This window comes from Micromys minutus, assembly GCF_963924665.1.
Source record: "Micromys minutus genome assembly, chromosome: X".
In the NCBI taxonomy this organism is placed as follows: Eukaryota; Metazoa; Chordata; class Mammalia; order Rodentia; family Muridae; genus Micromys; species Micromys minutus.
The window spans coordinates 127,476,301-127,548,389 of NC_137970.1; the positions used below are offsets into that span (position 1 = coordinate 127,476,301).

Below are 72,089 nucleotides of genomic sequence, written 5' to 3' on the forward strand. Positions count from 1 at the left end.
AAAAAATATCATACTGAGTGAGGTAACTCAAACCCAAAAGGACATGCATGGTATGTATTCACTAATAAGTGGATATTAGCCAAAGATATACAGAATACCCAGGATACAGTCCACAAAACTCAAAAAGGTCAACAAGCTGAAGGTCCCAAGTGAGGACACATAATTCTTACTTGTGGGGGAGAATAAAGCAACCATAAGTGGGGAGGGAAGGAAGGACCTGGGAGTGAAAGGGGGCAGGGGTGGTGAAGAGGGGAACATGATCTGGTAGTGGGTGGGGGAAAAGGACTGAAGCCCTGAGTGCCAGCAAAAGGAATGGAAACAGGCAACCCGGGAGGTAGGAGGTTGGGAGGACCTTCCAGAATGTACCAGAGACCTGGGAGGTGGAAGACTCTCAGGACTCAAAGGGAGGAACATTAGATGAAATGCCCTACAGTAGGGAGAGGGAACTTGTATCATCCACTTCCAGCAGAAAGACAGGGCATCAAGTGAGGGATGCTACTCCACAGTCAAAACTCTGATCCATAATTGTTCCTGTCTGAAAGAACTGCAGGGATGGAAATGGAGAAGAGCTTGAGAAAAAAAGGGTCCAGCAACAGTCCAAAAGTGGGATCCATCTCAAGGGGTGGTCCCAAGGCCTGACACTATTAATGAGGTTATGGAGTACTCACAAAAAAAGACCTTTTATGACTGCCCCCCAAAAGACCCAACAAGCAGCTGAAAAAGTCAGATGCAGATATTCGCACCCAACCAATGAACAGAAGCTGCTGACCTTTGTGGTTGAATTAGGGAAAAGCTGTAAGAAGCTGAGAAGGGGGGTGACGATGTAGGAAGACCAGCAGTCTCAACTAACCTCGACCCCTGATATTTCTCAGGTACTAGATCACCAACCAGGCAGCATACACCAGCTGATATGAGGTACCCAACATATATACAGCAGAGGACTGCCAGGTCTGAACTCAGTCAAGAAGATGCACCTAACATCTCCCTCTAACAGGGAGTTTAGAGGTCTGGCAGGGTGCGTAGGGTTGGGATATCCATGTGGAGACAGGGAGGGCGGGGAGGAGATATGTGATGTGGAACAGTTGGAGGGTGAACTGAGAAGGGAATTATAATTTTGAGATAATTCAGCTTTTATTGCTGACTCCAATGTGAATAATACAATGTCAAAAAATGATTAACAAGGTGAAAAACATTTAGAAATCATTGTATACCACCTTGTAATCTGGATAAAAAAATGATATGCCTTTATAAGATCCACCTCCCACAAAAGCACTTGATTGAAACTTAAACCTTTTGCTCTACAACAAAACACATTGTTAAGAGTAAGAGTACTCAAAATGGGAACTTTTTATTCTTCCAAAGAATTGTAATTTTTCCCACACTGAAGTCTAGAGATTACAGATCCATCCAGTGGGAGGTCCTTGAAGGCATGCCTGGAAATTGTCATGTTTGTGCTACATTCCAGTTGAGTTCTGCATAGTTAATTTAATATTTTAAAATTAATATGAGTTCAAGGCTAGTATGGGCTACAGGGTGTCTATCAGGCCAGCATAGGCTACAAGTGAGACTGTTTCAAGCAAATTAATACATAATAAATAAATAAATAAATAAATAAATAAATAAATAATAGTAGCTCCTAAAACTCATAGAAGAAACAAACACAACTCTAATAATACAATAAGAAAATAAAAACACAAAGAAATGTATAACTGAAAAGAACATAAAATAAACAAGTCCTACATGTACTTTATCTTATGGTAACTAGTGGGATTTCAATGCATGCTATCAAACCTCTAAAAGAATTAAGTACTGACAAAAATATTCATATAGTGTTAGGCCAAAATGCCTTTAAAAATCTGTATATGTTCCCCCCCCCCCTTTTTAAAAATAAAGTTGTAAGAAAAAAAGTATTACAGAATATAAATAAATAAATAAAATAAACAATGGAATAAACATAGAAAATATACACATTTGACATGATAGGGGCTGGAGAGATGGCTCAGCAGTTAAGAGCACTGACTGCTTTTCCAGAGGTCCTGAGTTCAATTCCCAGCAACTACATGGTGGTTCACAACCATCTGTAATGGGATCTAATTCCCTCTTCTGCTGTGTCTGAAGATAGCTACAGTGTACTTATATATAATAAATAAATAAATCTTTTTTAAAACAGACATGATAGAAAATATACATGTTCGACATGATTATCTATTAGTGAAGTATATATTAAAACCATAACCTATCAGTGGCTAAAGTAAAAATTTCACCAGCATTCCCACAATGATTTTCTACTTATAAAATGAGATTATCACAGCTGAGAAATCCAAGTGAAAAATCATAATACAGTCAACCCATTATAAATTCAAAGCATGTTTGCAACTTGCTGTAAACTGTGTATATTTTAAGCAATTTCTGGGTCACTTATAATGCTTAATACAATATAAATGTCATGTAAATGATTGTTATACTATACTTTTTAGAGAATAATGACATGAAACAAGGTCTACACATGGTCAAAAAAGGCATAATACTCTCTCAATTACATTTTGGTATTCAGATAAGAAATCAATAGATAATGAAGGCCAACTTTATAGATCATACTCAGTCTTTAAATCTGTCATTTAAAAATCTATGAGCCAAATTCCACCTTTCTAAAGAATTCTGGTTTTTGGTTAAGAGACAAGGTGCTGGGGAGATGGTTCAGTGGGTGAGAATGCTTGCTTTGGAAGCTCAAGGATCTGAGGGGGAATCCCCAGCACCCCTGTAAAAAAGCCAAGCATGGCAGTGTATGCTTATAACCTCAGCACTTGTGGGGTGGCACAGAGAAGAGTAACTCCTGAAATAGTCTGGCTAGCCAACCTAGCTAAAAGGATGCATCAATAAGTGATGATAAGTGATAGTATTTCTAACTAGTAAAAAATTTAGTACCAGAAGCAGTCATCCATGTTCAGTGATGATTTCTCAAATAACTGTGGGAATTTTGTTTTGGAAACTGGCCAGCTTGTGGTGAAAATAGTGTATAGAAATATAGTCTGAAATTGAAATCTAAAAGCATATGTCTTAGTCAGGGTTTCTATTTCTGCACCAAACATTACGACCAAGAAGCAAGTTGGGGAGGAAAGGGTTTATTCAGCTTACACTTCCACATTGCTGTTTATCACCAAAGGAAATCAGGACTGGAACCCAAGCAGGTCAGGAAGCAGGAGCTGATGCAGAGGCCATGGAGGGATGTTACTTACTGGCTTGCTTCCCCTGGCTTACTCAGCTTGCTTTCTTATAGAACCCAGGTCTACCAATCCTTGATCACTAATTGAGAAAATGCCTTAAAGCTGGATCCTCATGGAGGGATTTCCTCAAGGGAGGCTCCTTTTTCTGTAATAACTCCAACTTATGTCAAGTTGACACACAAAACAGTATACTAGCCTGTACAATATACTAACAAAACACCTAATTTTTGTTCCAGGTTGTTTTGTTTTAAAATCAGGATTTCTCTATGTAGCCTTGGCTGTCCTGGAACTAGCTTTTTAGACCAGTCTGGCCTTGAACTCAGAGATCTGCCTTCCTCTGGGATTAAAGGCGTGTATAACCAAACTCGGCTAAAACACTTTCTTAAATCAATGTTAATTGTTATTTGGACTGCACTGTCCTCTTCAAGCAATGATCTAGGATCGTTAGAGTGGCTATCTTCAAAAATATGAATGACAACACATATTGGTAATGACCTGGGGAAAGAGGAACCCTTATTTACTAATAGTAGAGATATAAACTGATTTTTCAACTATGGAGATCAGCATGGACATCCCTCAAAATACTAAAACAAGGACTACTATATAAGTCAGCTATACCACTTGAGAATAAATCAAAATAAAACATTAAAACAAAAGAAAAAGAAAAAGTCATTTGTTACAGGATCTCACACTGTAGGCTTGAATAGCCTGGGGCTTGGTTTGTAGATCAGGTTAGCCTTGAGCTCAAAGATCTGCCTAACCCAACACGATTTTATTTTGTTTTATTGTCTTGTTTTTGTTTTCAGACAGGGTTCATCTGTGCTGACCTAGAACTTATTCTGTAGTCCAGGCTGTCCTTGAACTCACAGAGATATGCCTGCCTCAGCCTTGTGAGTGCGTTACCATGCACAGGTATATTAAATGAATGACTTAAGCCCCAGAAATTTAGTCTTCCACAGCACTGAAAATGAGAAATCTGAAAGGATGCATTTTTTGTCTGTTGTTGTTATTTACTTAGTTATTAGTAATACTGGTGATCAAACTTAAGGCTAAGGCCTTGGGTAGCTGGGCAAGCACTTCACTGTTGAACCTTAGTACCAACCTTTAAAATGTACTTTAAGCACAGATAGGACCTAAGTTTAATGGTACTTTCAGGTTGCTTGTTAAGACAATTTAGGAAAAGTAGAAAATGGTGGGTGTGCAGGAAGCTACTGGAGAAATAGAGACATTATAATGATGGTTAGAGAAGTGTGAAGAAAATCCAACAGATTCTGTAACTTTCTGAAAGCAAAAATCTTTCCTAAAAAATTTAAGAATAGATATAGAGCCAAGATGAAGCCAGTGGTCAAATAGCAAATGAGTACTTTGGATTTACTCAGCCTAATATTTATCACTGGAGCATTATGAAATAATAGTTAATTCTAAGAGCCTTATCTGTTAATACTCAATTCTGATCATTACCACTATTAACGAAATGAATTGAGTGAGAAAACACATTGTCATAGTAAAAAAAAAAAAAGAACTGAATAAAATATCTGATTTTAGCATTGTAGATTAGAAGAAAAACAATAAATACTATTTTTTTGTCAGCAACAACTAACTGGAAAACTACTGGCAAATGATTCCTTTTACAATGAAATATTAAATAACTTGTGGTCTATCAAATTCATTAGAGTAGGAAACAGGGTAGAAGAGGATATTCCAGAGATTTAATCTGAAACACAGTAGCTGGGATTAACAGCCAGAAGAATCTAACAGACAAAAGTCAGGGCTCAGTCCTGGAACTGTTATTTCCTGGCTGTTACATATCTCAGCTATTAGAGCTCTGCACTTGATGTCTTGGCTGCAGAGTTCGAATTTAGGTGTACAGGTTAAGTGTGAAACACACATTGGAAAAACTTCATACAGAAGAAAGTAATATATTACACACCACTGCATATTGTTTCCATGTTAAAATGACATCTGCAGGGTTATGTAAAATTAACTACTAGAATCACTTTCAACCTTTTAGGTTTATGTAACTGCTAGAAAAAGTCCATAGGAGGCTCGTACTCAATTCATATTGGCCATTACAGCCATAACTTGACATGAATTTCAAGGGGTGAACAGCTTTCACTTTCATACTCTTGTGTACCTCAATGCCTTTTTCAACTGAAACTGACATGGTAGCAAACAAAAAAATGTCTGTGTAAGTTAACACCAGCTACTACTATTTATAGTGCGCTAAGCAGGATGTCCCAGTGCTGAGGTTGAAGATAGACTGGAGGAGGGTACAGTACAGGCCACGCCCACCCGCTCTAGACTGCTGCTGCTGACTCCTCTCCAAGGTTCCAAGGCGCTCAGTTAGGAGGCGGCAATGTGGGGGTGGGGTGGGCGGGAGTGAAGGGGAGCTTCCAGGCGCATGTGCGGTCCTAAGTCAGCCAATGGGATTGAGCAGAGAGTCCGCGCGTTACTGGAGATTGCCTCTCCCCCACCTCCCGCCTTCCCTGCCTCCCCGCTACTTCCCTTTTCTTGTATCAGCAAGCTAGGGGAGGTGCAACGGTGGGCGGGTCCTAGCGGCGCACCCTGACCAGTCTCAGACCATAGGCGTCTGTGGTTCTTAACTTGTGGCGGCTTGGGCGGGACGCACGCGGTGCATTTCAAGATGGCGGATGCAGAAGGTAAGGGCGGATGGCCTTGGCATGAGACCTGTGGGGCCTCCTACGTAACTGGGAACTAGTTACAGTGAGGTTGCATCCTGACCCACGGTTCCGCGTGTTGCCGCTCGCAGTTTGGCCGCTTCACCACTCGGGTCTGGCTCTACCAGTGAATGGACGCATACGAGACCTGTGGCTAGGCTTCATTAGGTCCCGGCCTCGCGCCAAAGACTACCCCGGTCCCCTTCTAAAGGCATCCATCATCCGTGGAGGCGACTGTGTCGTGATAAGGAGACGCGGTAGCATTTCTGCTGGCACTAGACGAGACATGGAAATGAGGGTAGCAAAGGTGGAGAGCAAGGGTTAGGAAGGAAAGGAGCAGAGAAGTTGGGAGCAAGTGTAACTCAGACTTACAAAAAAAAAAAAAAAAAACTCTAAGAGATCACAAACCCTTATGGACGGTGCAGTGGTCGTTTGTGAAACTTTCCAGCCTGTGGACAAGTGCTTCCCTAAGTAATATTTGGCCTTGCCACAGCCACGTGGAGAACCCGAAGGGAAGCCAACACGTGCTAGAGTCATTTACCAGCCAAGCCATCCTAGTGTTTGGCCTCACAAACGTAAGTTCTCTCCAGTAATGTCAGACTTTAAAATGTTTTCTTTGTCCTGATATTAGAGTGAAATTTAAACTTTGGTTTTCGTTTTCAAAATCTTCAAATCTTGAGTTTGTCTCTTTTAGTAATTACTTTTCCAAAGAAGCATAAGAAGAAAAAAGAGCGGAAGCCATTGCAAGAAGATGATGTTGCTGTGAGTAGGAATGTTTTACTTTGCTTTGACTAATTTAGCTAATTTAATAAACAATGCATTAAAGGGGGAAAATGATTTAAAATATTCTCAGGCAAACACCTGAAATCACAAAACTTCCAGAGAAATTTTCTAACATGCATGGCATACTAAATGTTCAGATATTGGCCCCGAATTTCTCTTCTTTATTTTATCAGCAGACCCACAGCTTTGTTAAAATATTTGGATTCAACTTGATGTTCCTGAAGTTCAGTGACCTGGGTTTTAGAAATCACACCCCTTTTCCTCTTGTTTGTTTAAAAGGCATTCACTTCCAAAATTAAGATGAGACAATTTGTTTTTGCTCTTTTGAAGGAAATACAACATGCTGAAGAATTTCTTATCAAACCGGAATCCAAAGTGGCTCAATTAGACACTTCTCAGTGGCCCTTGTTACTAAAAGTATGTTCTCTGTGTATCAGAATACTTGAATTCCATATTATTTCTAATTAAAAAGCTAATTTAATTAGGGTCGGGGTGTTGTGCTACATGCCTTTTATCTCAGTGTGCTAGGCTATGGTAGTTTACATAGAGAGACCCTATCTCAAAAGGAATGCTTACTGCCAACATGTTTTATATTTAGAAAACTTCAAATGAATAAAGTATGTTAATTGCTGTTAGTTTTTAGACAATTTCACTTCTGAAATCAACTCAATGTAGACTGTTTCAGTAACATGACATGGGTTTTGAAGCCAGACAACTTTGAATCAAGATTGGCTTGATTCAACTAGGTAGGGCTAGTCTTTTACTTATTTATTTTTAAGAATTATTTTTTATGTGAGTACATTGTAGCTGTCTTCAGACACACTAGAAGAGGGCATCAGTTCCAATTACAGTTGATTGTGAGCCACCATGAGGTTGCTGGGAATTGAACTCAGGACCTCTGGAAGAGCAGTCAGTGCTCTTAACTGCTGAGCCATCTCTCCAGCCCTGGGCCAGTCTTTTAACGTCACTGAATCTATTATTCTCTCATATTTTCTCTTAGGATGACATGTTGGGAGTTATAGCAGTTATTCTATTGAAGCATAGTTAGTAGTTCTTGGGTGAATGTCATAGAAATTACAGGTTGTTATTAAGGGGTTTAAATGGCGGTACTGAGTGATATGTTGAACTAAAATTTTTTATTTTCACTAAGTGGATACCAGCTATAATGTTGAGACATCTAACAAAGAGGATTTTTTACAATATAAATTTTTATTCCATCTATTACAGTGTGTGGGTGGAGTAAAGGGGGTGCATGCTCCACATAACGTGTGTGGAATTCAAAGATAATTTGCAAAGTTTGTTCTCAAGTGCAGTGAGTTACAGTGAGTTTCTGGGGTTGAAATTAGCAGCAGGCACCCTTTTCCACAGAGCCATCTTACTGACCTGACCAAGAATTTTAATAAGCCATATGTATGTGTTGGTAAAATAGTGAGGTTTGTTTATGTCATTCAACCAAGCTAATTTTTTGTTTGATTATAATTCACTGTCATTTGGATGGTATCCAGGTTTCTTATTTTGGCTCTAGAAAAATAGCTAGCACATAGGCTAGACAAGGTCTCTTCTGTATGAAATCTTAACAGACAGAGATGGGAGAGACAAACAAGTATTGCTATTTGTAGTAGGTGTAATGAAACTAAATTAATAATTACTAGCTGGTGGCCAGTGGTGTCTGGAACAGAAATTCCAAGCTGGCCATGTTGAAGAAAGTTGTCAGCCATCTTTAATTTGGCTGACCTGAGAAAATCAAAAGCTGTTCTGTTTTATAGTGCCCTCAAGTCTTTTTTTATAGCAGTGACTATAAATACTCAGATTTGTCCTTTTCTCACTAGTATTGGGGTTTCCCCCAGTATGTAAGAAGGCTTAGTCGTGTGTCATTAGTAATGAGAACCAAATACATTTATGGGCTTGAAGGGCTACAATGCTTGGTTGTGTTACTTACTGACTTGTTTTACTTCTATTGATGTGTTATTAAGCCTATATTATTGCTTTCTAGAATTTTGATAAGCTAAATGTACGGACAACACACTATACACCTATTCCTTGTGGTTCAAATCCCCTGAAGAGGGAGATTGGGGACTATATCAGGTAGGCATGGTAAAAAAGTTCTGTCCAAACTTAAATTCTTTTGAACTGATCTTCTCTCTCATTAGTAATTCAAGGAAGTAGTGGCAGCTTAGAATGGTTTTGCCTTGAATATATAACCCATATATGTGATTTGATTTTCTTTAAGTCTTCATGATTTTTTTTTCCCTATTCTAGGACAGGTTTCATTAATCTTGACAAGCCCTCTAACCCATCTTCCCATGAGGTGGTAGCCTGGATCCGACGAATACTTCGGGTAGAAAAGACTGGCCACAGTGGCACATTGGATCCCAAAGTGACTGGTTGTTTAATTGTGTGCATTGAACGAGCCACTCGTTTGGTGAAATCACAACAGAGTGCAGGTATGTAGAAGAGAGAGTAGAGTTTCACTTCTACATTTTGGCCCTTAGAAACTGTTTCTTCAGAAAATAAAATCTTAAAGCAGGAGTGTTAACTGGTTTCTATATAATCCTGTTCTTTGCCAAAATCTGGAGGATTTTTAAGAGTTCCAGACACTAAGCATGTAGATATTGAACCAACTAGCTTGTTCCTAGAGCTTTGGGGCATGTCAGTTGTATGCTTGCTGGTGGCTGCTCTTTGTTGTGTTGTTGGTTTTGCAGACAGGGTTTCTCTGTATAGCCCTGGCTGTCCTGGAACTCTAGACCAGGCTGACCTCAAAGATCCACCTGCCTCTGCTTCCCAAGTGCTGGGATTAAAGGCATGTTTCACTGCTACCTGGCATATTTACTGCTTCTTAACTCAGGTCATGTTTCTATCTCAAGTGTCATTCCCTCATTCTTATCTAAGAAAATACTGCTTAAAGCACAAGATATTTTCCATCTATCTGTCTCTGCCATCACACTGAGCATTAAAGTAAGTGTGTGTGTGTGTGTGTGTGTGTGTGTGTGTGTATGTATGTGTGTATGTATGTATGTTCCATCCTTTCTTTTTTGAGACAATGTTTTGCTATATAGCTCATGCTGCTTTGGAAATCTCATCCCATCTCAGCCTCTAAATTTCTGGGTTTAAGTTATAGGCATGTGCTGTTGCTGAACCAAGAAAAACTGTCTTTATTTCTTTTCTCTACAACATTAAGTCTGTCAGTACAGATTTTACTGAAACAGACATTGGATTCCCTAATGCTTCTGCCATGTAAAATGGCAGTGATAGAACATTTATAAAACAAAAAACTCAGTGGCCACACCTGACTACTCTTGTCATTTTTTCAGGCAAAGAGTATGTTGGAATTGTCCGGCTGCACAATGCTATTGAAGGGGGTACTCAGCTTTCTAGGGTAAGTCTATAACTTATAGAGAGGATACCTTTGATTTGGGTCTCTGAACTCCAGGGAAGTTTTCCTGGCTAGTGTCTCTTATGCTCTTTGAATGGGCTGTCCTAGATTCCTGAGTGGAGAACTACTGGTGATAGGGATGCCTTCTAGCCATGTTTTTTTTTTTTTTTTTTTTTTTCTGTGAAGGAAGTTCTGATTAGTGCTGAGCCATCCCTTAGTAGCTGAAAAAGAGGAAACTGAACTAAAGGACATTTTAGCTCTTAAAATTTTATGAAAGAAAACTTTGTATTTGAATTGTTCTTAACTTCCCTAAATATGCCCCTTTGTCTTATATAAAGTCCACATAATTTTTTGTTTGTGCTTTGTTTTTAGGCCCTAGAAACTCTGACAGGTGCCCTGTTTCAACGACCTCCACTTATTGCTGCAGTAAAGAGGCAGCTTCGAGTACGGACTATCTACGAGAGCAAAATGATAGAATATGATCCTGAAAGAAGATTAGGTGAGTTAGACCTATATCAAACTGAATTGCTTTAGACACATAAGCAGGTGGATGCATTCTCAAGGATTCTGTTGTTAGGAGTAAAAACTTTTGAGTACATTGTGTAGTCATACACTATTCCCTATGTCTATTAACTCTTTCTGTTACTTTGTTTCAGACAAGGTTTTTTTCATTTTGTTGTGGAAGTTGATAAGCATGCAATTCAAGCTGTTCTTGAACTCAGATCCACCTGTCTCTGCCTCCATAGATTAAAGTCAGGCACCACCTTGCCCAGGGTTTAGGAAAGAAATCATGTATTTACTCTTTTCTCTGTCTTTGTTTGTCTCTCTTTGTGTGTGTGTGCATGTGTGTGTGTGTCTTAGGAATCTTCTGGGTAAGCTGTGAAGCTGGCACCTACATTCGGACACTATGTGTACACCTTGGCTTGTTACTAGGAGTTGGTGGTCAGATGCAGGAGCTTCGGAGGGTGCGTTCTGGAGTCATGAGTGAGAAGGTAGGCAATTATGAGACTGGAGGTGTATGGTTTGTTGTTTGAGACAGTTTCTATGTAGTAGCCCTGTCCAGGAACTTGCTCTGTAGACCAGACTGGCCTCAAACTCACAGATTCACCTGCCTCTTTCTCCTTAGTGCTGGGATTAAAGGTGTACACACACACACCACTGCTGGGCTCAGGACTAGAGGGCTTTAAAAATGATTCTTACGTAGAGCTTTGTCTGCTTTACATCTTAGGAAAGGTTTTGTAATGTTGAGTTCTGTTCCGGGCAGCTTTCATGTTCTGTTAATTAAAATTTGGTACATTGAAATTGTCAAGTGATTAGGTAGAGAGTATTACTCTTTACATACATTTCCTATTCTATGCCGATCTTGCTTAGAGCTTGAGAGTGTTATACAGTGTTAGAATACCTGGCAACCATTTGTAAACACATGGGCTCCATCCCAAGTAGTACAAAAATGGAGTGCCTGCTTAGATCTAGCTTAGCAAAATAAACAAACACTTTAAAGGAGATTCTAAAGACTTATGATGAGCTTAGACTAGAAGACAATGTATAGTTATATTCAGTTGTAAAATGTTTGGAAGTCTGATGGATATACAGTATAAAGACCCAGAATTTAATATCTTCTGCCTTTCAGGACCACATGGTGACAATGCATGATGTACTTGACGCTCAGTGGCTATATGATAACCATAAGGATGAGAGTTACTTGCGGCGTGTTGTTTACCCTTTGGAAAAGCTGCTAACATCTCATAAACGTCTGGTTATGAAAGATAGTGCGGTAAGTTATGGGATAAAAGTGATTACAGAGAATGTGTCTTCAAAGATTCAGATGCTAGCATTGTGAAATCATATTTTTATTCTCCTTGTGGTTATACCCCTACCCCATTAATTGTGCCATGCCATTAACAATGGAAAAATTTACTGCTAGATTTATTACATTAGGTTAAAACCAGCATTAGGTTAGAATCAGCGTTGACTTGATCCTTTCCCAAACAACTTTGTTCAAATATTAAACTACCAGTGATAGCTAGAATTTCCCTCCTTTAATTTGTTGCTTCTGGCTGTACCTAAAATAATCTTGACTTATTTGTTACTTTAAAAAAATGTTTCAATAGGTAAAGGTTAGGCCTGGAGCATTTTAGAGGTATATTATTTACCCTGTAGGAATTTCAATGAAATGCTGCTTTCTTCAGTTGAAGCACATTATCATTTGAGTCAGTATAATCCAGACTTCAGTGAACTCATCAGCTCATATTCCATATTTACTATATTACCTTATAATCAGAAATAGTCCTAAGAATGAATGTAAGTAAATATTATGTAGGCATAAGATTTTTGAAAGGTAGATTTTTGTTTGTGTAGCAGTTTGTAATTAGATATTTATGCATATTTAAATCAAAATATTTGTAAGTCTTCTGCAAACTTAGTAGCTTTCTGAAAATTTGAAGAGGTATACTAAGGTATTACACTAACAGGAACTAAGAAAGCTTAGCCACATAATCGTGTAAATGTGATATACCTTTATTGTGCTGGGGTCAGGCTTCTTGGTGACTTTAAAGAGAAGTTAGAACATGGTCAGCAAGAGATTTTGTTGAGCGTAAATGTGATTTAACAGGCCTGGTATAGGTTTCTTAGCAAGTTGCTTTTAAGTGTTTATTGCTTCATCTCTAATAAGTGTACTATATTTTCCTGAGAAAGATTCAAGAGCAGTTTTCTGGAACACTGATAGAAAAAAACGCTTGAGGCCATTCAAGATTGAGGCAGCTTTTAGGTTTTTTAAAAAATACGTTTTTATTTGTATGTATATGGAGGTTGGTCAAGGATAACTTGTGGGAGTTGGTTCTCTTGATTCATCAAGTATGTTTCGGGGATCAAACTTAGGTAGTCAGGCATTAGGCCAAGCAGTTTTACCTGCGGAGTAATTTATCTGGCCCCCAAAGTAGGATTTGCTTTGTTTTATGCATGAGTATTTTGTTTGCATGTATGTCTATAACCACATTGTGTACCCATTGTCTAGAAAGGTCACAAAAGGGGTCTTGTACCCTTTCAGGCTAGTTACATATGGATGAAAACCTACAAATAGATGCTCAGAAATCCAAGTACTCTGCAGAGTAGTAAGTGCTCAAACCAGTGTACCATTTCTCCAGCCCCCAGGTTTTGATTTATTGTTACAGATGACAGTGCTCGTGGGCTACTAGCCTTGCTGAATCATCTTTTAAGTTTCTTTAGTATTGTAGCATATGTGAAATTTTTAGAGCAGTGCTACCACATGATAGGTTTTTGTTGCTGTTCTATGTCCCTTTGGCCTTCATTGTAGTCAGACTACCTCCCCCTTACAGTCTTCCTCTATTTTGGTATGGAAGTAGATAATGGATAGCATCTGGCCCTCATGTGTGGTATTATCTCCATAGGTGAATGCAATCTGCTATGGGGCCAAGATCATGCTTCCTGGTGTTCTTCGATATGAGGATGGCATTGAGGTCAACCAGGAGATTGTGGTCATTACCACTAAGGGGGAAGCTATCTGCATGGGTAAGGAAGGGAGTAGCCCTCATTATTTCTGGAACTGGGGCTCTGCATCATCAAAGCTAGTCAGTCTCATTGTGGGCCAGTCCCAGGTCAGTGTCCCTTGATTTTACTATAATCATGGTGTCTCCTGGGGTTTGTATGAATAATTTTTGAAACAACAGGCTAGTTGAATGCAGATAAAAGAGGAAGTATACATATATATGCTCTTGGCTGTCTAGTGAAACTCCAAGAGTAAGAGTAGTGATGGTTGTCTGTGATTATCAAAGGGGAGCCTTGGGTTCACTCGTGGTTTGATCAGGCTGACCTTGAACTCAAGAGTTCTGCCTGCCTCTAGTGTTGGGATTGAAGGTATGAGCTACTGCTATTAACTACCGGGTGTATCAGTGATTTAATTTGTAAAAGTTTAACTACTATTGGATTGATTATCCATAACTTACAGTGCTCTGTGGCCTTCTCAATAAGTCCAAGCTATTCATTTTAATAACCCTAATTTTCACCAGGAAAAAAGTCATGTCACTGGATCCCTGTATCTGTTCTCTGAGCAGATAGCTGTGAAAGGTTCATTATGATATATAGCAGAACAGAGATTCTTAAAAGTTGAAATGTTCTATGGATCTGAGGGTGGTGTATGTGTCATTCCTACACCTGTCTTTGTCTTGTTGGGTGTTTCTTTAGTTGTTTTTGTTAAGTGTATTTTAGTTTGGTTTAACATTATTTCAAATGCTTCTTGCTGTGATGGAGATAGTTCTTTATACATATATCTGGAGCAAAGGAAAGCCCAGTTAAGGTAATAGAGCTCAGGACTTAAAGAGTTCTAAAATGTATGAAACAGCTCATCTATTACAAAAATATTCTTTTTTTCTTTCTAATCCCTGCAGCTATTGCATTGATGACGACAGCAGTGATTTCTACCTGTGACCATGGTATAGTAGCCAAGATAAAGAGGGTGATCATGGAAAGAGACACTTATCCTCGCAAGTGGGGTCTAGGTCCAAAGGTCAGTGACACTAGGTTGTAGCTTTTGCTGGGTTATATTTGTGTTAATATGTACCAAAAAGTGCAGCTCTTTGTTTGTCTCCATTGCCATAGTCATTTATTATTTAAAACTTTAGATTGTTGGCAGTGAGCAGAGGCATGCCTTATCTTGGACTTCAGAGATTCTACTTAAGGAAACTGTTGACTATTACTTAATCACACTGTGTTTGTGAACTAATCACTGTCACAGATGTGGAGTGGTCTCTTGGTTCCTGGAATATCCATAGTGAAAGTTTTAACCCCATTACGGATCTGGACAAGATTTTCTCACTTAAGCCGTTGGGAAGGGTATGTTAGAGATTGATGACAATAAGAGGAGAGGGAAGGATCCAGGACAGGTTTGTTAGGGGCCCTGCTGAGAATATATAAGAAACCTTGTGAGATTCTATAATTTTTTAAATGATTCCAGGCAAGTCAGAAGAAGATGATGATCAAGCAGGGCCTTCTGGACAAGCATGGAAAACCCACAGAGAGTACCCCTGACACATGGAAACAGGATTACATTGACTATAGGTAAGGATGAAGTTTTTTCTGACCTATTGTCTTTATTTTTTTAACTATTGATTCTTTGTGAATTTCACATCGTGCACCCCAATCCCACTCATCTCCCCATTCCTTCATGTCTGCCCTCTGCCCAAGGCAACTGCTACCCCCAAAAGGGAAAATTTTGGAAGCTGTAGTGTGTCATAGTGTGCCACAGTGTACCCTTTTGTCCACACATATTTACTTGGATGGAGTCACGGGTCTGGTTTGAGGCCTCTGGCTTCTGCTCTATTATCAATACTGGATCCTCACTGGGACCCCTCTCGGACATCCTCTTGGTACCCTCTTGTGGAGATCCTGCAGCTTTGGATCTGCAGGACCAGCCCTTTCACATGTTGTAGCAGTTCAGAGATGGGGTAGATGTTGGGGTGGGCCAACCAAAGGCCTGGATCTGGGTCTGGGTGGTAAGAATTAGGTTTGGGTGAACATTTACATTTGGCATTACTCTTGAGGGGAGATGGATGGAAGGTTTTATTTGGGACAAATGCAAATGGTAGGCCACAGGCTCTAATGCTGTAGCTCAGTCTTTCCCTTGCTTGGTGGCTCTTGGAGACCTGGTTTAGTTAGTAACTACTAGTAGTTGGGGCATGGTTTGTGAAGATAATCTGTAAAAACAATTGTTGGTTCTTATTTTAATGGAGGCTTTCAGGTTGCACAGTATCATTGAATAGCATGACAGGATATAATAGGACCACCATGGAAAGCTCTTTTGTGAATTTAAGCTCATATTACCCCTTTGTCTTTAAGTGATCCAAAAGTACTGGTTGCTGAAGCAGTACAAGCTCCTCAGTTAGCTGCTGAAGCAGTAAACGTCATAAAAGTAAGTGGCATGATCAGTTTGAAAGGTGTTAAAACTGGGTGGGGTGGTGGCATATGCCTTTAATCCCAACATTCCCAAGGCAGAGATTAAGGGCAGCCTGGTTGGTCTAAAAAGGGAGTTCCAGGACAGAGAAACCTTGTCTGAAAAACAAAGAAAAAAGAAGTGTGCTTCAAGAGATAATTCTAAGCTACACCAGTGTTTAAGTTAGTCTAGCCATATGTCTTAGTGAGTAAGATAGGCTTATCCATGTTATGATCTATACACAAATATTGTCTCATACTTGACATTTTTTGGGTTCAGTGACATTTGTGTTATACCTGTGGCAGGGGTTAAGAATCAATTACAGTGGTTCCTATCTCCACTGTGGCAATAACCTTGAGTGGAATGTGTGTCCACACATATTTTGACTCTACCCTGGGTAAAATGATATGGTAGCATAAGTGTGCTGAAAGCAGAGGCCTCCACAAAATTTAGCAGCAATAAAATTGTAAGATAGTGACAAATATTTCAGCCTATGCTAACTCAATGTTTAAAGGACAAGAGTGAAGCATGTGTTAGTAACTTAGAGCCCTTCACTAGTAATGAGCTATGTGGGTGGAACTTGTAAGTTGTCAAAAAACACCTTAGGGAACACTTGTAGGTCTTGGGAGTTGGTTCACTGAGGCAATATCTCAGTGTTCTATACCCAAAGCTGCTTTGGCACACTTCTTTGTACCCCATGACTTAGACACAAAACCATTGGTTATACTTGGAATCTTTCTTAGTAACTTCCCACATTTATAACTTCATTGTTTTTTTTTTTTTTTTAACTCAGAGGAAGCGGGATAGTGAGAGTGAAAGTGATGATGCCCCTCCAACAGTTCCCCAGTTGAAGAAGGAAAAGAAGAAGAATAAAAAGGATAAAAAGCACAAAACTGTGCTAGAAAGTGGGGGCGAGGCTGGAGATGGGGTATGTGTGAACAATGGGTACCTTTGTGTTGGCTGAGTCTTTGACAGGAATTGTGCAAGGGTGGGGTCTCTATCATTGCCTCTTTTGGTGCTGCCCTGTGTTCTGGATTTGCCTCATTTACCTTATTGGACAGAGAAGTAGAGGCACTTAGCATTTTAGAACAACGGATTATGGTTGAATTATGTTGCTGCTGGGTGGGGAAGATTGTATGAATAGACCTCTAAGACTTCACTGAGAAGGTCACAGGCAAAATTTGTTTAGCCCCAAATGTTTGGGAACAGTAGTCATGAATGATTTGTCAGTGGGTACATTGGACTTACTTTCTCTTTTTTTTTTTAGGACAATGACACAACCAAAAAGAAAAAGAAGAAGAAAGTAAAAGTGGCAGAAGAGATATCTGAATAGTATAAGCCATTTCTTGAAGCATTATGTCCAGTTGGGAGGAAAAAAACAAAAGCCTTATTGAACTTTTTGTTGAGGAACAGAGGTCCCAAACAGTACACTTTTAGCTGCCACTTGTAACCTCAGTGGTTAGTTGGTGTGGCCATCTCATCCCGTCCTGTCCTGTTTTAAGGATATGAGAGATAAATCAGGTCTTTGCCAGCAACCCCCTCTACTTGCTTGAGGAAGCCATACCTTTAGACATGGCACTCCTAGTAACTATCTGCAGCTACTTATTAATGACCATTTTAAACAATGTCATCATAGATAGTCCTCTCCTACTTTGCCTTTAAAAACATGTTTGTAAAAATTAAGTCTGCTAAATAAAATGGTATGGAACATTCTGTGAGTAAACAAACCTCTATTCTGATATTATGTATTGGCTTTGCTGGCCTGGTGGTGTCTATGGTGTTTAGGCTAGTACTCTGCGCATTGTTATCCAACTCCATGTGGCTACTTGTGTTTGCTGTGGAAGACAAAGCATTCCTATACTTTGTTTTCTTCTGAAGAATGGAATCATTCATTGCTGGGGGGAATGTAATTTGTAGAAGAATATTTTTATTAAAAATCTGGGGTTTGTGTCCTATTTGGAATTCACTTTCTCTTTAGCTACTTTTCTGAGTCTTCCTTACATTGGCACTGGGGCCTATCACTCAGTGTTCCTGCTCTCAAAGGAAAAAGGTAGATACATTGTGTAGTGTACTGGAGGTCAGATGAGCTTGTTGATGTTGACTGTAGGGTGACTAGGTGGTGTGGGCTGATTTGCTCTTGTGACATAATATGTGCCTAAAACCAATACAAGCAGAGGTTTTAAGGGAAATTTTGTTGTACAGCAGAAGTCTGTCCACTGCAACCCCTGCTTCTATAATGTGATGTCAACCATTCTCTTATGACTTAAAAGTGTGCCCATGGTGCATTGTGAATACCAGCCCTTAGAGACCCATAGGAGTAGTGACAGGCTTTTCACTGTTCCTAAAAGGATTAACAGCTGTATGTTAATCCCAGATAGGAATGGAGTTAAAAGGTCAGTGGCACAGCAGCACTTTTATTGTTTGGAAGGTTTCCTTACAGCATAGCAGACATTCTATTACAGCTGATTGATTTTGGAGATGCTTATTCCAGAGTAAAAAGACTATATAGTTGAAAGCAAAGGAGCTCAGGCCTAGGAAGGAGGGGGACAGTTAGTTCTTCTGTGCAGCAGTTGCATTTGGTTAGTTTTTATGGCCAATTTCCAGACATTTCCTAAATAGTAGGAAAACTTCACCCCTTCAGGAGCCTGAGAAGACACTGAAATTGAAGCAACCATTTTGCCATAAGCAAGGGGGATGACATTCCAAATGCTGGGGAGGGGCTAGAACATGTTTTCCATGTAAGCTTAGTAAACCCAGGAGACAGGCACCCACTGTGGAGAACTGCAAGCTCGGTCAAAGGCTTCTTGCAATTTCTTAAGAGTCTCATCAACACCATTATTCACCAAAGAGAGGTCAAAGTAATGAGCATACTGACTACGGATGGCCTCAGAGTCCTTCTGCAGCTGCTGCAGGGCTTCAGTCTGCAAAGAAGAAAGCCATAGTTGAAGCAGCAAATAAAGTATTGGCTCCCCATATTTGATCCATCCTGTGGCCTGGTAACAGTTGGATGAATATTTAAGAACACTAATGTTTACCAAAGGGGTTGAGAACCACTATACTAAAGAATGTCTAACCCTAATTGCTTAGCAATTTCAACCAACCTTTTGTACATGGAAAAAACATTTTAGTAACTTATCCAAGGATAAGGACAAAAGTTATTTCAGGTCTTAGGCTCCAATGGTCAGTTAATTACATAAAGGCAAATGTATAGAGAAATATTCTTAGAAACAAGTAAAAATTACATGAGCTAAGGATATGGCCAGATACACAAGCAAAACAAATGGCTGTTTTATGTGTGAGGCAGACTTATTTGTTTGACTGCCTTCGAACTCCAGGCTCCAGACTGGCCTTGAGCTTGCCATGTAGCTAATGATGATCTTAAAATCATGATCATCTTTATTTCACCTCTTAATTGCTGGGATTGTGACTCTATAGTAAAACAAAATGTAATACCATTCTTCTAAAATGTTAAATTAAAAAAATGTTATGAATGATGTGTTATAGAGGAAACAGCCACTTTTACAAGTAGGCTCCTTTCCCCACTGTAGTCTCACGGTGCCCCATGATGGATCTAGTACCACCTCTGTCCTTAATAACTCTCTGCTTGCTTCGTGCAAGTCTACATATCAGAATCAGGATTTAACTGTCCATCTCAGCCATTAGAACTGCATCATTCAGGACTATGACTTGAATTCTTTAATAACTTAGCTTGAATGAGTAAGATATGAATTCCCTCTGTCTTCTTGGCCTTGGAATAAACAGTTGACAATGACCTAGAAGGTGTGAACCTCCACCCATGACCCCTTTCCCACCTGAGTGCCCTGGTCAGTAGGTGCGATGAACACAATGAAAGGTGAAAGCTCGGCTGTCCGAACAGTCTTCAGGGTCTAGGAAAAGGGAAGGGAAGGAGAAACACAACCCAGTTGTCTGTCAGAATGTATTTCTTCTAATAAGTGTTATATACCAATTTGGTTGTATTATGCTGACCCCACAAAAACTTTACGAAAGCAAGCCTGAGCTCCAAGATTTCCAGGAGCTCTAATTTTCATCACCCACTTCCCTCATTACATGGCTAAAACCATTGTTCCTACTATTGCATGCCTACCTACCTGGGGCTCAATGTCAAGGATGGCAATTTTGTCCTGCTTATGAATCTGGTGCACTGTTTCAAATTTGGTGCCAAACATGTTGCCCTGATAGCTGCCAAACTCCAAGAACTCATTGGCAGAAATATTCTTTGTCATCTCTTCCGTTGAGATGAAGTGATACTCCTTCCCATCTTCTTCACTCTTCTTTGGTGGCCGTGTTGTATCTGCGTACAAGAACTCAAATTATTGATGAGCTCTTGATCCTTGCTATCTTTTAATGGCTTGGCCCAAAGTGTTTATATGGATGGAAACTACCCATCTTTGGGGCAGATAATATAATAGAGATGTTTTTCCTCCTGAACTGAACGACTGATGCTAGAAGATATACAGATGCCTACCCATCTCCAGCACTGTTCTGTTTTTATGACATGGAAAGAACACAATGATTTGGTTAAAAGTTAAATAGGGCTGGCAATTTCTCAGCATTTGCCACAGAAGGCTCATAACCTGAGAACCTGGAACCACGTGGTGGAAGAAAAGAACTAACTCCTATAAATTGTATTCTGGCCTCCATACATGCTATGAAATGACTACACACACACATTGACTAATAAATAATTATTTTAGGCGCTGGAGAGATAGCTCGGTGGTTGAGAGCACTGACTGCTCCTCCAGAGGACCTGAGTTTAATTCCCAGCAACCACATGGTGGCTCACAACCATCTGTAATGAGAGCTGGTGTGTCTAAAGACAGCTACAGTGTACTCACATACATTCTTTAAAACCTATGTGGGGAATAAACTCATGTTGTCAGGGTTAGCAGGCATCTTTCCTCAGCCCTATAAGTACGTCTCTTTGTCTTTCTTCCTTGCTCCTCAATATGGATTCTAAAGATTGAAATAGGACCTCATACTTTCCAAGAACTTTACTGACAGAGTTCTCTCCCAGCCCCCCAAATTTCAGTTTTCATGATTAAACATTTTAAATAAAACAAGAACAAGACCATGTGACATTTCAGAAAAACACAGATTCTAAATTTTGTAACAGAACATTTCTGATCCTTAGGCATAATGTTCCCCTCCAAAGCACCTGAGAAATACTCACATGGGACAGGGTATACAAACTTCTCTGGATTCTGATTGAGCAGAGCATTCTTAATATGGCTACGACCTACCCCACTGGCTCCTGTGTGAGAATAAAGAAAGGCTTCTATCACTTTCACTCAGAAACATTGGAGGAGATAAGACAGGGAATGGGAGATGGATTCCTATATCCCAGTGCTCAAAGTATCTAGTAGATAAAAACAAGGCTGCAACCGAGTCCTTAGAATTGTCAAGATTTGGGGCTACCAAATAGCTTCAATTCTGTTGTATCCATTTAAGTGAGAAGTCTTTTTAAGGCCTAAGAGTTAAGATGTTGAACATAGTTGATACTTCTACAGAGGAATCAGCTACTGGGAAGTTTTTATGTTGTAAGCCATCCAAACAGGTGGACAAAGAGCAAACCTAATATAAAAGAATTATGTGGGCTGGAGAGATGAGAGCACTGACTCTTCTTCCAGAGGTCCTGAGTTCAATTCCCAGCAACCACATGGTGGCTCACAATCATCTGTAATGATATCTGATGCCTTCTTCTGGTGTGTCTGAAGACAGCCACAGTGTACTCACATATAATAAATAAATAAATCTTTTAAAAAAGAATTATGTGCTAAAAACTGTAGAAACATATTTAATATGAAGTAGATCCAAATAGGTTACTTGAAAGATCCAGAAGTTCTTTATAACTACCACATGAAGTATCTAAGAGACCACACTCCATATCTTCCTCACTGCCTTTCCTGAAGAATGGTGGACACATAACATGGGATTAGAAATAAAGACAGAATTGTGCTCCTGAATCAACAAACTGGGGAAGGGCAGTGAAAAGATACCGATCAACACCAGAGTCTTCCTCTTGAATGCAGGGAGCCGAACAACTTCCTCATAGGAAACAACATCCAACTGGTCAAAAACTAGAAACAAAATCAAACCATATTAATTTTCAAAGGTGGGGTAATAAAGCACTGGCTTGGGTTAAGGAGCTGACACTTGATCCAGCAAGGAGGAAAGGTTGGGTGTGGTGGTACATGCCTACAGTCCTAGCACTGAGGCCTCATCTACAAAAATAAATAAAATGTAGGGAAAGAGACCATAGACATGAAATCAGAGGGATGTTAGATATTTCTATGTGATGAAGAGTGATACATAATAAAACAAAGCGAAAGGGTTTTTCTATGAAAATTCTGAGGAAAGGACTGACATGACCCCATTTTAATTCTGAATGAAGTATCTAGAATGTTGGATAAGAAACAAACTGCAGGGTCTAGAATTTAAACAGTGAGACTGGCCACACCAAACTTCAGCTCAACACACCTGTCTATGTTGTGGAAAAAAAATCAAGCAGAATCAAAATTTACTGAAGAATAAAGAATGCTTTTTGTGGCTGGAGAAATGTCTCAGTGGTTAAGAGCACCGGTTGCTATACCAAAGGACCCAAGTTAAATTTCCAGCAACCACATGGCAGCCCACAACCATCTGTAACTCCAGTTCTGATGGATCAGACACCCTCACACTGATGCACATAAAAATTAAATATATTATTTTAGGAGCTGGAGAGATGAGTCAGTGGTTAAGAGCACTGACTGCTCTTCCAGAGGTCTTGAGTACAATTCCTAGCAACCACATGGTGACTCACAGCCATCTATAATGAGATCTGATGCTCTCTTCTGGTGTGTCTGAAGACAGCTACAGTGTACTTATAATCAATCAATCAATGAATCAATCTTTGGGCTGGAGAGATGGCTCAGAGATTAAGAGCACTGAACACTGACTGTTCTTCCAGAGGTCCTGAGTTCAATTCCCAGCAACCACATGGTGGCTCACAACCATCTGTAATGGGATCCAGTGCCCTCTTCTGTTGTGTCTACAGTGCATTCATCATATATATATATATATATATATATATATATATATATATATATATATATATATATACAATATATTAATATATAAAATATAAAAGTAAATAAAATTAAAATAAAAACCATTTAAAAATAAAGAATGCTTTGCTAATTTAATATGCTAGCACAATGGCTGTAGCAGCTAGAGGAGATGCTGATAACAAACTGAAGAACAGGATGTGAGAGCAGGCTCATTCTGTATTACAGATGCATGTATTCCTTTTAGTCTATGATTTGATTTTCTCAAAGTCCATCTGAACTTTTCACATGGCTCTGTAGGCCAGTCATTAGGATTCTGATTTTATATGCTTTTTTTATAACTCTATGTTCTTCTCTGTTTCCCTCTGACCTGACCTTTTCAGTCTGTGGCAGTCTCAGTATTGTAATAGTTCTCTAGCTCCAACAGATTCCAGCTCTTTAGAACACTTAGCTTGGGTGTCTCATAGGCACTTAGAGCTCAATAATATCAGCATCATCACTGTAATCCTTCTAACATCCCTTATTTTAGAGAACAGAATCAATATTGACCCAACCATTCAAGATGGAAAAGGGGCTCTTAGGCAAATACTCCTTTACTCCTTCAGAGGTGCCTTGGCCATGGTAACTTCAGGTTGTTTGATTTGTTCATGCACTTGTCATTGTCTCTGAATGTTCCCAACAGGATGGAAACATTGAATAAATTGTAGATTCATATTCATTTATTATCAGCAACCCACTTGAAACTCATCCCTCCATATTCATAACCCCTGTACCCTTAGATTCAAACAACCACAAATTGAAATACTTGAAAAAGTTTGCATTTATATTAAACCTATACACACTTTTTCTTTCATTATTCCCTAAACATTATAGTACAATTATTGATACAGCATTTTCATTGTATTAGAAAAATTAAGATTTTATTTTTCAGTCAGGGTCTCACTATGCAGTTCTGCCTTGCTTAAAATTTGCACAGGAGGATATAAATAAGTCCTATATAAATTCTACACCCTTGTACTTGAGGGTGTTAAGCATCTGTTCATTTTGATAACCACTGGGTACTGGAACTAGGCCTCTGTAGATACGGAAGTTCGTGATAATAATAAAGATACAAAGATATAAAGATATAAATAGCAGAATAAAGATTAAGTATGGAGAAAAGACTGGAAGACTTGATTAGTTGGTTACCTGAAAGGTGAGGTGATGAGTAGGTTTGGACAGACATGGGCCTTCCTGAACATGCACTGGCATTGTCTCTCTGACAGCAGTGCGCTTATGAAGAAAACGAGTAAGGAAAAGCCAAAAGAAATGGCACATTTTCTATATACTATATATCCCACTACACACTGAATCCTCACCTATTTTCTTCTGGCTAAACAGGTAGAGAAACATTAGGCTACTTGGACTCTTGAGGAAGGGGACACAGAAAACTTACTTGAACTGTGCTTAGCCAGGTATTTGTCTTTACACTTCTTCTTCTTCCCAAATGGACTGCAACTTGGAGCTTCACTTGGAGCAGACTGAGCCAAACTTGCCACTCTCCTGTGAAGAACAGATGACTAAAGATTAGTGGGTCCTCAGTGTAAAGGCCTGTAACAGACTAGGCTACCTCCTTTCTTTTCTGTAGTTTAAGTTTTGAGACTGACCCACTTCCTTGACTCTAAAATTCTTCAGGAAGAGATGCCCTCACCACTTCCCTTCCTTTCTTTATAATTTTATGTGGTCACCCAGGTGCCTGGCAGTGAAAATAACTTTTCAGGAGGAAAAGGTAATTTCTTCCCCTTAGTGCAGCTTGACCATTCTTCCACCTTTGAGGTGAGACCTGGAAAAGTAGGCTGACACTCAGTTTATCATAAAAAATATATTATCTACAAACAACCCTAATCTATAAATAAAGCACACAGAATCACATATATGATTGAAACAATAGCTTCAGTAACAATAACACCTGTTACTGTGTAATCTATACTGATGTTTTTGTGAATCATCTTTTGTTTGGAGTCAGGGTCTTACTATGTAGCCCATGTGTCCTTCAACTTGCTTCAGTCTTCTGAGCACTCTGAATTACAAGCCTCAGCACAATACCTGGCCCTCACTTAAAAATAAATACATGTTGTAATCTACTAAATTGATTTCATGCCTCATTAATAAGCCTCAGTTTTATTTTGTGCTCTCCTGTGTCTTTCTCAGCTATCTGCCTTTCCTGATCTTACTGTGTTCGTCACTAGGTGTTAGCTCGAAAAATGTTCTAACCAACATCTTCCAGGTCTGTACTGTATTTCTTCTGTTGTTTAATGGCAAACATTTATTTATACAAAACACATCCCATGGTTAGGTGTTATTTACAATAGTTGGAAATGAGATCAAGCAGAACTTACTTCAAAGGGCTCACCATTTGGCATTTGATAGACAACTAAGTGGGTTATATTTACATATTTAGGAATCTGTAATATATATATATATATATATATATATATATATATATATATATATATATATGAGAAGTTTAGAAGGAAGAAAGATATTATATAATTATAATCTAAAAAAGAAAAAAGAAATAGGTCTGGTACAGGAACTAACACTCTCTGAGGTTGTGATGTTATTTTCTACAGGGAGGTCAATAGTGAATATGGATTTTTCTACCACTTTGTGGTTGTGTGTGGTAGCCTTGGAGTAAGTCAGCAATCAGACTGGAGGATAAGAATCTGCATAAAGAACATATACTTAAAATGTGACTGTTTTCAGAAGTTTTCTTAGAAACAGTATTGAGTGATTGAAGGAATATAGAAAACAGGGAAGAAAGCTCTCCTTTCCCTGAAACAAATTACCCTTCAATGAACCATATCAACTCCTGTGGACCCTTCCTCATCTATTATGTAAAGAAAACTAGAACTTATGTTTAGGAGATATGGAAAATATGCACAAGACAACAGATTTCTGAAGCTAAGCACAAACATACTCACCATTCCTGTAACTCAGGAGAAGGGATCAATCCTGCAGACTCTTTGGAGGAGCCCTCCACCCGTCCCTGCCACCAATTACTGTCATCTTTATTGATTATCTGGATAATGTCTCCAGTAACAAACTTCAGTCCTGCCTCCTTGCAAGGGATAAGATTGTCCTTTTGGGGATCGTAGTCAAACTGTGCTCTCATGAACATCTGTTAAAGAAGGCAAAAAGGACCTCAGGAAAAACACTAACATTAGAGCCCCATACATAAAATGTTCCACTATGGGGAAATCAGAAATGAGCAAGAATGAGGCAAAAATGGTAGGTGTGTACCCAAACATGTGCAGTGGGATTGTCCAAGTGTTCTTAAGTACAGACTTGTGTTTGCAGAAGAATCAAAATTGATCCTTTTAATAAGAGGCATTTTTCATGAAATGCTTTTCTGAGTCACCTTGTTGCTAGCTATTGAATTTGAGTTGTCTATCTCAGAGTAGAAAGCTGCTACCATCCATCTGAAATGGATGTTTCCTTGACAAGATACTCTCACAAATATGGTAAAGTTGATAAACCTTTCTCTAGTGGACAGTCTAGCAATATGAATGTGTCCATTATCTTCAAATGGTGACATCCTTTGCCCCACCTTTTATCAAACTATGTATTTATCTTACATAAATCATGCTTTTGTGGATAAGCATGTTTATCACAGCATTATTTATAAGAGCAAAGTATTGAAAACAACTTAATTTCCTCAGACATTTTTATTTTTCCATGGTAAATAGTTAAGTATCTGCTAAATATATTACCATGTAACATAAAATACCAATTTGTAGAAGAATATCTAATTCCCTTGGCAATCCTGCTAACATTATGTAAAATAAGAACATTAATGAACAAAATAATTAATAAACAAAATACCTAGAGTGGTCAAAATAAAAAGAAATGTTTATCATAGGGAAAATTGACTAGAAGAAATTGTACCAGAATTTAATACTGATTTTTTAGTTTTTATTGTGAACTTGACACAATTTAGAATCATCTGGAAAGAGGAAACTTCAATTTAAGAACAGCTTCGGAGTGGCCCGTGGCCATGTCTGGGATAGACTGTTTTGACTAATGGCTGATATAGGAGAATCCAACCCACTATGAGAAGCATCATCCCTAAGCTGGAGGGCCTGGGTTGTGTAAGAAAGTTAGCAGAAAGCAAACAAGAGAGCAAGACAGTCAATAACATTTATTCCTCTGTGGTTTTTGTTCCATGTTCCAGCCTCAGATTCCCTCAAGGACACACTGTGATCTGAAAGTGTAAGCTGAAACAAACCTTCTCCTCCCAAGTTGTTTTAAGTCAGAATGTAACAGAAAGAAATTCAAACACTGGTTATCTGTGGTAATAACATTAAGGAGTATAAATATAGCTCAAACAAATAAGGGAAGAAATAACAAGAGCAAAAAGAATTTTTAGCCCACTTACTCCTTTAATCCCAGCAGATGGTCTCTATGAGTTCAAGGCCAACTTGGTCTACATAGTGAGTTACAGAACTACATAATAAGACCCCGACTCCATAAACAAAAACAAACACAAAAACAATAACAATTTACTACTAAAGATCCTAAACTTCTGTAAAAGGTTTTAGTAAGATATTATGGTAATTAGGCATGGCTGTACACGAATGTAACTAGCATACAGGGGCAAACAGGTAAATCTCAGAAACTTGCTGACTGTTCAGCCTAGCTCAAGGGAATAAAAACAGCAGAATGGCAGAGCAGGATACCCAGTGTCCTCTTCTGTCCTTGAGAGTACACAAAACCCTATATACATGTGCATATGAATAAGCACATTCAAACTATATATGGACAATTTTACACCTAAACATTTGATAAGACCCAGTGGTTTGTTCTTCTTTGGTCAAATTTCAAAACTGTTGAAAAAATAGGTTATTCTCATACAAATACAACTAGCAGAAAAATCTAGAGCCTCCCAACTCATAACCATAATACCCAAATCTAGTAAGACTCTTCCAGTCTCTCCGAGGATCAGGGATATAAAAATTCAAAATTAAATATTAGTAAATAAAACACAGCAATTCATCATAAGAATAAGAAGTAACAATCAAGCAGAATCTAGTTCAGGAACACAAAGGTTGTGACATTAACATAAAAAGTAGAAAAAATTACATGATTTTGTCACTAGGTATGCACAAAGATAAAATTTAACATCCAAGCAATACTAAATTTTAATGAACTTCTAACAGAAGGGAACTTCTTGACTCTAATAAATGTTACAGCTTGGAGCTGGAGGGATGGTTCAGGTGACAAGTACTGCTCTTTCAGAGGACCTAAGCATCCATATCAGATAGCTTATAACCAGCTCCAGGGTAATCTTGATACATTTGGCCTCTGTGAGCACGTGAACTCCAATGCACATATGCACACATAATTAAAATAGTACAAACAAATAAAAACCCTGTAGCCAACATACTTTACAGTAAAATACTAGAAGCCTTCTCAATACTGAAAAATAGAGAAGGATTCTGCTGTTATTGCTTCTTTTGGGATATTGTGAAGATGTCTACTTTCCACAAAATAATATGGAGATTTGACACAAGGGTAAATAAATAGAGCAACTACACAGAATATGCCTACATGTATGACATGATAAACTTCAAAATGGGGCAAAACTGTTTTCTTGTGTTATAAGTCAGGGTGGTGCTGAGCCTGGAAGAAATGAGATAAGAAGTCATAGATGCTGGACATATTCTGCCTTTGAAATTGGGTGCTGTTTATAAGGATGTTCTCAGTTCATAAATATTTAATCAGTTTTATACTTGTGATCGATTTGTTTTGTTATATGTATATACACAAACAGCAAAACCTCAATTTAAAAGGTTAAGATTATATTATTTCACACTATAGGTAACCTATGATAGAAATTTCAGGTTTTATATTTTAAGGTTTATTTTTTTTCTGTTTTTACTCACATGTGTTCAGTTAGTTGGCCGTGGAGGCCAGAAGAATGCACCAGATCCCCTAGATCTAGTGTTATAGACCACTATTAAAGTACCAGATGTTGGTACTGTCAATTAAATTCATGTCCTCTGAAAGAGCAACAAATTCTTTTAATCATGAAGCATCTCTCCAGCCCAAGGTTTGGTATTTTAAAAACCTTTTTGCACATTCATTTGCCAAGGTCCTGTCCCATCTATTTCTCTGCTACTGATAACCTGTTCCTATCACTTCTAACCTCCTCGTCCTAAAAGAAAAAGGAATAAAAGGCTGAGGAGACTGCTCAGTTAAGTTGGTAAACTTGTATGTACTTTGCAACTGAGTTTGATTTTCAGGATTAACATTAAAAAGCTGAGCCTAGTGGCTCAGAGCTGGGAAGGCAGAGACAGGAGTATCCCTGAAGTTCACTACCTAACCAACCTAATCTAATTGGTGAGATCCAGGCTAGGGTGGGTGAGGTGGAAATTTGTCTCAAAAAAAAAAAAAAAAAAAAAAAAAAGATGGGGACTAGTGAGATGGCTCAGTTGATAAAGTATCTACCACACAACCATAAGAACCTGAGTTCAGATTCCCAGAATATACTCCAAAAGCAGGGCACAATGTGTTTGTTGCCTGTAATTCCAGTATTGGAGAAGAGGGTCAGGGAGAAGAGATAGGTGAATCCCTGGAGCTCATTGGCCAAGCATTCTAGCCAAATCAGTGAATTTAAGGTTCCCTGAGAGATGCCGTTATAAATGAATAAATAAATAAATAAATAAATAAATGAATGAATGAATAAATAAATAAATAAATAAATAAATGTAAAATGGGGTTAAGAAAAAACATTTAATATCAACCTCTGACCACCATATTCATATAGACACATAGGCACATGTGCACACACATCCACACTCATAAGAACACCTCAACAAACACACAAAGGTGGATGACACCCAAAGTTGTCCTCAGCCCTCTACACAAAAGCAGTTGAACTCACATGAATAAACACATAGGCACACAGAAACACACAGATAAAAGAAAAGGAGATAACAGAGTGGACAATAGGATCCCAAGCCAAGCAACTAAACACCCATGAGAGATTCAGAATTTAAAGTTATAAAATCATGTAATTTAAAATAAAATTTCAAGAATACAAAACAGTACAACAGAGAAAATGACACTATGTACCTGTAGTGCAGGAAGACGACTCTGCTGATTAGGAATTACTTTTAATGAGATCATTCCTTTGGTTTCCTTCTATTAAAAAAGAAAAGAAAAATGAAACTGTAAAGAAAACTAACCTGGGGGATATAGGGTTTTATAAAGTTAGAGTTTTGACTACAGAATCATCTTTATAGTTTAAGATTTGGTCAGATATTACCTCCTGAACCATGAGATGGTCATGTGCTTCCCACACCAGCATAACTAAACATACAAAAATAATAAAGCAGTAGCTTAATGACTTTCTCCTCTTCTGATCTTGGTCCCCAAAAGGTACTTAGTAGTCCCTAGAATGAACCCAAATATATCCATATCTTTCTCCTCCTTAATGAAAACACTGCAAATATTTATAGTCATGTGTTTCTTTTGCTTTTGGTTTTTCTATATAGCTGAAGCTGGCCTTAAACTATGATCCTTCTGCCTCAGGCTCCCAAGTTCCACTACAACTGGAGGTGGATACAAGTTTAATGTTATTTTTCTTAAAATTTATTTATTTACTATTTCTATTAGTACACCATGGCAGTCTTCATAAGTCTTCTGTAAGGGAATCCCCATGCAGAAGGTTGTGAGCCACTATGTGGTTGTTGGGAATTGAACTCAGGACCTCTGGAAGAGCAGTCAGTGCTCTTAATCTCTCTAGCCCAACTTGTTATTTTTTTTAAAAAAAATTAACTAATTTTCGTTTTATTTGCTAGTTTTGAGCCAGGTATCACTCTGGAATATAGCCTGGAACTCACTATATGGCCATGGCTGGCCTGGAATTCAGGTGATAGTCTGCTTTGGCCTCCTTAGAACTTTTATTACAGGCATGAGCTATTGCATTCAGCTCAATCATTTGTTTTGTAATATTGTTACCATAACTACAGCTGATCATCCCTTTTTTCTTGTAATTTAAATAATAAAATATACATGATTACCACATACAATGGTTTTCAAATTATGTACATATAATGACTAAACATTTAATTAATATGTATATTACCTCTCTACTTATTTTTGTGGCAATACTCAAGGTACACTCTCTTAGCAATTATCAAGAATATACTCCATAGTTATTGTATATCTTTCCATGATTGCCAACCACTCCAAGCCACTTATCAGCACCATCCCACTCTCTACTTTTACAGGTTTGCCTTTCTAGATTCCACATATATAAGAGTTAACATGATGTTTATCTTTCTGTGTCTGGGTTATTTATATAATGCCCTCCTGGTGCACCCTTGTTGTAACAAATAATGAGATTTCCTTCTTGTATTAGACAGGACAGCATTCCATAGTATGTATATACCACACATTTTATACCACTGGACCACTGACCCAATAGCCTGGCTATGATGGATTGTGTAGCAGTAGTAACTGAGCAGATTTTTAAAATGATGGTCAGCAGATTTTTGTTTCTTTTGCTCAGTATCCTATTTGTTTTTGTTTTTAAAATTAAATTTAGATTTCTTAGAATTATTAGATCTTTTCTGATGCACTATCTTTTTAGCATAAGCTCATTTGCAAGTAGCCCAATGTCAGAGCCCACCTTAAGGGCCGATTTTCTGACATCACTCCTGGTACTAACTATGATATTACTGGGGAACTCAGTAATAATTAGGTAGCACATTCAAAAAGGGAAAATTCTCTCCCTTTTTGGATCTTTTGAGGATGCCCACACCTGTGTGAAATGGTACCTATAGGAGCAGGTTTGGAATAGGGACATAAATACCTTTACTAAGTGCCTCCTGAATGTACTGAAGCCCAACTGATAGTGAAATTAAAAACAGCTTACTGAAAGACTACAAAGTATCAGGAGGGGCAAACAGAAGAGGCAGCACAAACACCATGCACAATGCTGCATATAACGGATTCTGAGACTACAGACTGAGAGAAGCTAATCCACTTGCTCAAACCCATAGAGCAAGAGAAGCAGGGATTCAGAAATATCAATATACACCACAATCTCCAGATACCCAGGGCAATCAATATTCCTGTCATTTTATGAGATTGATGCTCTCAAGTTATTGGCCCTGCCTTGCAGTTTTACTAAATAAAAGCAGAAAAAATACCATTTCTTAGAATATCAGAAGATGAGAGGTGATAACCACCCTCTCAATAAGATAACCATGCTCTTTAAAAAAGATTTGTTTATTTATTTATTATATATAAGTACACTGTAGCTGTCTTCATTCACACCAGAAGAGGGCATCAGATCACATTACAGATGGTTGTGAGCCACCGTGTGGTTGCTGGGAATTGAATTCAGGACCTCTGGAAGAGCAGTCAGTGCTCTTAACCACTGACTCATCTCTGTAGCTCCTGATAACCATGCTCTTGTAGAGAAATGAGATACAGTGACACCAGTGCCAATATACCCTTCATGAACACAGAAGACAGTATTTGTCTGGTACAGAGAATACCCACCATTGCCTTCTGAAGCTGATCTACTGAGTGATTAGTCACATTTGTGCCATTGATTTCTAGGATCTCATCCCCAACATGAAGGGAGCCTGCCATTAAACAAACAAACAAACAAAAAACTCAATGTATAAAAGAATAAAAATTCAAACAAGAACTGTTAGTATAGCTCAAGAATACCACATAACTAAAACTACAATTTAAAGTATTTTATAAAATAAATAAAATTCAGATATTTCTTGGAAGTATTCAACCAGGAGAGATAAAAACAAATTTGGTTCTGAATCTATCAAGCACAGTTCAATACTGCCTCATCCTTTTTGATTTCAGTCACCTAAGAGCTGTGTAAAAGCATCCCATCCTTGAATTCTTAGAATCAGAATAGCTGCCAACTCTAGGAGACTGAGACATAAGTACACACTAAAAAGAATATCAAAGTCAGGGAAAGATTTCAGTACTCTCCATTATTCAGCAAGTTCAATGTTTCTTTGTTATTGTTAAACTAAACTTCCAACAACATGTGTTCTTAAATGGTTAGCCAATGTTAAAATTTTATGTGAAGGATGGTTTCCAAATTAATGTCACGTTACCTTGGATAAAAAAAAATAGTTACACATAAAAGGGTAGGAAATAATGAGGAAGGAGACTCACTGGAGTAGCCATAACCCCAACATTGGGAATAGTTTCTAGTTTCTAATACCATATAGGTATCACCAGCTGCTGAAAACATTATATTTTAATTTATTATTCTGTTTTCTCATTGCTCCCCAAAGTATATTTTAGTAAATAATAAATGTCTGAAAATTGTTAGCATTCTAGTATTAGGGAAATATAATAATTAATTATACCAACTTAAATTTGGTTTTCTCATTTAAGCTGTTAGCTTCTGGAAGGCAGAGATACAGCTTTCTTTACCATTACATATCAGTCTTATGTAATGAGTACATGTAGTAATGATTCACTTATTAACTAAAAAGAAAAGTATATATGAGAAGATGCAGAGGAGCTGGGGAGTAGTGGTGTATGACTTTAATCCCAGCACTTAGGAGGCAGAGTCAGGCAGATCTCTTGTGAGTTTGAGGCCAGCCTGGTCTCAACAGAGAAATCCTGTCTCAGGGGGAAAAAAGGTTCAGAATTCATACTAAAATTTTACCATGCAATTTTCTAGAGTCAAGTAGTTTTGGTTGTTTGGTTGGTTTGGTTTTTTGAGAGAAGGTTTCTCTGTGTAGCACTGTTTGTCCTGGAACTTGCTTTGTAGACTAGGCTGGCCTCAAACATGGAGATTTGTCTACCTTTGGCTCCTGAGTGTTGGGATTAGGGCATGCACCTCCATGCCTGGTTTAAAGAGTCAATTTTTAAGCCAAAGAATCTCTTGGCACTCTCATGAAAATGCTATCAGTTTTGAGGGCTATAAGCTTCTTGTCCCAAACCACTGAACAGAGAGTAAATAATTAATCCCAGGGTAAAATTAGACTTAGAACCCCTCTTCCCTGGCAGAGTACCTTGTCTATGAATCATACCACCATGAAGAATTCTGGCCACAGTACATGACTGTTTTTCATTCAGCTTCAAAGTGATTCCCTAGAATAAAGGCAATGAAAAAGTAAATTTTGTTTTAAGCCGTTTCTGAGGACATCTTTAAAGCATCTTAAGGAAAATTTGCAGGGAAAACTACTATTTCCATCTATATCATGGGCTGTTTTCAAGTGAAAAAAGCAGGAAGCTTGCTCTGAAAGGAGCTTGAAATGGGGACAAAGAAACACAGCAGTGAATATGTCAGTTTGTACAATTCCATGAGTGGCCTTTGGCATATATTCTTATGGCCCAATGACTTCATCTGTAGAGTGTAAGTGATAAAGGACAACAGGACAAGAGATTACCATGGGCTCTTCTGTGATCTTCTCAAATTGAATGAGACGAACTCTCCGTGCCTCCTGCCCTTTGGCATGGGCAGGGCTACCTGGAGCAGTGGACCCATTGGTGTACATGTCCTCAGTGGCAACATTTGACTGGTTCAATGAAGTCTGTCAAATAAAAACAGATTAATGGATAAAAATAAGCAGTAAAGCCCCATAGTCAATCAAAAATCTTTAATTAGAACCCAAAAAACTTTGAAAATCCAGTTCTTTCATAAGGTTGACATCTACTCTCATTTAAATCCATGTGAAGATGTTTGTAAACATTCCTTATTCAATTTAATACACACATTTTATGAGGTCATTGCAGATAGAGAAATGATTTTTATTAAAAATATTCTGAGGGATTAAGAGATAGCTCAGTGGTTAATAGCATTGGCTGTTCTTTGTGAGAACTTGGGTTCAATTCTTAGCACTCACAGGGCAGCTCACAACTGTCTGTAACTTCAGTCCCAGGAGATCTGATGTCTTCTTAGCTTTGATGACACAGACATGCATGTTGTAATCAGACATGCATACAGGCAAAACAAGCATACAGTGACAGATACTTTAGACAGCTCAAGACTTAGTTATTCTCTTTCTTGGCATGATAAGCAGTGTGAGGTCAATCAAGAAAATATTCAGAAAAATGGATTTTAATTTGACTCATGCCTCAATTTACATACAAAACTCAGTTACAGATGGGTTCCAGATAAAAATGTGAAAGGTAAAGCAGATAAATCCTGAGAAGAAAACATACCTTCAATACCTTGGGGTAGTCAAAATATTTTATAGTATATGACTTGAAAACTTCTAGCTAGCTCTCTTGCTATCTTGGCCTCTTGCTCCCACCCCCCACCTCTTCTTGCTCTTCCTCTCCCCATTTCCTACCCCCTCTCTCCACGTGCTCATGACCAGCCTCTGCTTCTCTACTCCTCTTCTCTTCTCTCTCTCTCTCTCTCTCTCTCTCTGCCTCTACTACCCTCTTAACTCTCCCCATGACCTGAATAAACTCTATTCTGTACAAAAAAACCTTCTAGCTAAAAAATAAAATCTGAAAAGATAAGTGCCATAAAAATTTAAGAACATGTTCACCAAAAGATTCCACTGAGTTATGTGAAATGTTAGCAGACAAGACACAGAGATCAATAACCATAAAATAAAAGGATTGACATTACCAAACATAATATCTTTCTTCAAAAAAACATATAGCAGCAAAGGCTAGACAATCATGAGCTCAAGGCAAGCCTGGGCTGCAGAGAAATACCCTGAATAAAAAAAAATGCCCTTTCCTCCAACTAGAACCACAAACATGAACAAGCAGAGTTTAGTGGTAGAGGCCTATAATCCCAGAAATTGGAGAGGGGGGCAGGGGTTTGGCTCCAGTTTGTACTACATAGTTCAAGGTCATATTGGGTTACAAAATAAGACCCAGTCTCAAGACAAAAACAAACAAAGGCAGATGCATAAGAGATAAGCACAAAACTCCCTCTACTTAGGAGGCTGAAGTAGGAGAATGGCTTGAGTCAACCTAGGAATTAGATCAAGCTGGACAACACAGTGACACCTCATCTCAACAAACAAGAAACTGGAAAGACATGATGAGGCCTGAGAGTAAAAGTTTGCAACAGTAACCAAGGAAGTATACATTAAAATAGAACCACAAATGCCAGGAATGGTAACACATGCCTATTATACCAGTACTCAAGAGGCAGAGACAAGGAGGCAGCTGGAAAGAAGATGGAGACACAAACTTTCAGTCAGCCAAGTCTACACAGGAGACTCTGTCTAAAAAAATAAACAAATACCCAAAACAACAGAATGACCTTACATGTCTGCTAGAAGGTCTAAAATAAAATACCCACCTACACTATGGTCCAGTCATCCTACTTTTAAGGGTTCATCCAGGATGAAAGAAAATATTTGTCCACACAGAAGCTTGTATACAGATGTACATAGCAGCATTGTGTTCCCAACAGTCCACACAAAAGGAAACAACAAAGGTGTTGAAACACAGGACAATACACAAGCCAGTTAGTTGTCCATGCATTCAAAGAGCTCAAACTACAAAATAATAAGAATGAATTCAGGAACATGCTGAATAAAGGAAGTCCTATTAAAAAAAGAGTATGTACAATATGATAAAAATTATGTGAGATTTTTGAACAAACAAAACTGGTGTAAATAGTAAAAACAGTAGTTGGGCTGGAGAGATGGCTCAGTGGTTAAGAGCACTGACTGCTCTTTCAGAGGTCCTGAGTTAAATTCCCAGCAACCACATGGTGGTTCACAACCATCTGAAATGGGATCTGATGCCCTCTTCTGGTGTGTCTGAAGATAGTGACAGTGTTCTCAAAAAAAAATTTTAAAAAAAGAATAAAACCCTACACAGTGAGCCAGAGGAGGAACAGCTAATGTGAGCTTGTTATTTGGGTACAAATTGAAAATGGAGAGCAGCTATATACTATCCAAACAAAGGGACACTGGGGAATTGTAAAAGGTCTTCTCAATAAGCAGAGCTATGAAAAATATATCCTGCCAATTCATTTTTCTGGGGGAAAGAAGAGTCTTGAGTAGGAATGTATATACCCCTGAGATGAGTTTAGTGGCCTGCCTATGGGCACAGAATTGTGGAAAGATGACAGACAAGGAGATCTGGCCTAGAAACTTAAGGAGAGAAGTCTGTCTTATAACATAGGTATGCTTTCCATAAACTAAAAACTAAAAGCACTTAATTTACTGCTTCCTTTCTAACTTAAAAAAAACAATGAGACAATGAAGACTGATACAGTGTCACTTAATGTGTAACTTGCAGAAGAGGAAGTATTGAGAAACTGTCTTACTTAGCAGCTAAAATGTCCCAAAACTCACATGACACTATCACATGGCATTTATGTTGTAACAAAAATGTTGAAAAAGGGTTGTAATTTGAAAAATAACTTATAATACCTGGCAACACAGAACTTCACACAAATCCCAGGTACTCTACCACAAATAATTCAATGACACTATAGTCACTGCATGGGAAGACATGACAAGGAAGCTCTGAGGTAATTTTGAAACCATCTGTTTATGTGAAAAATAAAACAATTTGAAGACAATTATGCTATCTTCACCATAAGTGGTGGAAAAATGAACGTATTCACATTTAGTTAGAAACACATAAATAATGTCTGGAAGGACCAGTGGTTGTTTCTAGGAAGGGGTAAATTGGTTGGCTACAAGACAGAGTGAAAAGGAAAGTGCCTTCATGGGCTAACTTTACTCACCATATCTTCCAAACTACACACTATGTGTTTAAATTACTTTAAGAAAATAATTTAGCAAAAAATATTAAGTAGAACTTAAAAATCTGGGACACACTTAACAGAAAAACACACTGTCTGGGTTAGATTCTTGGGTCTTTTACTAGTGGTTGGATTCGTCTTTTTTTTTTTTTTTTTTTTTTTTTAGTACAGAATAGAGTTTATTCAGGTCATGGGAGAGTTAAGAGGGTGGTAGAGGCAGAGAGAGAGAGAGAGAGAGAGAGAGAGAGAGAGAGAGAGAGAGAGAGAGAGAGAGAGAGAGAGAGAGAGAGAGAGAGAGAGAGAGAGACTTTGGATTCTTGACCTTCTTTTACTTCTCTTTCTTCAACTATAAAAATGAAGATGTAGCATAATAACTTTACTGGGTTGTAAGCTTAACATAACTTTGAAGTACTGGGTAAATGTGAGCTATGGTTACTATGTTGCTGTATCACTCTCAGTTGGAAGTGCTGACATACTAACGATACTGAAAGAAGCCACTAAAGAAAATGCTCAGCATTCAAATCTTCATGTATCCCTCTATTTTTATGTCACAATGATTACTTTCTATTCAGAAAAATGGAAGTCTACTGTTCCTACCAAGCTGTCAAAAACACATTCCTTTCTATAATTGGCAAGGTGAAATTTTCTGACATGAGTAGAATTTCCAGTTAAGTTGGCAGCCTGAGTACTTATGTGGATCTCCTCCTCTCTCTAACCCTTTAGCCTATTATATATGACTATCAGCTCCACTTTGAAGGCACGAAGGGCAGAGGGGCCAAGTCAGTTGGACCCAACTCAGAACTCCCCCATAGGACAGCTTTTCTTGCATCATTGGCCAGAGCTACAGGACACAACCCCACAACCAGAGCCACAAAAAAGGCCAGAAAAATAAGAGTTTGGCTAGACATCTTGCCATTCCAAACAATCTCAGAGATCTGGGAAATGTGAAACATTAGTTCAGTAACCAATTACAACAATATAAAAACCACTTACTCACTTTCACATTTTAGAATCCACCCACAGACAAATCTTGAAACAGTTATAAAGAACACATTGTAAATGCAAGCACTGTGATAAATTAAGATGTACATGATAAAGACTAAGAAGTTGACAGAAATGAAGTACCTAATTTTGTTCCTTTAGAAAGGTGAGCATCAAAGGTAGTACCAGCACTGCTTGGACAGCAAATCAAAAAAAAAAAAAAAAAAAAAAAAAAATATATATATATATATATATACACACACACAAAATTTTCTTGCCCTCCCCTTTGTTTTTTGAGACAGAGTTTCTTTGAGTAGTTGGCTGTTCAGGAATTAGCACTGTAGACCATGCTGGCCTCAAACTGAAACTCATAAAAATTGACCTGCATCTGCCCCACCCCCATGCTGGAATTAAAGGTGTAGCAATAACCAACTATAAATTTCTTTATTTTTGACTACCTAACTTTGATTTATTTAGTTAAAAAAAAAAACAAGAGACTCAGTCAAGGTGATTCAGCTATTATATTCTCCACTTCTGCCTAGGACCAGCGGCTGGCGTCAGCTGCCAATAACCCTGTACCAGGTATTGTTTTTCTCATACATTGCGTGGCTTAACTCACCTGGTCTATGAAAGTTATACCCAAAGTACCTTTATACATTTTGACATTTTAAAAATCACAAACATGATGGAAGGGCATAAACCTATGAGTAGCTAAACTAATTTTGAAAGAAAGGAAAGTAAGAATGTTTCAAAGTTTACTATACAATTTCAATGAATTCTTATTTATAAAGTATGTATGGTAGCACATAACTGTAGTCTTAGCACATATAAGGGTGCACTGAGGGCAACCTGCAATACAGAGTGAGTTTGGAACAATCTTGGGCTGCAAAACAAGGTCTGGTATCATGTTGTCTTCTTGAACTCTGAATTCTGTGCTAAATTTTAACTAAATTTTGGAGTCTAAGGCTTATAAATTATTTTAATGAAAATGGTTTCTAAGCCTCATTTTTTGCCTTTAATACTGATCAAAAAGTAGAGTTAAGAATTTAACTTTAGTCAGCTAGGCCTGTAATCTCAATTCTCTTGGTTAGACATCTTGCCATTCCAAACAATATCAAAGATCTGGGAAATGTGAAAGCTTGTAATCTCAATTCTCAGGAGACTGAGACAAGGACATCTGCCAAGAGCTTGAAGCCAGCCTAGGCTATAAAGTGATACTCCATTAAAAACACACAGTACAAACAACAAAAACTCCTAGGCATGGTAAGATTAAAGGCATGCTTTTAATCCTAGCACTCTGGAGGCAGAGACAGGCAGATCTCTTTGAATTTCAAGTTATTTTGGTTTACATAGTTAATTCCAGGCCAGCCAAGGCTACAGAGTGAGACCATGTCTTTTAAAAAACCACATATGGCTGGCTCTCTTTGCCCCATCTACTGCAAGAATGAAAACCATTCTCAGCAACCAGAAGGTCGACATTCCAGAAAATGTCAACATCACTCTGAAGGGGCACTCGGTCATTGTGAAGGGCCCCAGGGGAACTCTGTGGAGTGACTTCAGTCACATCGATGTAGAGCTGAGTCTTCTTGTAAAGAAAAGGAAAAGGCTCCATGTTGACAAATGGTGGGGTAACAGAAAGGAACTGGCCACTGTGAGAACCATCTGCAGTCATGTTCAGAACATGATCAAGGGTGTTACACTGGGCTTTCATTACAAGATGAAGTCTGTGTATGCTCACTTCCCTATCAACGTCATTATTCAGGAGAATGGGTCTTTGGTTGAAATCCGAATTTTCTTGGGTGAAAAATACATCCTCAGGGTTCGGATGAGGACAGGTGTTGCTTGTTCTGTCTCTCCATCCCAGAAGGATGAATTAATCCTTGAAGGAAATGATATTGAACTTGTTTCAAATTCAGTGGCTCTGAATCAGCAAGCCACAAGAGTTAAACACAAGGATATCAGAAAGTGTTTGGATGGCATCTATGTGTCCGAGAAGGGAACGGTGCAGCAGGCTGACTAGTGAGACCTCAGATTCCTAGCTCCAGAAACACTGGTTGAGTTGCTGGCTATTCAGGAACCAAGAGCTAAGTATTTGGAAATACAGTCTAGTGTTTGAGGTAGAATGAAGCTGCTTGAGTTTCAGTTGGAAGAAGCCTGTGTATGTGTCCAGAGTGTACTAGGCAGATAAAGCAAATCAGCCAAAGACCTTTAAACTTGTGGCCTTTGGACTCATAGATGTATGCAGTGCCTAACAAACAAAGCACTAGTTAATGTATGATTTTAAGACAACACTTGCCAGAAAAATCCTGATTCTTGAGCCTTCCTCTCTCTCCAGTTCTTATTATTTATAATTAAATAGTTCTAATCTCTATACTTCCTTGGGAAATTGTTGGTTTTCTCATGGCTTCTCTAACTTTTTGTTGTAGTTTTTCCCACTCACAAGGTGAAACAGATATCCATGTGAAGAGTGGGTACTTGTAGCTCAGTCAGGGGCTATACAAGGCTGGCAGGTGGTAGTAAGAAGCTCCCAGGCTCTTCTGTATTTAGAGTCATTCATTTCCTTGGACTGGGCATTCTAAGTTCTCCATGTGGAAGCAGTTGGCAATGAGCCTAACAGTAGGCTAGACAAATGTTTGTTCATTCCTGTGCTCAGTAATTCACTGTCACTTTGTTCTGAAGCCAATTGGTTTAAATCAGAAAGTCAACTGTAGCTACCCCTGCACTATTCCCTCCTACTACCCCTCCCCCCACCCTGCCAACTTTTTTAATCTATATTTTTTTATTTCAACTTCCTTTGAGAAACTGTCTCTGCCCTTTGAACTGTGCTGCAGATGTTTCCTCTGAAGGAGGTGTAGGGGGCTGTGAAGCACTCTAGAGTACCCAGCATTACTGAAGCCTGCACATTGTAGAATCCAGGATTTAAAGGGCAAACAGGACTACAGGCAAAACAGAACAGCCTGTGCAGAGACACCAAGGTTCAATGCTATACATTCCATGTACAATAGCAGAAAACAAGTCTTGGTTGAGTCAGTAGGGAGCATAGTCAGTGAGTCAGCTCCTGCTTATCATTCTACCAGAGAAAGAGCTCCTTCTTAGGTCTAGTTGTTTCATTTGAAGAGGATATTTCCATTCAAGGTCCGTGTTTTCAGAGAATTTAAACTAAAAAAATAAAGTAGCACTTTCAAATTATTTAGTATTTGGCCCATTTTTGTCAGTACCTAGAATAGTCTGTTAATCCTTTTCATTCTCTGTCCTTCACTTCTAGGATATTTATGATCTTATTTTTCAAAACCAGGAAGACCTAGATACCTTAAAGATAGGAATCTGTTTTTATTGTGGCCATAGTGGCCTAAGTAGATTAGAATTTTATCACATTAAGTTCTGCTCTTTGCACTTTATTTGTTTACCTTAAACAAGACACTGAACTAGAACATCAGGAACATGACACTTTGGGGGGAGGTTTGATAATTTCTTGCTGTAAAAAATAAATCCATCTAGTTGTGTCACTAAAAATGTCCCAAAGTTGGACATGTTGGCTCAAGCCTATAGTACTTATAAACTCAGGATGCTGAGGCAGAACTGAAAAGAATTCAAAGCCAGTTGGGGCAGCAGAATAAGCTACAAGCTAGGCTGAGGTATTGTGAGGTGGTGTATGAAAACAAGAAACAAACAGATAAACAACAACAACAAAAACCAAAATGTTCTCCTATTTGCCAGTAGGAGAGATAAAACTTGCTGACATGTAGTTGGTGCACAGTTTCTTCCCCTAAGCAGTAAATTGCTCTGTCAGTGTTTCTTAAAGAGGACTTTGGGTGTGGATCATAGAAAGGCAAGATTAAATAACCGTACTTCAAAAACTGGCTTGGGGGGTTGTGGTGGAAATGACACCAGAGGTAGGGAAAAGAAAACAGAGCTCCAGAATTGGGGAGGGGGCAGAATACAACTGTCATAATATGGACTTTTTTCTTACCAACTCTTCAATTTTTTTCCCTTTATCTAAAAAAAAAAAAAGTCATCAAACATGTAATAGCTATCATTCCTTCAAGGGTTTTTGGATTTATTATCTAGTATCATCTTTGAACATTTTGTGTAATGTATATTGTTTAATAGCTGTACCTTCCTATTACAAAGCCATCTTCACTGTATCACAAGCTCTACCATAATCTCCCAGAAGTAACTAGAGAGTAGTAGAAGCAGGGTCAGTAGATGGTTCAGCATTATAAGCTACTGAATGAGGAGGGGGAGACATGTTACACAGAATATAATCATAACCACCTCTGGAGGCCTCTCTGACACAGAAGATTAATAACTAACAATTAATTACTGGAACATGAAGGCTACCCTAGTTTATAGAGTAGCACGAGGAGACTTGCTGAAATGGAATGAAGAGGGACATGAGTGAGCTTTTTAGGGCACGAAGTTGTTTTTCACAACCATGTCTGTGAAACTGAATACGAGCGCTCAACAACAACCAGGCAGATCTACTATTGGATGTGTTCCTTAAAGTCTTATTTTTCTTCTTCAGGTCTTTCTGTCACTCAACTTCCATCTATGAGCAAGTTTTCTTTGACCTTAAGTATGCATTTAGTCCTGGCTGGCCTCTCCGGATTTTCACCTAGGAGGGGCTGCTCCAGGCAACTAACTATACACCACACCCAGATCTCAGTATGAACCGGGCCCAGTGCTAAGGCCTCCACCCTGGGGAGGACACCCGAGATCTGGCCGTCCGGGGACAGAGCTCCTGGGAAACAAGCCATGGATAGGAAAAATCCAGCAGCAGAAGGAAAGACCCAACCCGAACCCTAAGGACCCCAGGGGTCCCGCTAACCTCAGGTCGGTTGCGCTTCTGTAGTAAGTGCTCCAGGTAGAGGTCCGAGAGTGCGGTGCGCATGCTGTTCCCTCCCTCGCCTTCGCTTGACTTGAGAGTCATCTCTCAGGAGCAGGGACACCTAGACGCAGTAGCGGCAGAGCTCTGAGCCCAGGAATCGCAAATCAGGGAACTGCGGCCTGCTCAGAGGCGTGCAAGACTGAGGCGGCGGAGAAGGCAGGGATCAAGAGCTGCGCCGGGAGCCAGAAGGGCCAAGCAGCAGAGCTGTACCCACGCTCCGCCTACTTTCCACCCTGGCCCGCCCCTAAGCCCACCCACGCCTTGGCCTTCCTAGTGCTTAGCGATTGGAGAAGGCACAGTTTAGCTTTGCTTGGAAGCTCCGCTCTAGCCACGCCTCTGCGGGCTCGGTCGAGATGCGCAGCCAGCGTCCCTAAAAGAGAATTCAGAGATAGGAGCTTCAATCTCTCTCACTAGCACGGCCTGAGCCTGTGAACTATCGAAGCAGATCCTGAAATGTTCAGCTACTGCAACTGCCGCCCCTTTACCACCCACGAGTTGCAATTAGCAGGCCTCCTGGTTCCTAGCTGAAGCAACCCAGGAGTGAATTTTTCAACCAGATTGCTCCTGACATCAGGTATCAGCCAGCTGCCCTGAGGAATCTGAGGAATGTAGGGGGTTCTTAAATCAGCGATCCCAAGGCCAATGCACCTTTCCAGGTTTAGACTTGTGAAAGTGTGCTGCTGGTACCATTATTTACATTGGTATATGCTGTTCAGTGAGGAAAGATGGGATTGCCTTCAAGAGCAAACTAGTTTTACTTACCTTAGGCCAGATCGCCTGCTGTCAATGTCACACAATTTCTAGGAATCAGCAAAATCAAATGGAACAATCTTCAAAAATCAGAGTAAATGCCCTAAACTTCCAAATGTCGGGAAGACTACTGAAAGGCTGAAAAAAAAAAAAAAAAGAATGTTTACTGGGTTTAAAGCCTCCTTGGGAACCCTGTCATAAAACCCAGAACTCACATGATTGATAATTTGTACCCTCCCCCTGTCCCTAGAGGAACTACTTTTAGGTGCAGAGAGAGGAGAACAGAGAAGAGAAAAGGGGAAGGGAGAAGGGTAAAAGAAGAGACATTGGTAGAGAGAAAGGGAATACATTGAGCAAAGTTACAAAATAGACAGCTCTGTAACACACCTGTGCACATATACAAGGGTGCCCAACAATAAAAACAGGTAGGTGAGTAGTAAATAAGGCCTTTCATTAACTGACAATGGAACTGGAAAAAATGAAATTGGAACCTTGCTTTATGTGATATGCAATAGGGATGAACCTCAATTGGTGGACTGTTTAGCTAGCATGCAAAATCTCTGAGTTCAACTCTCAGTAATACACACACTACTCATGATAGTGTATAGCTATAATCCTAGCATTTGGGAGGTAGGAGGATCAGAAGTTCAAAGTCATTTTCTGTAACTCAGTAAGTTTGGGGGCAACCTGGGATATATAACACTTTGTCTCAAGACAAAAAAGAAAGAAAAATACAAAACAAGGAAAAATGTACAGATTTTAAACATTTTTTGCTTAAAATTATACATTTTTGTCAGTACTTGTTTTCAGATTTTAACATAATTTTTACATAAAACTATATGAATATATTTTTTAGTCAGTACTTGATTTTTTTCAAGGTTTGATTGTATGCCTTGAAAACTTAATAGTTACAATGAGCTAAAGTACATGTAAAACAAAATGTAACATGGAAATAGTTAAAGTTTTCTTGTTTTATAAATATTTTTTTTGTTTTGTTTTGTTTTCTTTATTTCTTGGACTTCAAACAGTCTGTGAGTTGTTTCTCAGGGAGTGCAAGCCTCTGGGGTTAGCATCCCACTATCAGTGACTGCATATTATGTCTGTTCTTTTGTGACTGGGTTATCTCACTCAGGATGATATTCTCTAGATGCAGCCATTTTCTTAGGAATTTGGTTAAGTCATTGTTTCTGGTGGCTGAGTAGTATTCCATTGTGTATATGTACCACAATTTTTGTATCCATTCATCTTCTGATGGACATCTGGGTTCCTTCCAGCTTCTGGCTATTATAAATAGAGCTGCTATGAACATTGTGGTGAAAAATAACTTTTAAAACTCAGAATATTGTATTCCACTTAAATATATGGATGTGTGAGTGTATATATATATTTTGAGGAAAATGTAATGATATATTTTTATAACATGGCACGTCATCAAGTTTTTTATCTCATATATATAGTATTATTCACTTTACATCCTGCTCACTGCCCTCTCCAAGTCACCCCCTCCTACAATTCTTCCCCCATCTCCCCTTCTCCTTTGAGTAGGTGGGGGCCCCCTGGGTATTCCTCTACCCTACTACATGAAGTCTCTGTGAGGTTAGGTTCATCCTCTGCCACTGAGGCCAGATAAAACAGCCAGCTAGAAGAACATACCCCAAGTACAGGCAACAGATTTGGGAGAGTTCTCATTCCAGTTATTCTGGAGAAAAAGAACTTTTTTTTAAAGCAAAAGAGAACTAGACATAGTGGTACATACCTGTAATCTCAGTACTTGGGTGGTAGATACTGAAGAATCTTGAATTTAAATCTGGCTTCTGCTACAAGGTGAATTTGAATCCAATTTGAGCTACACCAGACACTTTCTCAAAAACAAATAAATCCCAAAACTATAAGAGAATGGAAGATGACTCATTGGTTACATTCACTTACTGTTCAAGCATGAAAACCGAATTTAAATTCACAGAACCCACTTAAAAAGCTGGTCATGGCCAAACATGTCTGTAACCTCAGAGTTATGAGGAGAAATAAGAGCATTTGTTGGCTGCCAGAATAGCTCCAGAATCAGTGAGAGACTATCTTATGGAAAATAGGGTGATGAGTGATAGAGAAGAACACATAAGGTGATCCTCCAATTTCTATATATGCATGGGGTTTGTGAATCTATACATATGTGGGTATATACACGTTTCTCTGTATCTTCCACGAATACATGTAGGCACACAAAAGAATAAAACAATAAATATGAAAATTTCAATACATAAAAGCAATAAAGGATCCTATTATGAATGTATAAAGACATTGTAGAACTCTATCCTCTTAGCCAAACAGTCACTGTCTTCATTAATTCACTTGTGTCTACTAGCAAAAGATCATCACAGTTGTGTTTGACTGTTAACTTACTCTTAGGGCACATGGAAAGCTGTCGGACTTTCACTTGACACTTGAGTATTCAGCTATTCCTGTCAATCAGTTGTGTATAATTTTGTTCTTATTGTTCTGGGTCTTGGGAGGGACTAAAGTATATAGACTGAGGAAGGTTAACAGATGAAGCTTCATCTGTGTGGCTATAGGGAAGCCATTATCCACATGGAAGTGAAGGCTTTCCAGTGGAGCTGCTTTGCTTTAATCAGTGACCTGTCACCCATGCTCTCTATGTAAGCCCAATAAACTCACTGGTTTACTAGGAAGAACTTCCATACACTACAAGTTTGGTTTGTCATTGGTATCTTGGAAGGACTACAAATTAACAACAACAACAAAAAACCAAACAAAAAAACCAAACCAAAACAAAACAAAAAATCCACAATCCAGTAAAGAACTGGTCAAAAGACGTGAATAAATATGTCACAATGGAGGAAACACCCAGAGTCAATGGTGGTTTTAACAAGAATGGCCTCCATAGGCTCATATATGAATTGTTGGTCACCAAGGAGTAAGATTAGAAGGACTAAGAAATGTGGCCTTGTTGGGGTAGGTTTGGCCTTGTTGGAGGAAGCATGTTGGGGGTGGGCTTTGAGATTTCAAAAACCCAAGTCAGACCTAGTGCCACTCTCCTTATCTCTGTTTAAAAAATCAGAATGTAGCTCAAAATGATTGTTCTAGCACCTACCTTGCATGCTGCCATGCTCCTTGCCATGATGATAATGGACTAAACTTCTGAAACTTCGAGCAAGCCCCCACTTAATGTGCTTTCTTTTATAAAAGTTGCCTTGGTCATGGTGTCTCTTCATAGCAATAGAACATCGACTAAGGTAGTCAATACAAATATGAAAATATAGACTGAATGAAAATTAAGATTATAATCAATTGCTGTTGTATTACTAAAAAAATAGCAATATTGACTTCTGGAGAGCATGTGAATTTCTTGAAAATATATTGTCTTCATCACTGTTTGACTGACTTGAAGAGACATCATGACCATAACAAATCTTACAAAAAGAAATCATTTAATAAAGTTTTAGAGGTTTATTCCTTTGTCATCATGATGGGGAACACGGTGGCATGAAGGTAAACAGGGTGCTGGAGAAGGAACTGAGAGCTCTACATCCAGATCTACAGGCAGTGGGAAGAAAGCTAGCCAATGGGCCTGGTTTGGAATTTAAACCACAAATCCCATATCCAGTGACATACTTCCTCCAGCAAGGCTACACCTACTCTACCTATCAAAAAGGCTATACTTTCTAATCTCAAGTAGTGCCACTCCGGATGACCAAGCATTCAAATATAAGAGCCAATGGGGGCCATACATCTTAATCCGCTTCAGATACTCAATCACACTGATAGTGTAGAATACAATTTAAGGCAAAATGCATTGTTTTTATGAAAGAAATATGTGTTTAAAAACAGATGATAGTTACATACTACAAAATTCAACCATCTTAAATGAACAGAATCACTACCATAAAACTTGCCTTCATCTATTGAGGATGTTGTAACAAAATATTATAAACAAATAGCTTGTAAATGACATACACTTATTTTACATAGTTATAGAGAATATAAAGTCCATGATAAGGGTGCTGTCAGATCTGGTATCTGCTGGGGGCTCTTTCCACATAAGACTTATTTGATTCCTCATATGCTAGAAGAACACAAACAAGCTCCCTTGACCTCTTTTATAAGAAGATGAATTTGAACACTTCGATCCTACCAATCTTTTTGATTTATGCTTATTTCCTTCTCTACTTTTCATCACAAAGTTAATTGAAAATCTTCTTTGAATGTAGCACAATACTGTGAGCAAGGAGATATATTATTCATGCAGGCAGATCACTGAGAGTTTGAGGCCAGTCTGCTTTACAAGACAGTCAGACTACATAGAAAGACCCTTTCTCAAAAGTCTAGAGATAAATTATAAATAATAATAAACTACTATGAAGGCTGCTGACATCCTATTTGTCTTTTCATATACCAAAAAAACCATACAAAAGTACACACACCATTTCAGCCAGGAATGGTGGCATATACCTTTAATTCCAGTACCCAGGAGGCTGAGGCAGGCAGATCTCTAGGAGTTTAAGGCCAGCCTGGTCTATATAATGAGTTCCAGGACAGCCATAGTGAGACCTATCCTAAAACAGAACAAATCAATCAATCAATCAAAGAAACAAACAAAAAACATACCATTTTATTGTGCTAAAGAGATGGCTCAGTGATTATGAATCCTTGACCTGAATTCAGTTCTATCACCTACATAGGGTGAAACTCCTGACTTAAGGGAACAAGATCAACTTCTGTACTCCAAAGACACTCTCTCTCCCTCCCTCCCTCCCTCCCTCCCTCCCTCCCTACCCCCCCCCACACACACATACACACACACAAACACGATTAAAACAATTCTTAAAAATAAAAAATATCTTATTTTGATATTTAAAGCAATCACGTATCTAGGGATTAATAAATTATACACATGTGCTTCATAGAGAGAACTGTAATATTCTACAGATTTAAAGAAGAGTTATCAATTAAGACAAAATTTGTGTCCATGATTTAGAAGACTCCATTGCTTTAAGTTGTCAGATCTCCTGAATCTCTATTATAGATTCAATACAATCCAGGAAAGTTTATGAAACTTACAATTTTATTTTTGATATGTATGAGGCTGTAATAAAAGACTAACCAAAGTAGCCAGGCCATGGTGGCACATGTTTGTAATCCCAGCACTCAGAAATCTGATACAGGAGGATTTCCACAAGTTCAAGATCAGCTTGAAATATGTAATGAGACTATCACATAAAAAAATTAAAAAATCAGACAAACTGAGATATATCTTAGTGGTTAAGAGCATTTGCTGGTCTTCTAGAAGACCTATGTCCAATTATCAGACCTCTCATTGTGAGTCACAACCAACTATAACTCCTGTTCCAGGGGATGTGATGCCTTGCTCTCTTCTGGCTTTCAAGGGTATTAGTCAAACACATATTATGTATACATTTATTCAGGCAAAACACTAAAATTCATAAAATAAATGAATCTAAATAAATGTGAAATAAAAATAGAAAATAAAGAAGAGGAAGTGGAGAAGGAGAAAGGAGTAGAATAGCCAGAGTACTATAGAGAAACAAAGTTGGAGGACCAACCATCCAGATTGCAGTACCTTATTGTATGGCAATAAAATTGGTTTAGGCATGCAAAGTGAGTCAATAAAACAGGAGAGAAAGGAGACAAGACAATATTAGGACACTTGACAATATGGCCAAGGTGGCTTTGCACAAGTAGTAGGGAAAGGACAATCTCATTGAGTAGAACTAGGCATACTAGTAACAGAGGCTGAGATTAATTAGAGGTGAAGCAAGAACATAATTCACACTATGTTGTTAGAAGAACTAAGTACAGAGTGACTCCTTTAGCAAAAAAATAGCTGATGTGTATCCTGGGCCAAAGGTGAGAATGGAAAATTACTGGAAAGCAAGGTGGCTGAGTCAGAGCACAAGACAAGTGCTCACACAGCTGTCTTTCAACATTTCCACGTTTTTTATGATCAGCTGGCTTCAGTTCAAGGTATTCATTGTTCGGAATCAGCTTTTGCTCCTTGGAATGTATTGCTTCTTGGAATTCATGACAACTATTTGCTCCTCTTGATTCCTAGAATTGCCTTTAGGTACAGAAGTACTGTTCAAAGTTGATGAAACTTGAGAAAAACAATATGTTAGATTTCCTTCATCACTTTCCTGTGGAAAAGGGTTTTGTAAATATCAAAAGCAATAATACCACATTAAATGCTTCTTATTAAGAGAAAAAATGATCACAAAGTGTGGTGGCATATGCCTTTAATTCCAGTGCTCACAGGCAGAGGCAGGTAGATCTTTGAATTCCAGGCCAGACTGTTCCTCAGAATGAGTTCCAAGACAGGCAGGGATTACACAAAGAAATCCTGTCTCAAAACCTAAATAAATAAATAAGTAAATGAATAAATAAACAAACAAATGAATAAATAATGACATTTAAAAATCTGGCTGAAGAGATGGCTCAGTGGTTAAAAGCACTGATTGCTCTTCCAGAGGTCCTGAGTTCAAATCCCCGCAACCACATGGTGGCTCACAACTATCTGTAATGAGATCTGATGCCCTCTTCTGGTGTGTCTGAAGACAGCTACAGTGTACTCTTATATATAAAATAAATAAACCTTTAAAAAAATTAAAAATCATCTCAAGAGTGAAAATGTAATCCTCACATTAAATAAGAAAATTCCCATATACAACATTGTATATGTGACACACACACAAGATCTATAAATCTTACAAAAGATTAGTATATAGATTATCAAAGGAGTTCAAACTGACAAATAAGTGAAAGTAATAATCTTAAAAAATTGGCAAGGGGGCTGATGAGATGACTCAGCAATTAAGAGCACTTGCTTTGAGAAGAATGAGACAGGCTAACTCCATGACAGGCTTCAAATTCACATTTCAGAAGACTAGGCCTAGATCTCTGTTTCCCAGAACTGGGCAAGTCCAGGCAAGTTGGTTACTGAAAACAACCTCAGGCCTTGGGCAGCCAACCAGAAACTGACCCACTACCTGGCCTAAGGCAAGGACAATGAGCCAATAATAGTTTCCAGGCTTCCCCAACAACAGTTTCCATCATCCCTCCCCCAACAATGGTTCAAAAATGTCCCTAGATACAAAGCCAACCAAGTAAAATAAGGGTCACTTACCCCTACCTAAAATTCCCTTAATGTATTTTAAATTGGGCCTGTGAACTCCCTTGGGTGTCTCCATATTGATAAATGGTAGACCCCAACAAGCTAGATTTCTATAAAATAAAACACTCTTTACATTTACATACCATTAGAATCTGGGGTATCCTTCTTCCTGGAATCAAAGACCCTTACAGCCTCTTTTGCAGAAGACTACGGTTCTATACCAAGAACCCACATGGTGGCTCACAACCATCTGTAACTCCAGTTCCAGTGATTCTGACACCCTCTTCTGGCCCTGGCTGATATTGTACAAATGTGGTACACAGATATAAATACAGGTAAAAGACCCATGCACATTAAATAAAAACAAATTTTAAAAAAATAAAGAAAACCACTGACCAAAAAAAAAAAAAAAAAAAAAAAAAAAAAAAAATGCTGGAGAGGATGTGGGGGGAGAGAAACCCTTAACATAAAACCAGATATACTAAATCTCATCGAAGAGGAAGTAGGAAAGAGCCTTGAACACATTGGTACAGGAGATGACTTCCTTCCTGAACAGAACACCAATGGCTCAGGCTCTAAGATTAACAACTAATAAATGGTACCTCATAAAACTACAAGCTTCTTCAAGGCAAAGGACATTGTCAATAGGACAAAATCTGACAGAGGGCTAATATTCAAAATATACAAAAAACTCAAGAAGCTAGACACCAACAACCCAAATAACCCAATTTATATATGGGGTACATGGTGGAGGTAACAGCTGGATTTTAATTAAATACAAAATTACAAAAAATTGGGTACAGAGTTAAACAGAATTCTCATCTGAGGAATCTCAAATGGCTGAGAAGCACTTAAAAAAATGTTCAACATCTTTAGTCATCAGGGAAATGCAAATCAAAACATCCCTGAGATTCCACCTCATGCCAGTCAGAATGGCTAAATTCAAAAACTCAGGTGACAGCAGGTGCTGGCCAGGATTCTGAGAAAGAGAAACACTCTTCCATTGTTGGTGGTGTTGTAAGCTGGTACAACCACTCTCGAAATCAGTCTGGCAGTTCCTCAGAAAATTGGACATAGTACTACCTAAGGACCCAGCTATACCACTCCTGGGCATATACCCAAAAGAAACTCCAACATCTAACAAGGACACATGCTCCACCAATCATAGCAGCCTTATTCATAAAACCCAGAAACTGGAAACAACCCAGATTTCCCTCAACCAAAGAATGGATACAGACAGTGTGGTTCATTTACACAGTGGTATACTATTCAGTTATTAATAACAAGGACATCATAAATTTTGCAGGCAAATGTATGGAACTAAAAAATATCATGAGTGAAGTAACCCAGACCCAAAAGGACATTCATGGTATGTACTCACTGATAAGTGAATATTAGCCATAAAATACAGGATACCCATGATATATCATAGAACCAAAGAAGTTAAACAAGAAGGAAGGCCCAAGTGAGAATGCTTGAAACTCACTTATAAGGAGGAATAAATTAGTTATAGGAGGCAAAAGGAGGGAGAGAACAGGATGGGAGAGGGGATGGGGAAGGGAATCGGGGGAGGTGTCAGAATCAGGTGTGAGGAGAGACAGGAGAGAGGGCCAGAGGGCCAGGAGAATGAACAGAAGTCTGCAGCCAGAGGGCGAGGTAAGGTGTGTGTGTGTGGCGGGGGGGATCCGTGTACATGCCAGAGAACTGAGATGGGAGAGGTTCCCAAGCGTCAATGTAGGTGACCTTAGCTGAGACTAATAACAGTAGGTATATAGAACCAAAAGAGTCCATCTCCTATAGCCAGACAGGACTACCAGTGGAGGAATAAGGACACCAACCTACCTACAAAACTTTTGATCCAAAATTTGTCCTGATTTCAAGAAATACAGGCATAGGAGATGGAGCAAAGACTGAGGAAATGGCCAACCAATAACTGGCCCAACTTGAGACCCACCCCATGGGCAAGAACCAATCCCTGATACTATTACTGATATTCTGTTATGCTTGCAGACAGAAGTCTAGAATAACTGTCTCCTGAGAGGCTCTACCCAGCAGCTGACTCAGATAGATGCAGAGACCCACATTCAAACATTGGATGGAAGTCTGGAAACTCTTATGGAAGAGCTGGGGAAAAAATTGAGGGTCTTGAAGAGAATAGGAACTCTACATGAAGACCAGAAGAGTCAATTAACCTGGAACCCTGGAAGTTCTCAGAGACTGAGTGACCAACCAAAGACCATACACAGGCTGGACTGAGGCCCCCTACACATATGTGACAGATGTTACAGCTTGGTCCCCCAACAGCTGGAGTGGTGGCTGTCCCTAAAGCTGTAGCCTGAATGTGGAATCTATTCCCCAATAGTGCAGCCTTGTCTGGCATCAGTAGGAGAGGATGTATCTAATCCTGCAGACACTTGATGAGCCAGGATGGGAGGGAGGCATCAGTGGGAGTGGAAGCATCTAATCCTGCAGAAACTTGATGGATCAGGAAGGGGGTGGTACCTGGGGATATCACTCTCTCAGAGGAGAAGAGGAGGAGAAGGAGAGAAGGGCTGTAGAAGGGAAGGAGAAGGGGGAGAACTGTAAGAAGGGACTGGGAGGGGGCAGCATTTGGGATATAATGATGTATGCCAATACATCATTTTAATCCTGGCACTTGAGAGGCAGAGGCAGGTAGATCACTGTGAGTTTGAGGCCAGCCTGGTCTACAGACCAAGTTCTAGGATAGCCAGGGATACACAGAAACCCTGTCTTGAAATCATAACAAACCCCAACCAATTAACCAAATCAAAAAAAAGAAAAAAAAAGGAGTAACTAAATAGAGAGACAACTGGCATAATTAAATATATTTTTAAGCCAGTAATTTCAGGCATTGTGGCATGTGCTTACATATTTTGGTACTCAAGAAGCTGAGGCAGGAAGATTATTTGGGTCTAAGTATTGGGGAAGTCTGGAAATATAGTGAAATCTATTATCAAGGGAAATATACTGAGTGTAGTGATTCATCCCTGTATCTTGAGAACTCGTGAGGCTGAGGCAATAAATTGCTGTAAGTTCAAAGTCAACCTGGCATACATAGTAAGTTTCAGGCCTGTCAGAGCTAGATAGCAGTATCTTGTCTCATACACAAAACAAAACACTAAGTAATTGGTACAATATTATTTTTAAGATTTAAGAAATTAAGCTGGGTATAGTGTTACATGCCTTTAATCCCAGCACTTGGAAAGCAGAGGCAGGTAGATCTCTGTGAGCTCCAGTCCAGTCTGGATTACAGAGTGAGTTCCAGACCCAACCAAGGCATATAGTGGGACACTAGCCCCAAATTATTTTACTTTAATGAAAAATTATTTTATTTCTATGGTGATTTAGTGAATGTGTGTCTGTATACCACATGAATGCCTGGTGTCCACAGAAGCCAGAAAGAATACAGATATCCTAGAACTGAAAGTTGTGAGCTACCATGTAGGAGTTGTGAACTGAACCCAGCTCCACTGAAAAACATCAAGTGCTCTCTTTACACCTGAACCATCTCTCCAGTCTAAAATAACACAATCTTAATCGCTCTTTCAACAGGGAAAGTCTCATTATGTAGCTCTGTAAACCAAACTGTCATCTAACTCAAAAGATTCACCCACTTCTGCCTGCCTAGTGCTGGAATTAAAGCTGTGCACCATCAAGCCCAGCTAAACTAACATAGTCTTTTTTTGAAAAAAAAAATATATCTTCACACACACACACACACACACACACACACATGAAGATACACACATACTGTAGCTGTCTTCAGACACACCAGAAGAGGACATGAGATCCCATTACCGATGGTTGTGAGCCACCCTGTGCTTGCTTGGAATTGAACTCAGGACCCATGGAAGAGCAGTCAGTGCTCTTAACCTCAGAGCCATCTCTCCAGCACAGAATAACATAGTCTTAAAGACACTTTATGGATACCTGAGGGCCTAAATTACAAATAGGTACAAGTTTGTGGCATAATATTTTGAAACTATAATATGATCATGGAATATAACCTAACAATTCTACTTTTAGCAATTTATGTTAAGGACCATAACATAACATTGAGAGTGTCTTACTGTACAAAATCCTCTTATAATATCCAGGGCTAGCATTACCTACTCAGAACAGTGCCTGGTTTACACAAAATATTTAATACATATCCCTGGAATGAATGACTTTAAACTCAACAGAAAATAAAAGGAAAAGAAAATTATTTTTAAATTATTATTTACTTTGCATTTATAATACCAAATGTATAGAAAACCTTAAATACTATATTTGGAGGTAGTTAAACTACATGTTATATTCACTATGTTAAAAAATCAATTTATAATACTTCTAGGCTGGAGATGTGGCTCAGGATTAAAGGCTAGGCTCACAACCAAAAATAAAATGCTCCTTATTTTAAGCTTTATTGAAGTTTGTATTAGTCTGTCAAAGGTTCTTAGAATTTGGAGAGCAAAGAAACATTTTCATGTGATTAATCCAGCTCACAACCATTTGTAATGGGATCCGGACGCCCTCTTCTGGTGTGTCTGAAGACAGTTACAGTGTACTCACATAAAATAAATAAATAAACATTAAAAAAAAAGAGTTGCTTTGAATATGTCTCTTCACAGCAATAGAAACTCTAACTAAGACAAAGATATATGTTAAATTGTTAACAGCATTTATTTCTAGGTACTATAATTCTGAATAGCTTTCCTTTTCTTCCTTGTGGAGAGGTTTAATAGAATAAGGAGACAGTGGTCAGGGTCGAGATAAAAGAAGAGAGAAGGGGAAGGGCGTTCGGTGTTTTATGGGGGTAGTGATGTCACTTGCTATTAGGTGGAGATAGGTTTCTGAACTTGTGTATCCTGAAAATACTTGGCCTTTTTTCATGGCAATGGATGCCCCAGGTGTATGTCACCTGTGGGTGGTGCCATCTCTAGAGGTAGGAGCCTTCCTAATGCCAGCTTTCCTCCCTTTCTCTTATCATAAAAAGAAAAAAAATGGGGGGGAGGGAATTCAATGGTGAAAATGCAACAGGGGCAATGAATCTCTTAAACTATTTCCTGCTGTCTTGGGGCATCCCATGAGTGGAGGCTGGTTTTTACTATCGGGGTCCACTTGGTAAACGTTTACATCAGACTTCTCCTTGGACAGTGGACAGTGGCTGGTAATCCTGTAACAGGAACTGATTAATAGTTTGGTTAGAATTTTTTTGTATCTGTCATTGAAAAAATGTACAAACAATATTGATAAGGCAGGGAGCAAATAGTAATGTCAGAAAGATGACTAGGAAAGGTGTTACAAAGGGGAGTGTCCAATTCCATATAGGGTTTTTTGAAAGTCCATGGATTAGGAGGTCTCACGTTCCCTAGAATTCTGTATGTCTGATTGTAGTTCCTGGATTTTATCTCTCACTATCCTAGATTCATTGACATAGAAACAGCATTCTTCTTGGAGGAACAGGCAAAGACCATCTTCTTTAGCTGTCAGGATGTCCAGCCCCTGTCGGTTTTGAAGAACCAAAGCTGCCAAGTAATCAGTCTGTTTCTGAAAAGTGAGCACAGTTTCAGACATTTTTTTTGAAACCAACAACTCCTGTCTCCCACCTGGGATCCCGTGGGTCTTGTATGTAGAAAAACGTGTCTTGCATTGTTGGTAGAAGAAGTGGTGGGTCTGTGATCCTAGCATATGTATCTGACAAGACCAATATGGACAGTCCCCATATTTGTCTGGCTATTTTTTATAGTCATCTTTTGTCTGATCAAAGAGAAAGCAAGTAAAGAGATCATAATATTTAAATGGGATAACCAATACAGGGATGACAGCTATTTGGATCAGTTTTGGACATCCAGCCATTGAGCAGTTTTCTGGCCCTATTTGGAACGACTGTTATCTGTGGGAGTTTCTTGAACCTCGAATCTCCAGATATATGGGCTACCCTGAATAGAAACAAACAGCAAGGTGAGGATGAGAAGCCCATGTCTAATCCAGTGGTGTTGAATGCCACTGACAGGGGAAGTCTCATTTTCTGGGATTGGGGACAAGGTGGGTGGTCTCTACATCTTCTGGAGCTTAACAGAGCATGGTCCTGGTAAGGTCCAGTAACTGTATGACAACAGAAGAATGATGTTTAGTAACAGACTAGTTCTGGATGTCCCAGACTCAGGGGTTTACTTGAGGAGGTAGTGGAAGTCTGTGAGTCCCTGCAGCTGCCAACAGGTGGTTGTGGTTGAACCAAGTTGCAGGCATGGGTGCTGGAGTGGCAGCAGGGGTGGTGGTGGCACAAATGGTGGCGATCAGCTGCCTGGAAGACACAGTGGAGCTGGTGAAGGGAAGCTGGCAGCTGCAATGCTGGTCAGGAGGCCACTGCCACTCTGAAGAGGTGCCCAGGGCTGGGCTAGTCTTTAGGAAATCTAATCTTCCCATACAGGCCACCAGTGTAGTAAAATAGATTTCTCGGCTCATGCCTGGACAAAGCACACCAAACCAACACGATTCCACATGGAGAGGTTAAATAGAATGAGGAGACAGGCTGGGGTTGAGAGAAGAGAGCCTGAATAGCTTTTCTTCTTTTTGAGTTCTCTGAAAAATTTTTCTAGTATTACTTTTATAATCAAATCTGTAGTAAAGCAATTTATATTTTTATTATGCATCTTTCAAAAGGAAAAATGAAAACATGATTTAAGATGGAAAAATAATTTAATTTCATTTTAAACACATAACACATTCTCCAGCTCTTGAAATTTGTTGAGACAGATACCACACTTCCCCTATTAAGTCTTCTAGATCTTCAGTGAACTGGTTCAACCACAAAAAAGCTAAGAAAAGAAGATATGACTGTTACTGCTGAACTGTTTACATTCTTATCTATTATCTGCACAATGTTACTATATAATCATATCTATTCCAATGTGCTGTGTATTGTGTGTGTGTATGTGTACACATGTACATGTGCCCACAGATGTGGGCACATACACACACATGTGTACATGCATTTGGGAATGAATACTCTTGTGTAAATGTCTATAGAGGCCAGAGTTTGGTGTCAGGCGTCTTCTTCAATGATTCTTCAATTTTTTATGTGTATTCATGCATGTGTGTGTGGTGTATATGTACAAGTTCAAAGTTTAAGTTCTGTGAAAAGGCTTTGTCTAAAAAATAAAGCAGAGGGACTGGAGAGATAGTTAGGACTGGAGAGATGGTTAAGTTGATAAGAGTGTTTATTGCTATGCAAGCTTAAGGAGCAGAGTTCAAATTCCAGGACCCATGTAAAAAGACAGGCGTAATCATGCTCACCTATAACCCACAAAGTGCTGTAGGAGACAGAGACAGAAAGACTCCTGGACTTGTTGGTTGCTATCCTTCCCCAGATTCAGGGAGAGACACCGTCTCAACAGGAATAAGGTGGTGAGTTATACATATAGTATAACACCTCATATCCTCTTCTGGCCTCAGGCACATGTGTATAAACATATACATGTGCACAAACCACACACACATACCATACTCACACATATTAACATAAAGTACACACACCATACTTATAGTAAGGTTTAAAATTTGTGGTAGAGTATGATAACTTTATTAATTGAGCCATCTTTGAAGACCTTACATTTAGTTTTTAATAAAAATTTGGGCTAAAATGTACATCTTTTATAAGCTATTTTCCTTAATAGTGTTTCTTTTCTTAAAAAAATATTTATTTCATGTATGTGAGTACACTGTAGCTGTCTTCAGACACACCAGAAAAGGGCACCTGATCCCATTACAGATGGTTGTGAGCCATCATGTGGTTGCTGGGAATTGAACTCAGGACCTCTGGAAGAGCAGTCACTACTCTTAACTGCTGAGCCATCTCTCCAGTTCCATCTCAATATGTTTCTGCATAAATATCCTTTTACATAAACATGGAATCTATATAAATATGCAATGCTTTATTTCACCAGCTCAGACTGATGGACATTTAAATTTTCACTGTTGGCTTTTTCTCAACATTATAAACATGATACATTTCCATGCATATGTATGTTTGTATACTTGTTAGTGCCAATGAGTCCTCTTGGCTGCAAGCATTGCTTCCAAAGAACTGGATGATTTAGCAGGTTTCACAGGTAATGAACTGATTCATTACAGCTGCAGAAGTGATAAATAGAGGCATAAAGGATGAAGAAGGAGGCACAGAGAGGATTTGTAGTCCCTACTGTAAAATACCCTAACACGGAGTGTTACTGAGATTTTACTGTGTGTCCACTGTATGACTATAGTGTCCCTTTAGGACTACAGACTCAAGACTTCTTTATTTCTACAATGAAAATTTAACAAGTGTTTTAATTTGCCGGTTTTTTCACTCTTTTAAAAGAGATTTCTTTATTTTTATTTATTTATATGAGTACAATGCAGCTCTCTTCAGACACACATGAGAAGAGGCATCAGATCCCATTACAGATGGTTGTGAGCCACCACATGGTTACTGGGAATTGAACTCAGGACCTCTGGAAGAGCAGTCAGTGCTCTTAATCGCTGAGCCATGTCTCCAGCCCATTTTGCACTCTTTATCAAAGAAATTATGTATCTTCTGTATCTATCATTTTTTTAAATATTATTTTCACTAAACAATTTATCTCCGTTTAAGTTCTGCTTTCTTTTTAAATCATGTATGCCATATCTTTTATGTTTTTGTCAATGTCTCTTGTGGTTTGTGTTTCATTTATGTGAGTGTTTCCTTTCAGATTGTCACATTTTTTCTTAAGAAGAAACAAGATCTTCCTTACCACTCAATATCTGTTTGCTTTTAAGGAATAGAGCCACCATATGAAATACATGGAATCTTGCCATCCAGAATCTCTCTTGAAAAAAGACCTGTTGCCATAATTGCTCAGGACACTATAACTAGACAGCTTCTAGAGTTAACTTCTTCAGAGCATGCCTCTGCTGCAAAAGATAGCCCTTTACTTCTTTCTGCAGCCCTCATCCAATAATGTTCAAGTGGTGTTATGATGGTTTTTTCAGGATACTATAGGACAAATTTGATGGGGTTAGCCAAGGCTTGTTGGGACTTATAAGGAAGTTCACATCTTTTCCTCTGCCTTTTACAGGCATCAATACATAATTATAATATTCTGAATACCAAATTCCTGCCTCTCTATGTGCTTCTAGAATATCAAAACTATAGCATACCCTTTTCATAGCATTACAATTTCTACATCATTGTCCAATTCAAAGTCCAGAGTATCTGGGTAATCCTTGTTTTTTCTAGTCTTGGAATGTTTTTGCTTTGTTAAGTAATCAATGAACTAAAACCAAGTGATCTACCCCAATCACCATACCCTCTAAAAACAATGGCTCAGAAAATAGTAACCATCATAAATATTGCCATTTGGAAAGGGGGCAGCAAGAGACACAAAGGGGCAGGAAGAATTCTGGAATCCTACTAGGCAGACATTGATTAGATTAATATATTTGCATTCCAGGAGGACTTCTCTGGTCAAATGTTCATTGTCTATGAGGCTCTTCAGGTCTTTTATTCATTATGGCTGCCTCTTCAGCAACTGTTAAGAAACAATATACCCTCCTTAAAGATCTTCAAATCTGGTGGGCTAATGGAAGGTCAAAGTATTTAAATACTATTCACAATGGATGACTCATTTAATGCCAGCTTGTTTTTTTTTTTTTTTTTTTTTTTTCTTGTCAATACAGTTCTTTCAAAATCATAGCTAATAATTAGTGAATTTAGGAAGGATTTGACTTTTGACTCCATGTTTCTACTCACATCTAACTTAATCTTGAAAACTGGACAATCAATTCTCTAGCCTTATCTCTAAATATGCTTGGTTACTGTCAGGTTTCACCTTGTGCTCTGTCTCTTATTACACACTGCGGCTTTTTAAAAGGGCCTTTCAGAGTTTTTCTACTAGAGTGATTTTCCTTGAAACTCTCCCTTAATTTCAAATGAGCTGATGATAGGGAGCCTGAATGTTTTTATTCCCCCTACCCCTCATATTTCCTATCCTTATTGTATAGTAGCTTACGTGAGGCAGCAGAGGATGCTCATTAGTGCTATGGTGACAAAAAAAGCAAAAATAGCTGCTGGAGGTATAGAGCTCGTGATGAAATCTGACAGGTGATTTTTAAACTTGGTCATCCGTGGCGTATGGAGTCCTGTAAAAAGAGGATGTATATTTATTGAGGAGAAGTCAAGGTAATCAGATAGTTAGTTGTCTTGGTCTTAGAATTGCCTAGAATTTATAGCTTGTGCACTTGCTGTGCCTCTTCAAGCTAAAATAAAACACATTATTTTCGAAAGATATACTAATATGGATATCATTTTGTGTCATCAGTCAAATGGGAAAATTTTTGTTCATTTCAAATATCTGAAGGGCTACTTTGTGAAAGAGAAGCCTAAACTAATAAGACAATCTTAAAGTGTGTTGCCTAAAGTACGTTTGAAAGTATTAAAGGAGGCTAAATGAAGTTAATGTCCCCAGTTTTGAAAGAAGGCCATTGGCCTTGTGTATAGAAGAGGAAAGGATGAAGATAATTGAGAAAAAGAACGTTTGGGAAAGCCTGCTTGTGGTTGAAATTAAAGGGCAGGCACAAGGCCAGTGATTGGGTGAGAAGAAAAAAAAAGAAAGGTGGGAGGGACACAGGCCTCGTGAGAAGGCGTTCCGAGTAGCCGGGGAGCAGAGAGATCTCTGCCAAGCACGCAGAAAGTGTACCCCCCACAACCTCTTGGTTCAGGGAACCAGGAACCCTGCATTGGGCTGTCTGTTTCCAGCCGGCGGCCCTTGGGTGCAGAACAGGCTCTCAGGCACTCGGAAAGTGCGCCCCCCCCCCTCACTGATTCAGAGGAGCAGGAACCCTGGTTCGGAGTTGTATGTTTCCAGCCAGTGGCCCATGCATGCAGAAAAAGTGCTCATGCCATCTGCCACCATGAACAGCAGAGATCCAGGGACACAGTCCTGTGAGACAGTGCTCCAAGTAGCCAAGTAGCGGGAGAACAGAGAGGTCTGTGCCGAGCATGCAGAAAGTGCGCCCCCCCCTCAACCCTCAGCTTAGTTCAGGGAAGCAGGAACCCTGCTTTGGGCTGTCTGTTGTCAACCAGCGGCCTGTGCATACAGAATAGACACTCAGGCCATCTGCCACCAGGAACATGCGGACATCCATGGACACAGGACAGGTACAAGGGAGAGGCGAGAACCAATCACTGACAACAAGACCATAAATAAACACAGACAACAAGATGGCAAGGGGAAAGTGAAAGAACTTACCCCAGGGAAACCAAGACAACCTGGCAACACCAGAACCCAGCTCTCCCACCACAACAAACAGCGGAATGCTAAACACTCCAGAAAAAGAAGACTCAGACCTGAAATCATACCTCAAGATGATAATAGAGATCCTTAAACAAAAACAGGAGGAAAAGCATAAAGAATTAGAAGCTTTTAAAGAGGGAAAACCTTAGAACACAGAGGCAAAGGAGAAAATTTCCTGAACAGAACACCAATGGCTCATGCTCTAAGGTCAAAGATTGACAAATGGGACTTAACGAGATTGCAAAGTTTCTGTAAGGCTAAGGACACTGTCAAAAAAACAAATCGGCAGCCAACAGATTGGGAAAAGATCTTTACCAACCCCACATCTGATAGAGGCCCAATATCCAAGGTATACAAAGAACTCAAGAAGTTAGACACCAGAGAATCAAACAATCCTATTAAAAAATGGGGTACAGAGTTAAACAAAAAGTTCTCAATTGAGGAATATCGAATGACTGAGAAACATCTAAGGAAGTGCTCAACATCCTTAGCCATCAGGGAAATGCAAATCAAAACAACACTGAGATTCCACCTTACACCAGTCAGAATGGCTAAGATCAAAAATTCAGATGACATCAGATGATGGTGAGGATGTGGAGAAAGAAGAACACTCCTCCACTGTTGGTGGGGTTGTAAACTGGTACAACCACTCTGGAAATCAGTCTGGCGATTCCTCAGAAAAATGGACATAGTCCTACCTAAAGACCCAGTTATTCCACTTCTGGGTATATACCCCAGAGAAGCTCCAACATACAACAAAGACACATGCACCACAATGTTCATAGCAGCCCTATTATAATAGCCAGAAGCTGGAAAGAACCCAGATGTCCCTCAGTAGATGAATGGACACAAAATTTGTGGTATATTTACACAATGGAGTACTACTCAGCTATCAGAAACAATGACTTATTTCATATGGAAAAACAAAAGACCTAGAATAGCGAAATCCATGCTCAACAACAAGAAAATATCTGTGGGAATCACTATTCCTGACCTCAAGCTATCTTACAAGGCAATTGTGCTGAAAACTGCATGGTACAGGTACAGAAATAGGCATGTGGATCAATGGAATAGAATAGAAGATCCAGAAATGAGCCCTCACATATATGGTCACCTGATTTTTGACAAAGGAGCCGTAAACATTCAATGGAAAAAGGACAGCCTGTTCAACAAATGGTGCTGGTCCAACTGGCACTCAACATGCAAAAGAATGAAAATAGACCCTTTCTTAACTCCTTGTACAAAGCTCAAGTGTAAGTGGATCAAAGATCTCCACATTAAACCAGATACACTGAAACTATTAGATGAGAAAGTAGGGAAAACTTTAGAACATATAGGCACAGGAGAAAATTTTCTGAACAAAACACCAATGGCTCAAGCTCTAAGGTCAAAGATCAACAAATGGGACTTAATGAGATTGCAAAGTTTCTGTAAGGCTAAGGACATTGTCAAGAAAACAAAACGGCAGCCAACAGAATGGGAAAAGATTTTTACCAACTCCACATCAGATAGAGGCCTAATATCTAAGGTATACAAGGAACTCAAAAAGCTAGACACCAGAGAATCAAATAACCCTATTAAAAAATGGGGTAAAGAGCTAAACAAAATGTTCTCAGTTGAGGAATATCGAATGGCTGAGAAATATCTGAGGAAGTGCTCGACATCCTTAGCCATCAGGGAAATGCAAATCAAAACAACCCTGAGATTCCACCTCACACCATTCAGATTGGCCAAGATCCAAAACTCAGAGGACAACAGATGCCGGCGAGGCTGCGGAGAAAGAGGAACCTGTTGGGATTCTGTAAACCCCACCTCTCAGTTACCTAGCAACAGCCAGGTATACCCCACCCCTCAATTACCCAGCAGTGGCCAGGTATGCTCCGCCCCAGTGACCTGACACTATAAAAGGAGCTGCTTGACCCCTCCTCTCTCTCTTGGTCTCTCCTGCCCTTGTGCTCTTGCAGCCTCCCTCTTCTCTTCCCTTCCCCCCTCTCTCCCACGTGCTCATGGCCGGCCTCTACTCCTCTACTTCTCTCTCTCTCTGCCTCTACCACCCTCTTAACTCTCCCATGACCTGAATAAACTCTATTCCGTACTATACTGTTGTGTGGCTGGTCCCTCAGGGAAGGGATTCCCAACATGGACCCCTCAGAGGCATCTCCCTTGCCCTCAGGCCTCGCCGCACCTCCGTGGGCCATATGCCCCCCACTCTCTTCATCCTTCCCCTAACATTGGTGCCGTGACTCGGATCGTTATCCTTCCCCTAACATTGGTGCCGTGACTCGGATCGTTAACCTTTCACAACATTGGTGCCCTGTGACTTTTCCTTTCATTCGTGCCCCGTCATCTTTTCCTTACAGAACCCTTCTCCACTGTTGGTGGGGTTGCAAACTAATACAACCACTCTGGAAATCAGTCTGCCGATACCTCAGAAAATTGGACATAATACTACCTGAAGACCCAGCTATTCCACTTCTGGGCATATACCCCAGAGACACCTTAGTACACAACAAAGATATATGCACCACAATGTTCATAGCAGCTCTATTTATAATAGCCAGAAGCTGGAAAGAACCCAGATGTCCTTCAGAAGATGAATGGATAAAAAAATTGTGGTACATTTACACAATGGAGTACTACTCAGCTATCAGAAACAATGGTCTAATGTAATTCTCAAGAAAATGGCTACATCTAGAGAATATTATTCTGAGTGAGATAACCCAGTCACAAAAGAACAGACATAATATGCAGTCACTGATATTGGGATGCTAACCCCAGAGGCTCGCACTGCTCCAAAAACAACTCACAGACTGTATGAAGTCCAAGAAATAAAGAAAAGAAAACAAAACAAAACAAAAAAATCTTTATATAACAAGAAAACTTTGACTATTTCCATGTTACATTTTGTTTTACATGTACTTTATGCTCATTGTAACTATTAAGTTTTCAATGCGTACTATCAAACCTTAAAATATCAAGTACTGACTAAAAAATATATTCATACAGTTTTATGTAAAAATTATTTTAAAATCTGAAAAAAAAGTACTGACAAAAATGTATTGTATAATTTTATGCAAAAAATGCTTAAAATCTGTACATTTATCTTTGTTTTGTAAAATAAAGATGTCAAAAAAAGAAACAATGACTTTATGAAATTCTTAAGAAAATGGATGTATCTAGAGAATATCATCCTGAGTGAGATAACCCAGTCACAAAAGAACAGACAAAATATGCAGTCACTGATAATTGGAGACTAACCTCAGAAAGCTCTAAACACCCCAGAAACAATTCACAGACTATATGAAGTTCAAGAAAAAACAAAGGCCAAAAAAAAAAAAAAAAAAAAAGAAAGAAAAACTATTATGCTTAATCTTTATACATCAAGAAAACTTTGACTTTTTTCAGGTTACATCTTGTATTACATGTACTTTATGCTCACTGTAACTAGTAAGATTTTAATGCACACTATCAAACCTTAAAAAAATCAAGTACTTTTTTGCATATATGCTTAAATTTGTATACTTTTATGCATATATGCTTAAAATCTGTATATTTTATTTGTTTTTTAAATAAAGTTGTTCAATTAAAAAAAAAAACAAGGTATGGATGGGGTTTGTGTCCTATTTGAGGGCATAGCACAGAAACACTCAGCAATGCACAGCTGCCTTAAATTTTATAGGATCATTTTATACAGCAGGGTTTCTCTTTTTCACAGATCCTCATTAAAAATCTTATTAAACTAAAATAAATAATAACTGGAGAGAACATACACTAGTAGTTTGACAGCACACCTGAGAGCTCTAGCACAAAAAGAAGTAAATACACCCAAGAGGTGTAGAAGAAAGGAACTAATCAAACTCAGGTGTGAAACCAAACAAGTAGAAACAAAGAGAACATCAGAAGGAATCAAGAAAGCCAGGAACTGGTTCTTTGAGAAAATCAACAATATAGGATAAACCCTTAGTCAGACTAACAAGAGAGCACAGAGAGAGTATCCAAATTATCATAATCAGTAATGAAAGGGAGATAAAACAACAAAAACTGAGGGAATTTAAAAAATAAACAGATCCTATTACAAAAGCTTTTACTTGGCACTCAGACAACCCTCCACCAGGAACAGCAGTGAGCCAGCAGTGAGCCAGCATGCAGTTCCCCTATTCCCCCTCCCCCTCAGATTGCTCCTGGGAACCAGTAACCCTGCATCGGGCTATTCCCAGCAGGACAACAAGGAGTGAGAAACCAAACTCAGACCACCCGCTACCAGGAACAGCAGTGAGCCAGCTGTGAGCCAGGGACATAGGTCTGGAACAGCAGTGAACCAGCTGTGAGCCGCCAGTGAGCCAGTGGTGATCCAGCAGTGATCCAGGGACACAAGACTGACAACAAGATGGCAAGAGGAAAGGGAAAGAAGGTACCCCAGGGAAACCAAGACAAACTGGAAACACCAGTACCCAGCTCTCCCATCACAGCAAACAGCAGAATGCCAAACACACCAGAAAAAGAAGACACAGACCTAAAATCATACCTCAAGACACTGATAGAGATCCTTAAACAAGAACGGGAGGAAAAGCATAAAGAATCAGAAGCTTTTAAAGAGGAAACAAGAAAAACACTCAAAGAACTCAAAGAACTAGAGGAAAACAGAACCAAAGACATGAAGGAATGGAAGAAGGAATTTAAAACAGAAATTGACACAATAAAGAAACACAAAAAGAGATCACCCTAGAGGTAGAACATATAAAAAAGAAATCAGGAGTCACAGATGCAAGCATTTCCACTAGACTACAAGAGATGGAAGAGGGAATCTCGGGGGCCGAAGACAACATTGAAAACATAGACAAAACAGTCAGAGAAGATGCCGAAATCAAAGAGCTCGTAACCCAAAATGTCCAGGAGATCCAGGACACAATGAAAAGACCAAACCTAAGGATAATAGGAATAAAAGAGGGCAAAGAATATCAACTCAGAGGCACAGTAAATATCTTCACCAAAATCATAGAAGAAAACTTCCCTACCCTTAAGAATGAGATGACCATGAGCATAAAACAAGCTTACAGAACTCCAAATAGAGTGGAACAGAAAAGAAACTCCTCCTGATACATAATAGTCAAAACACCAAGTGCCCAAAGTAAAGAAAAAATATTAAAAGCAGTAAGGGAAAAAGGACATGTAACAAATAAAGGCAGACCAATCAGAATCACACTGGATTTCTCAACAGAGACTCTGAAAACTAGAAGAGCTTGGACAGACCTCATGCAGACGCTAAGAGAGCACAAGTGCCAGCCCAAGCTGCTATACCCAGCAAAACTATCAATCACCATAAAGGAAGAGAGGAAGATATTTAAAGACAAATCTAAATTTACACAATATCTGACCACAAACCCAGCACTACAACGAATTATAGGTGGAAAACCCAATACAATGAGGGGAACTACATCCTAGTAAAAACAAGAAAACTCCTAAGCAAGAAAACCAAAAGAAGAAAGAGACACAGACACAACTCAACCTACAGAAGCAATAATAGCAGGAAACAGAAACCACTATTCCTTGATATCTATTAACATAAATGGACTCAACTTCCCAATAAAAAGACATAGGCTATCAGACTGGATACATAAAGAAAACCCAGCAATTTGTTGCATACAAGAAACTCATCTCAGAGGCAAAGACAGACACTATCACAGAGTAAAAGGGTGGGAAAAAACCTTCCAAGCAAATGGCCCTAAGAAGTAAGCTGGAGTGGCCATTCTAATATCAAATAAAGTAGATTTTTAACCAAAAGTTATCAAAAAAATAAGGAAGGACACTTTTTACTCATTACAGGGGACATTTGTCAGGAGGAACTCTCAATCCTTAATATATGCTCCAAAGATAAAAGCACCGATATTCATAAAAAAACCCTAATAAAGCTCAAAAAATACATTGAACCCCACAAAATAATAGTGGGACACCTCAATAACCCACTCTCACCAATGGACAGATCAGGGAAACAAGAACTGAACAAGGATACTGTAAAACTAGCAGAAATTATAAACCAACTGGAATTAATAGATATCTACAAAACATATCATCCTAAAAAAAAAAAAAAAAAAAGAATACAACTTCTTCTCAGAACCTCATGGCACCTTCTCAAATATTGACCACATAATTGGTCACAAAACGAGCCTCAATAGATATAAGAAGACTGAAATACTCCCATGCCTCCTCTCAGATCACCATGGTCTAAGGCTGGTCTTTAACAACAACAACGACAACAACAAAAAGCCCACATACACATGGAAACTAAACAAGACTCTGTTAAACCATAGCAGGGTCAAAGAAGAAATAAAGAAAGAAATTAAGGATTTTCTAGAATACAATGAAAACGAAAACACAACATACCCAAATCTATGGGATACAATGAAAGCAGTACTGAGAGGAAAACTCATAGCTCTGAGTGCTTCCAAAAAGAAACTGAAGAGAGCATACATCAGCAACTTGACAGCACAGTTGAACGATCTAGAATCAAAGGAAGCAGATACACATAAAGGAGTAAACAGTAAGAAATATTCAAACTTAGGGCAGAAGTTGACAAAATATAAACAAAAAGAACCATTGAAAGAATCAACAAAACCAAGAGCTGGTTCTTTGAGAAAATTAACAAGATTGATAAACCCTTAGCGAGACTAATTAGAGGGCAAAGAGAGAGTATCCAAATTAACAAAATCAGAAAGGAAATTGGATAAATAACAACTGAAACTGAGGAAATTCAAGAAATCATCAGATCATACTACAAAAGCCTATACTCAACAAAGCTGGAAAATCTGGAAGAAAAGGATGAATTCCTCGACAGATACAAAATACTAAAGTTAAATCAGGACCAGGTAAACCATCTAAATAATCCCATAACACCTAAAGAAATAGAAGCAGCCATCAAAAGCTTCCCAACCAAAAAAAAAAAAACCCCAGTCCAGATGGGTTTAGTGCAGAATTTTATCAGACATTTATTGACGACATAATACCGATACTCTCCAAACTATTCCACAAAATAGAATCAGATGGAAAACTACCTAACTCATTTTTTGAGGCTACAATAACCCTCATTCCTAAACCACACAGAGACCCTACAAAGAAAGAGAACCTCAGACCAATCTCACTTATGAACATTGATGCAAAAATACTCAACAAAATCCTTGCAAACCAAGAACACATCAAAACGATCATTCACCATGATCAATAGGCTTCATCCCTGGCATGCAGGGATGGTTTAACATACGGAAATCCATCAATGTAATCCACCATATAAACAAACTCAAAGAAAAAAACCACATGGTTATCTCACTAGATGCTGAGAAAGCATTTGACAAAATTCAACACCCTTTCATGTTAAAGTTCTTGGAAAGAACAGGAATCCAAGACCCATACCTAAACACAATAAAAGCAATATACAGCAAACCAACAGCCAACATCAATCTTAATGGTGGGAAACTTGAAGCAATCCCACTAAAATCAGGGACTTGAAAGGCGGCCCTTTCTCCCACTACCTATTCAATATATTACTGGAAGTCCTGGTCCAAGCAATTAGACAGCAAAATAAAATCATAGGGATACAAATTGGAAATGAAGAAGTAAAAACATCACTATTTGCAGATGACATGTTAGTGTACTTAAGCGACATTACAAATTCTACCAGAGAACTCCTACAGCTGATAAACAAGTTCAGCAAAGTGGCCAGATATAAAATTAACTCAAACAAATCAGTAGCCTTCCTATATTCAAAGGAAAAACATGTGGAGAAAGAAATTATGGAAAAGATATCCTTCACAATATCACAAAAACTATGAAATACCTTGGTGTGACTCTAACTAAACAAGTGAAGGACCTGTATGACAAGAACTTCAAACCTCTAAAGAGGGAAATCAAGGAAGATCTCAGAAAATGGAAAGATCTTCCATGCTCATGGATTGGAAGGATCAATATTGTAAAAATGGCCATCTTAGCAAAAGCAAGATTTATTGCAATTTCCACCAAAAATCCAACCCAGTTCTTTACTGAATTGGAAAAAAAAATGCACAATTTCATTTGGAATAACAAAAACCTAGAATAGTGAAATCTATCCTCAACAACAAGAAAACATCTGGGGGAATCACTATCCCTGACCTCAAGCTATATTACAAGGCAATTGTGCTGAAAACTGCATGGTACTGGTACAGAAATAGGTACATGGATCAATGGAATAGAATAGAAGATCCAGAAATGAGCCCTCACATATATGGTCACCTGATTTTTGACAATTGAGCTGTAGACATTCAATGGAAAAAGAACAGCCTATTCAACAAATGGTCTTGGTCCAACTGGCACTCAGCATGCAGAAGAATGAAAACACACCCTTTCTTATCTCCTTGTATAAAGCCCAAGTGCAAGTGGATCAAAGATCTTCACATTAAACCAGGTACACTGAAACTATTAGATGAGAAAGTAGGGAAAACCTTAGAACTCATAGGCATAGGAGAAAATTTCCTAAACAGAACACCAATAGCTGGAGCTCTAAGGTCAAATATTGACAAATGGGACTTACTGAGATTGCAAAGTTTCTGTAAGGCTAAAAACAGTATTATGAAAACAAAAAGGCAGCCAACGGAGTGGGAAAAGATATTTACCAATCCCACATCAGATAGATGCCTAATATCCAAGGTATACAAAGAACTCAAAAAGCGAGATACCAGAGAATCAAACAACCCTATTAAAAAATGAGGTACAGACTTAAACAAAAATTTCTCAATTGAGGAATATCGAATGGCTGAGAAATATCTAAGGAAGTGCTCGACATACTTAGCCATCAGGAAAATGCAAATCAAAACAACCCTGAGATTCCACCTCACACCAGTCAGATTGGCCAAGATCCAAAACTCAGATGACTACAGATGCTGGTGAGGTTATGGAGAAAGAGTTACACTTCTCCACTGCTGGTGGGGTTGTGAAGTGGTATAACCACTCTGGAAATCAGTGTGGCGGTTCCTCAGAAAATTGGACATAGTACTACCTGAAGACCCAGTTATTCCACTTCTGGGCATTTACCCCAGAGAACCTCCAACATACAACAAAGACACATGCACCACAATGTTCATAGCAGCCCTATTTATAATAGCCAGAAGCTGGAAAGAACCCAGATGTCCTTCAGTAGATGAATGGATATAAAAATTGTGGTACATTTACACAATGGAGTACTACT

General features: G+C 38.8%; 4 protein-coding genes across 5 annotated transcripts in view; 2 read left to right on the forward strand and 2 right to left on the reverse strand.

Annotated features, from left to right (window-relative positions):
* The first annotated feature begins 5,747 nt into the window (after nt 1-5,747).
* On the forward strand, nt 5,748-17,712 carry DKC1 (dyskerin pseudouridine synthase 1). 2 transcript variants are annotated; one of them, XM_080909892.1, is made up of 16 exons: nt 5,796-5,884; nt 6,396-6,477; nt 6,597-6,664; nt 7,016-7,102; nt 8,679-8,770; nt 8,945-9,129; nt 9,997-10,061; nt 10,431-10,557; nt 10,920-11,050; nt 11,689-11,832; nt 13,466-13,586; nt 14,462-14,580; nt 15,028-15,131; nt 15,909-15,981; nt 16,796-16,930; nt 17,270-17,712. In XM_080909892.1, exons 1-16 carry the CDS (start codon nt 5,876-5,878, stop codon nt 17,333-17,335), a joined length of 1,608 nt encoding a protein of 535 aa, XP_080766018.1. In that variant the 5' UTR covers nt 5,796-5,875; the 3' UTR covers nt 17,336-17,712. The 2 variants fall into 2 exon arrangements, with proteins under 2 accessions (XP_080766019.1, XP_080766018.1); XM_080909893.1 differs by lacking the exon at nt 6,396-6,477 and having other exon boundaries at nt 5,748-5,884.
* A 695-nt stretch (nt 17,713-18,407) lies between these two features.
* On the reverse strand, nt 18,408-43,837 carry MPP1 (MAGUK p55 scaffold protein 1). The gene is made up of 12 exons (XM_080909593.1): nt 43,607-43,837; nt 34,496-34,639; nt 34,118-34,196; nt 32,622-32,707; nt 30,183-30,251; nt 26,030-26,226; nt 24,502-24,608; nt 22,020-22,100; nt 21,194-21,274; nt 20,112-20,314; nt 19,815-19,889; nt 18,408-18,923 (listed from the first exon to the last, which is right to left on the reverse strand). Exons 1-12 carry the CDS (start codon nt 43,706-43,708, stop codon nt 18,747-18,749), a joined length of 1,401 nt encoding a protein of 466 aa, XP_080765719.1. The 5' UTR covers nt 43,709-43,837; the 3' UTR covers nt 18,408-18,746.
* LOC308414367 (large ribosomal subunit protein uL6-like) lies at nt 40,199-40,798 on the forward strand (the record flags this gene model as incomplete). The annotated part of the gene is made up of 1 exon (XM_080909594.1): nt 40,199-40,798. Exon 1 carries the CDS (start codon nt 40,223-40,225, stop codon nt 40,796-40,798), a length of 576 nt encoding a protein of 191 aa, XP_080765720.1. The 5' UTR covers nt 40,199-40,222.
* A 17,221-nt stretch (nt 43,838-61,058) lies between the features above and the next one.
* Nucleotides 61,059-72,089, reverse strand: part of SMIM9 (small integral membrane protein 9) — a gene marked incomplete at both ends in the record, with an annotated part of 13,793 nt that continues 2,762 nt past the window's right edge. The window contains 2 exons of the mRNA XM_080909977.1: nt 61,059-61,103; nt 61,612-61,724. Coding sequence (XP_080766103.1) covers nt 61,059-61,103; nt 61,612-61,724 — 158 coding nt within the window. The remainder of the gene's footprint in view (nt 61,104-61,611; nt 61,725-72,089) is intronic.

Coding starts and splice junctions, on each gene's coding strand:
- MPP1 (XM_080909593.1), bottom strand. CDS start 43,708: ATGACTCTCAAGTCAAGCGAAGGCGAGGGAGGGAACAGCATGCGCACC. Junction 34,640..43,606: donor AGAAGCGCAACCGACCTGAG/GTTAGCGGGACC, acceptor TTTATTTGACAG/ACTTCATTGAACCAGTCAAA. Junction 34,197..34,495: donor AGATCACAGAAGAGCCCATG/GTAATCTCTTGT, acceptor CCTTTATTCTAG/GGAATCACTTTGAAGCTGAA.
- DKC1 (XM_080909892.1), top strand. Junction 9,130..9,996: donor GAAATCACAACAGAGTGCAG/GTATGTAGAAGA, acceptor TCATTTTTTCAG/GCAAAGAGTATGTTGGAATT. Junction 14,581..15,027: donor AGTGGGGTCTAGGTCCAAAG/GTCAGTGACACT, acceptor AAATGATTCCAG/GCAAGTCAGAAGAAGATGAT.